General features: G+C 38.0%; 1 protein-coding gene across 2 annotated transcripts; it reads left to right on the forward strand.

Moving 5' to 3' along the window:
* Nucleotides 1-25,904: 25,904 nt before the first annotated feature.
* ETS2 (ETS proto-oncogene 2, transcription factor) lies at nucleotides 25,905-43,268 on the forward strand. Of its 2 annotated transcripts, none has more exons than XM_081952961.1 (10): nucleotides 25,905-26,838; nucleotides 31,070-31,141; nucleotides 35,974-36,088; nucleotides 36,704-36,823; nucleotides 37,181-37,381; nucleotides 38,168-38,251; nucleotides 39,149-39,391; nucleotides 39,824-40,091; nucleotides 40,595-40,709; nucleotides 41,807-43,268. In XM_081952961.1, exons 2-10 carry the CDS (start codon nucleotides 31,070-31,072, stop codon nucleotides 42,020-42,022), a joined length of 1,434 nt encoding a protein of 477 aa, XP_081809087.1. In that variant the 5' UTR covers nucleotides 25,905-26,838; the 3' UTR covers nucleotides 42,023-43,268. The 2 variants fall into 2 exon arrangements, with proteins under 2 accessions (XP_081809087.1, XP_081809088.1); XM_081952962.1 differs by lacking the exon at nucleotides 25,905-26,838 and adding an exon at nucleotides 26,993-27,194.
* The last annotated feature ends 28,821 nt before the right edge of the window (nucleotides 43,269-72,089 follow it).

Raw genomic sequence — 72,089 nt, forward strand, 5'->3', positions numbered from 1 at the left:
AATGTCTAGGTGAATGTTGTGGTGCTCTGTTTACATGCATCTCTCTGAAGCAGATTCTTACTATTATCTGCCTGGAAGATCTGTTATAATTAAAACTAGAGGTAAGAATAACAAAAGACCAATTCCCCTAAGTCAGGGATTCTGTAATTTTGTGAACAGGAAATACAGTTAATGGATGTAACATATTAGAATACCTACTCAGAAATAAGAACATCTCCTGAGTGACTTAATATTAATACACGTCCATATAAGGACATTTTCTTCATAAAGTCACATTATAAAACTGAACTAATCCATACCCCAGTGAATAATTTACACTTCAAAATATGATGAAAAGCATATGGTTGAATGAAAGATGAAAGAAAGCCACTACCTTTTTATGTATTCTGAGCATATGATGTAAAAAAACAATTGATATACTACAGAGAAAATGGCTTGCTCCCCATTGTTATAATGCATTTGCATTTTCTCCAGAGGATGAGAAGACATGCTGATGCTTTGATACATTTTTCAAACAAAATAGTTACCTGGTTTCCAAAATACTAATATTCCACATAGGCAAAGCTGTCAGGAAGGACTGCCCCCCCCCCCCGAACCTACAATACTCGCCAAGAGCACACAAATCCACAAAGAAATTCATGTAACAGGTTGGTTATAAGTGTGGATTTTAGACAGACTTGGGGTTGGATAGAAATGTTTGGAGTGACTGCTCAGGGAATCTGAAGAGAGAAGATGCTAGATTTGTGATGGCAAACCTATGGCACGCGTGCCAGAAATGGCACACAGAGTCATCTCTCCAGGCCTCTCTCCAGATTCCAGTGTGCCGGTCAGATGGTCTTCACGCATACAGGAGTGCCGGAAACCAGAAGAAAACTGCTCGGTGTGCATGCCCATTCTTTATTATGGCTAGGTGGGCAGTGCGTATGCGCACACCGGAAACCAGAAGATCAGTGGCCGAGCACGCACATGCACACCAGCCAGCTGATCTGCGCACGCACATTCATGCCAGAAACCGGAAGACCAGATGGCCAGTACACATACACACACAGGAAATCGGAAGAGCAGCCGCCTGGCACCCAAATGCTTGCCAGGCGGCTTCTCTTACAGTTTCCAGTGCTACCACGGATGTGGTCTTCAAGCGTGCATGCACACCAGAAACCAGAAGACCAGGGGGCCAGCTGCTCTTCCGATTTTTGCCACGCATTTGCACACACTCCCGTTTCAGCAAAAAGTTCGCCAACACAGTGCTAGATGGATCAGGGCATTTTCTAACACACTTCCTGCCAGGCTGTTATACCTAACCTTTGGAGAATCTGGATTTTCTTGCCCCATATCAAAATAGTGTCTTCCTCCTTTGCTGGTGTAAACATTGTAGAATTGTCCACCTGCTGGCTTCATGCCATCTTATGGAAAGCCTGTAATTCCAACTGGCTGGCGAATACTTGAGGGCCCACTCAGTGCTTGAATGACCATTTCACCCTAAACGGCTGTATTGCATATTACTGGATTTTTCTTTGATGCCACTGTTGTTATTTTCAACTCATTTACACAGGTTCATAGTGGAACAATAACATGCTGGTTATTTAAAAACAAAAACAAAAAAACCTGGAAGGAATTCTGGCACGTTTCCACTTCTAGATCTGAAGAACTGAAAACCTCCTGTGCACTCCCCCAACCTAGTTCTCAAAAGACACGCGCAGAAGGAAAATTGTTTGCTGCTCTCTTGATATGAGTGGAAGGGGGAAAGAAAAGAGGGAATTCACTAACTGGGGGACATCTTAGCCATGATCCAAGCAAAACAATTTGCTGATACTGTGGTCAAAGTGAAGAATAAACTTAAAATCTGGAAGAGTTAGGCTTATTCCCTACTAAGATTTCTACAGTTTATAAATGGGAATCATTCTGCTTGAGAAAAAGCCCTTAGTATAGTATAAGACAACCTATTGGTTTTACATTTTTAATTTGCAATCGTTACACTAAGAATCTAAGTTATTCAGGGAGCAATCACACCAGTAAAAGCATCTGTCTCTTTTGTAGTAAAATACATGTATGTATCTCCTAGAAGAACTTTATTTTAGAAAGGCTTGTTGAAAAGTGCCTCAACGTGATGTAGAATGACATAATGCAATTATCCCTATGGACAAGCGTATCTCCAAGATTTCCCAATATAGTTATCACGCACATCTTTGTGCTTTACTGAATGAGGTCAACATTCAGTATATACATGAATGAGGTCAACAGCAAACCCTTGGTAATCAAAATCAGGTCAAATACATGTCATGAGACCAGGTTACCCGAGTAACCATCTTACCTCTATCATGTCATTTCCCATCAGGTGAGGCAGAGAAAGTATGTTATAGATCCATCAATTAAAAAGTTTCAGCAGGCAGTGTCCAAGAAGACAATCTTCTTGAATATGATATAAATTCAGAAACAAACTTTAGCTGAGATTATATGAACACTGCTTTTTCAATAAGTAATGAGTAGACTTTTATTCTGTATGTCTACTTGTAGATTTTATTAGAAACCCAAGATCCATCAGTCAGAGGCAGGTGAAAATTATACTGTATACACATCAAATTATATAACAAGATTAATTCCAATCAGGTTTTTTTCTGAGCTGAAGAATTCATTTTAAAGATCCAGAACTGATCTCACAGTCTCTCACTTAAAAGCTTATTCTTGGTTAAAACTTCATTTTTTTTAAAAAAATGGTACTCAGTTCCCCATCATGCGTTGTCCCTTATCCTTCCTATCTCTTATCTTTTAAGGTACCTCCCTGCTAGTCAGCATATGCATTCTATATCAGAGCTGCTGTATTAGCGAGATGGGTGGCATAGAAATTTAATAAAACAAATACTAATTTACACTCAATTCCCCCTCCCAATGGCCACTCACATGTCTCTTTGTAAACTTCCCAACATAATCCATAGAGATAAAAGAGGACTCAGACCAACCACAGATACATGTAGATGAAGCTACATTTTGCTGGAGAGCCATATAAATTGTGTGGTTGTGGTTTAATGTTTTACTTCACAATATATAACCTTATGTCATTTCAGGAAAAGGCTTAATGAAGAGTAACTGAATAATGCCAAGAATTATTCAGGAAGTATTTACTCTACAACATGATGTACTTTTTCAATTCTCTGTTCTGTAATCACAGATACCAGGCTGCTTATTTAAATCTGTGATTTGTTAATGGACTGTGGAAATTAGGCTTGGAGTAGAGCACACTCTTGGGTCTTTATTGAATAACTCACTAGACTTTTGTGGCTGGAGAAAATATTGATCTGTATTTAATAAGCTTGGCTGTAATCAGGAGTTCTATACTTTAATAATAGCAAACCTTTTTTGGACAAGTCACTTACTTCTGGGCAAGTGGTCTATCATGGAAGTAGTCTATTTCATTTATAAACTATAAGGTTATCCTCATTATTCTATTTTCATATGCCAATTTTATGGGAGCTTTTTACGATTTTTATCAGAAAGTGTCACAACCTCATGAGCCTCTTATTCTACCGTAGCACAAATTAATTTTGAACAACATCTACTGTAATTTACAGCACTGTTAAAAAAATCTTTCCTAAACTTTTATCATCCTTTATTATACTCTGTTAATATTCCCCCTCCCCCTCAAATATACAGCTTCAAATATACTTTTTTCATAGAAAATTGCTGAGTTTCCTTGGTCTTCTGTGTTGATGTGAGAAGTCATACATTTCAGTAACACAGGAACCAATTCAAACTTGGTTGACGCTGTCACCTTCAGAAAGGAGACCAACCTGAATGACAAACCTTGTTGGTCCCAATTCAATGAGTTGCCTCTGGGGGATGGTAGTATCATGTCCTTTACCAGCAACTTCTTCACTGTATAGTATTTTCTTTTTCATTTCCCACCAAGGAGCAAGGTTAGTTCTTAGATGGGAGACTATCAGGAAACTGTTCTGACCTAGGCTACCTGAGAAAGCATAAATCACAATCTTAGTCCCAAAAACCCTCTTTTATTTATACGGCTGTGAATTATGGTCATTCACAGTCCATAATGATTCACAAACTGTGAAGATTCCGACAGATGTCTGCTCGAGTTGCCACAGTCTTTCAGGGGAATATTGATAAACACCCTCCTTATCTCCCTTGGGATGCTGCCAGAGACCTAATTGCCAAATGTAGAGCAAGGCCAAATTTAGCACAGAGTCAAACAGAACTTCTCAAAGCTTGAACCAGCCAGATGAACTAATTGCTTCCTGCAAAAGCTCACGACCTGTTTTCTCCTCCTTGGGAGGGGCCAATCATCTTCATGACTTACTCTCGAGTTGATCCTGTTTTCTTAATTGTTCTTGCCTTCTGGCAGCTCTGCACATGCACATACTGGGAACAGGCTCCCGCTGTTCTTCTGCCTTGCTGATGTCAGACTCTGGAGGCTCGGGAGGCAGCACATAACTACCAGATGGCCTTGGCCCCCTCTCTGCCTCTGATGCAGAGCCCTTATCCAGGCCTTTCCCAGACTCCAGGACTGGCCCATGTTCCTCTCCAACCTCTTCACTGTCCAACTTTGCTGCCAGCTCTACAGGCTGCTGGCAGACCACAACAAATGGTGCTATAGACAAGACTGGAAAATTGAATAAACATCCTGGAAGAAGGCAGTAATAATCAGTTCTATACTGTTATTAAGAAAACAACATGGAAGTCACGAACATTTAAACTCAACTCAAGAGAGCTTCATTTTTAAATCCAGGGAAGTCTTTATAACACTGGAAAGTCTGTCCAGCTCCTTGTGAGTTTTAGCTGATCCCAATGTAATCATTAGGGTAAGGCTCACGTTTGGATTATTTTTCTAAAGGAACATAACTGTATTTGAGATTACTCTGGGAGTCTGACGAATCATTTGGAGAAAAAGGTTTTGCTAAATTAAGACCAGATGATTCCCAGAGTTACCTTAGGTCTCTTCCACTAGCACATTTAGTACTTCAAGTTTATGTTCTCATGTCACAATCAAGCCCTTAAACGGGAAGCTTACCAGTAATAGCCATATTTGTAAGCAATAAAGTGACTTTGATGGGAAGGAAGTTAAACAATTTGTTCCTCTTAAGATACAAATAGGCAACATTTTTTAAAAAAAATATGTTACTTGACATACAGTAATATTTTTCTTCCCTTTTAAAAACTTTTTAATGGTTAGTTTGGGCTCAGTAAAGTAGTTTTGCTTTATCAGCACAGCAGCTTGTGAATTCCGCTTTGCGATATGAGTGAATAATGACTTGTACATATTCAGCACTTTATTAAATGAGGTACTGCATAATCAAGAGGGCAACATTGTATTAGAAAAGCAGTTTTCCTACATTAATCAGCCGAATTTGACTATCTGTATATGAAGACTTTCCAGGGCATCGCCACATTTTTTTAAACATCATGAGATCAGCCTTCCTGGGAGCTAAGCCACATATTATAATTTCTCATTCTGTATCAATTTATTTGAAACTGGACCTGAGCTGGTGGTGGTGGTGGTTGTTCTTTTGCATTGCTGCAGCCATTTTTTTTCAGTGTGGGAATTTGTGTACCTGTTGTCTCCTAAACTCATAGCAACTATTAATAACACATACACATACATTTTCAAGCAGAATTTCAGCATCCTATTCCTGGTGTCCACTTCTCTACTCCAACCGCTGTGGAAATATGCTACAGAGGTTGTTGCTGCTATAGTGAAAAAGTGCAATTGTGTTTATCTTCTAAGTTTGCTCTTAAAAGCAGCAGAAGAATTGAAGATAGCAGGAGAAAAAGCCTAAGGCAGGACTGCAACTCATGATCACCTGGTTTCTAGCGTGACGCCTTAACCACTAGACCAAACTGACTCTCTTCACATCCCTTCTGTTTATTAGTCTATTAAAATGAGATTTCACTATATTTTATATTTTATTAGAAACACACAATTTAGACAGCTGGCTCTCTAAATAAGCCTATGAATCACCTCATGTTAATCTCTGAATATGGAAAGGAATGTGATGAAATGGTTAAGAAGGATTTCTCAACAATGGCAACTTTAAAATGTGTGGACTTCAGCTCCCAGAATTCCTCAGTCAATATATGGGTTGAAAGCCCACGTCTTAATATTGCCAAGGTTGAGAAACACTCATAGTTAAAGCAGTGACGTGCGGTGAGGTTTATGGCTGGTGAGGCTGGTGACGTCATCAGCGCGAGCCGTGGTCCCCTTCATGATGACTCAGGAAGGCGAGGAATGGGACGACGTGTGCAGGAGGCTGAGGCAGCTTCAGCTTCCTGCACACGTGGTCCCATTCCCTGCCTTCCTGAGTCAACATGAAGGGGAAGGCGGGGAATGGGACGTGTGCAGGAGGCTGAAGCTGCCTTAGCCTCCTGCACATGTGGTCCCATTCTCCGCCTTCCTGACTCCTGAGTCAACATAAAGGGGACCACGGAGCGCGCTCCACGGGACCGCGGCTCATGCTCCGCGGTCCCCTTCATGTTGACTCAAGAAGGCGGGGAATGGGACCATGTGTGCAGGACGGAGGCTGAGGCTAGAAGAGCCTCCTGCACATGTGGTCCCATTCCTGGACCACGTGTGCAGAAGGCTACTCAGCGCCTTTTCCCTTTTCCCTTTTTTTATTTTCATGATGAGAGCGGTGAGGTTCTGCCTCCCGTGCCTCCCCTGACTGCACGTCCCTGAGTTAAAGTATGGAAAAAGTCTCAAGTAAAGTCCTTGGGGGCTGGGGAGTGGGGAGAGGAGGGTTAATTTGGTAGGTTTCTACACTGCACCATCATGATATATGACTGCTCATTTGCATGTGCATTGTGAAGTTGCAGATATGTCCCAAAGAGACATAACAGTGCATGGCTGCCTCATCATTCTGATGGCAGCATCTGGTGCTGTGAACACCTTGGGTACAAGTCTCCATGCAATGACAAAGTGCAATGAGGTGATTTAGGTGAGTCGTTACTTTTCAACCTGTGGGAATGACCTTGAGCGACAGGAGGGGAAACCACAGATAAGACAACAGCATGTAAAAGATGTCCCAGCCTATATAGAAGGGGTGGTGGTGGCAAGGGAAGCATTTCAGGAGGGACCCTTCCTAGTTTTCCAAAAGGAAAGAAGGGGAAATACTTTCAGTTTTGCAAGATTTTATTAATGTATGTTTAAAATAAATATAGAGCTAGTAGTCCTAATTATTTTGCTTGTCTGGGCTAACTTGCAGGGCTAACACAAATCAACCAACTTCATGGGTATACTGTGACAGGAATAACACAAAAGGGTGTCCTAATGCCCTGATGGTGAACCTATGGCACACGTGCCACAGATGGCACATGGAGCCATATTTGCTGGCATGGCAGCCCTCAACTCCCCCAGCTGACGTTTGGCCTTCCGAAGTGCCAAGAGTGGCTGTTTTCACTCTCCCCAGGCTTCAGGAAAGCCTTTGGAGCCTAGAGAGGACAAGAAACAAATTTCCGGTTGACCCGTTGGGCCTGTTTTCCACCCTCCCCAGGCTCCGGCAACTTTCCTGAAGCCTGGGTAGGGCAAAAAATGGGCCCAATGGGCCAATTGGAAGTTCAGAAATGATCTGTTTCTGCCTTCCAGAGGGCATTCGAGGAGCCAGGGGAGGCCGTTTTCACCCTCCCTAGGCTTCAGGAAAGCCTCTGGAGCCTGGGGAGGGTGAAAATTCCCCCCATGGGGGAGGGCCGTGCGCATCTGTACAGGCAGGTGTCGTGCATTCCATTGTGGGTCTGGGCATGTGGCCGCACGAAAGGGTGTGCATGCACAATTTTGGCACGACTTTAGAAAAAGGTTAGCCCTCACTGTCCTAATGTGTACTTTCTTAAATTCCTAGCAGAACGTCAAAATGTAAAGGTAATAATGAAACATTGAAACCAAACAATATTTTTGCATATTAATACAAAGCTGTTTCTGACAACAAAATAAATTAAACCTAATACCACTGAAACTAATGGGATTAAATTACTTTTCTATTAGAGCAATAATGTACAAAAGATTACAGATTTAAAACAGATTACTGCATTGATATAATTTCAAATGTTTTTGAGCATCTCTCAAGCTATTAGTATCCATGGGTGAAAAACAGAAATACAGTTTTATATATGCTTGCTTGTTCAAGTTTTTGTTCAGTGTCATTTCATCTGCCTGTCTGTCTGCCTATCAAGAGCATAATATTTACCTTAGCACTTACTATTTGATGATAACTAACAACATGACATTAGGATGACCACAAACAGGATATAAGAATGATATTTCATTTCCAGGACTTTCTGGGTGAATTTAAGAAGAGCTCTGAACCTAAAACATGAACGGACCCGCTCTGATGAGCAGATGGATCAGTATGTACTATTCAAGGCAGTGGAACTAATCAATTAAAATACAAAATATCAATAATTATTTCAGACTTACCCACATAATTCCAATATAAGAAAGAAAGAAAGAAAGAAAGAAAGAAAGAAAGAAAGAAAGAAAGAAAGAAAGAAAGAAAGAAAGAAAGAAAGAAAGAAGTCAGCCTAGTCATCATAGAACAAGGACACTTTGATGCCTGACACTTGACTATTTCCATCACCATTTTCAGCCGCAAAATCTGGTGAAAAAGACAAATCTGTAAAAATCCTTGTCTGTTTCTGTGCTATTGATACTTATATCTTTGGTCAAAGCAAGAAAATCGGGGAAACCTTGAATCTTTTCTAAGTATGATATTGTGTTAAAAAAAAAAGAATGATCAAATTGTTATGATTCTCATTCCTGGTTCTCCAAATAGTCCAAGCAGATTTTTTCCCCTCTGTTTGTTTTTATACTGAGCTCTCATCTTGTTTCCATCAATTCATTCATACCAGTGCCAGGGTACTACCCTGGCACTGGAAGTTTAGGGAAAGTCCAGAGAAGAGAGTATGCAAAGTAGATGTGGCAAAACAAGAAAATCTAAGGTGATGAATGAATGTGAACTGAATACAAAGTGACAATCAGTACGGAGGAGGAAATATTGAGGTGATTTGGTCATATCGAAAGAATGAATAAGGATAAAACTACAAAACTAATGTTTAAAGGAAGATTAATTGGGATAGGAGAAAGGGGAGGATAAGGAAATATGTGGTTGTCAGCTGTGTTGATAAGACAGATCCTCAGAAAGAGAGAGGCTAAAAATTGGAAGAACAATGAATGAAGTAGTTTATGGACATTAGTGAGTGCGATAATGATTTGGAAGGATAGAAAGAGATGGAGATGTGTAGTATGCCCTGTTGATATAAACTATATTTAGCTAGATTCTCCCCCCCCCCCCCCATTCCTCTTTTTATGTAGTAATGTTGCTTACCCTGGAAAGGAATAATGTGATAGGTATGTACAATATGTATGCTTTGCTTCAGATTACATTCCTTTTTTCTGTTACAACTCTGATAGCTATCAATGTGGATGACAAAGAGATTAGTTTCCAGAGAGTGGGTGCTAAATTCCTTCAGCTCTTGATTGCAAATGCACCTGTAATAAATGGAAAACTAATAATGCCTCCAGCTAGGAAAAAAAAGAACATCAACAAGTTTGCCTGTTGTATCATGTTCACAAACCAAATATCAAAAGCCAAGTGCTAGTTTGACAGCATAATAGCTGAGAATGGGAAAAGAGTTACATTTTAAAAAGAGTAAATATGAATTACTTGAATGTTTTAGAGTTTGTTGTAGTAGATTTATAGTTCGAAATGGTCTAACATCAGAAAAATTGCTAAGGTCACTTTTTAAAGAGTTCTATTATTGGTTTGCCATTTTTTAAAAAACGTTCATGCACATTCTTGCATTGCCATTTTGTTTGTGAACTCGAGGAATAAAATTCCACAAATGTATTCAAGTTTGCATTCTCTGCATTTAAGTCCTTGGATTAGTTATGGGGTTCATGTATAAATCCAGTGCCCCATGTGATGGTACCAGTAGGACTGTCAACACCAGAAGCTGTGTTACCTGTCAGACAGGTAGACGCTGCCACTAAAGAGGCCACTGGATCTGAGGGGTATTTGTGTACATTCCATTTAATTCTCCACCTAAGATGCTTAAATACATTTCTTTTGTGAGTGAGAGGTAAATGCTTAATTCTCTTTTACAGAAATACTGAAAAAAACCAGATTTCATGGTTTCCAGACCACCCATCTCCCTCAAAGAAGTGTTCTGGGTGATAATGCTGTCCCTTGTATAAGTTTTTTTCAAGGCAAATCTCATAGTTATCATCATCTTCCTCCTCCTCCGCCTCAGCAGCAGCAGCAGTAAACACTCTGGGATGGAGTTTGATAAATCTGGTCTTTATAATACTACGTAATATCAGCCCACTTCGTCCATACTCTCTCTTTATTTGAACTGATTTGCTCTAACCTAATCTCATTTAAATCTGGATTTGATAGTTGTTTGCCATTTTTATATTTTATTGTACTTTGAAATATTAATAAGACATATATTAATTATCCTTCATAAGTTAGTTCTCCACATTTTACAGTAAGATTTGAGGCTCTGCCACCGTAGGAATGAAAATTATGGTATGTTTTAAAGTGAAAAAATAAGGTAAATATTTTGTACAGTAGTAAAATACATTGAAAAATAATTAATGCATATGAAATGCAATTTTTGAAAACTTAAATCACAAATTAATGCAGAAAAGGAATGGAACAGACATGTACAAAATTGTGAGAGACCAAAACTGACTGATTTGTCATTTCTTATTCTCAGTTTAATTTGTAAGCAAAAGGCCATTTTCAAGGGCAAGAAAGTTCCTCGAGCAGGATACGCTGGATGTCATTTGAAATAAATCTAGTAGGAATTTGTAAAACCTTTCCTTCAAAACTCCTGCTTTAGCCATCAGCATCTTTGCCTGTGTGTTTTCAAGAAGTTATTGCAACAACAGCGGATAATTAGTTTAATTGTTTGACTCCTCTTTTAACTGCAAGTTTTCAGCATACTATAGGTGGCTTTAATGGATATTAATTATGCACACGTCATATTCAAATGTATAATCTATGTGAATGATGGCTAGGTGAGTAAGGAGAGGAGTTGACATCACCATAGACAAATTCAGATTTAAATCTCAATTAAATAAAGCATGTATCTCAATTTTAAATATAGTGTAGCAATCATTTCTATAAATAATAGCATACAGTGAAGAGGAGGAGTTGACTGGTAGTTAAATCCCAGTAATTAGGGGTGACTCTAACTTTGTTTACTATGCTTTAGACTAGTTTCTGGTACTGACATCTTGGATGACCTATTCATCAAGATGCTTTGGTCTACATTGCTAAACATCTGGGACATAAACAACTGGGAAGTTCTCCAATGCAATCTGAATTAAGGAGGTGGGAGGAATAAGGGAGAGAGGCAAAGGAGATTTTTCTATTTGGGCTCTTGATGTACGTCAAGAGAATTAATGTTCTCATACTATATTCCTGCCTCCAATATTATGACAAAGGTAAATTGGAACAATCCACTCCACACCTCATCTTATCTGAAAAATTCAGAGACTACACTTCATGAACTGCATTTTTGAAAGTTCTGGTATCATTTGGGAAATACATTGTGAGATTAAACTTGTGGATTTAGATTATTTTGGTTTAAGGCAGGTTCTCCAAAGGGAGTTAAATATCTGGCAGTGGCACTTCAGGCTTTTCTTCTTCAGTTACAGTAGCAATGAGTGCTCTGTTGAAAGACGTGAAGGACAAAATTAGGGACAGATCGGCATAGAAAAATATATCTATGTGGTTGCTAAGAGTCAAAAACAACTTGGTGGCATATAATTAAACAACCATTATTTTTACTGGCATTACTACAACTAATAATAGTAATGATAATTATTTAGAATTCAGACATGGAGCAATCCCAAAACAACTGGAGCACCACTTGAATACCATAGTTATTGACAAAATTACCACCAGTCAATTGCAAAAGGCAGCTTTACCTGCAACAGTGTAAATCTTGTGACGATGCCTTTAACACCATCAAATCAACATCTACCTATCCCAGGTCCTTGGGAAAGACTCAATACTTAGATAAAAATGTAGAATCTGGCTCACTGTGCAATGAACAACAACAATAATAAGGTTCCTAGATTTAGTTATATGTCACTATGTACTAGAAAAAGAGAAGCATAATTCTGTTTTATATATGCCTTCATCAGAAGAAATTCACCTATAAACCGAAAACGTGTTGTGCAGCCTTAATATTTACTTAACTGAAGCAATGCAATATTATGAAATCTTTTAGACATTAATTTTTTGTCTGTGCCTAGATACGCTTTTTAGACTATCAATGACTCATTGAAGAAATTATATTGTCTCTTCCAAAATCATTAAGACATAATCTTCATAAAGTTTAAATCATGACTAGAAAATACAATTAATCTTCATTGTTTTTGAAAAATTTAAAATTCTGATAGGTTGGTTTTGTAATCTTCTCAAAACATGTTTTTCATTTTTAAGTGTGTCAGAATAGGAGACATTTTTTAAAAATATGTTTGGAATGTGTGGCTAGTTGCCATTCTACATCAGAGATAAACTCTGCAAACTAAATATTCAACTGTGCTATTATGTTTAATAATACAGGGATTTGATAATTCTTGTAGAATTATGTAAATTCTGAAGCCATATGGGAAAAGAAGACATTGAAGTTTCTATGCATTTAGGTATGTCTGAGCTTGGAACATATTATTCCTTGTCTCTTATATATGCATGTCCATTCACACACACATACTTCTGTTCACACAAAGGCATTGCATTATATATAATTATATAATAGGCATTAATACACCCTGTGTGTGTGTGTGTGTGTGTGTGTGTGCGCGCGCGCGTGTGCATATATTTACTGTGTGGCATGTTTAATTTTTACTAAAAAGTAAAAGCAAACACAAATTCCATTTAGAAAAATAGAAACAAAATAAAAAGTGCAAAGAAAAAGTAAGAACATAACAAAGAAAAATAAAAGAAATATGTAAAAATGTATATTAGATGATTCCCCATCTAAAATTACAAATGAATCTCTCTTATTCCTATCACTATATCTTCTAAATGCAAAAACATAAATCGTCAACTTTTTAGCCCTGAAGTCAGCAATTCTCCATAAACGGTTACCAAAGCATTAAAAAAGCATTCTCTATTTTAATCTTGATCAAATGAACCAGCTTTATGCCTTTTTAAAAACTTTTTAATTCATTTAGATAATGTCTTTTTCCTATCACAGAGGCTTCTTCAAAGCCTTTAGCAGACCTCTTTTGTAAATTCTGTGGAAAGTCATTATCTAGGTCATTGTCCTGGTTTGTCTTTTGTATTTCCACTTTGATTTCCAAAGCTTTAGCCAGTTTCTTTTGTGTATCCAGTAATTTCTTATCAGGATTGTTCTCTTGGTTCTTCTGTAACTTGCAATCCACATGTTTCCTGTCATTTGTATTTCCACATGGATTGCTTGTCTGTTTTATAATCTATAATTCTATCCAATATTTATCTTCTAGTCAGTATTTTTTTATTTTACTATTTCTGCATCAAGCAATTTTTTCACATCTCTAATTTCTTCACATCTTTTAGACATAAGCTATTCATAGATGCAGACATGGTTACTGATAGTTGATATTGTAGCTACTAATTTCTGGTGCAATTCTTCAAGGATCTCCTTTAATTAGCAATAGCACTTGCACTTATATATAGCTCCATAGTGCTTTACAGAACCCCTATGCAGTTTACAAATGTCAGTGTATTGCCCCAACAATTTGGGTCCCATTTTACTGACCAAAGAAGTATGGAAGGCTGAGTCAAACCTTTAGCCGGTCAGGATTGAACTCCTGCCTATGAGCAGAGTTAGCCTACAATATTGCATTCTAATCACTGCACCAGCATGGCTCCATTCAAATACTTTGTGTCATTTTGTAAATACTAATCCCAAAGGCAAGAGGGGTTATTTTTGACTTGGACTTTAGTCCTCTCTAGTGACCAGTTTACATCATAAGATCTCGGCTTTGTTGTGACTGCAGTAGTTGAAATAATTCGGGTTCTCATGAAAAACTTTTATATTTTATATTGTTAATTACAAACTCTTACAATTAAAGTTTCTATATTCCAAATTTGCCTGGTTTTGTTTATTGTAATTTTCTTAGTTTAAAAGAACCTGTTTAGTTTTTTACCATTTATTTCAAATTCAGTTTATAGTTAATTTTTCTTTTGTTGAGGAATAAAGATATATCAACCTGCCCTTAACCTCTAATAGCCTTAAACTATTTAAATAAGCAATTTATTTAATTTCCAAACATGATTAGAAACAGGTTACTGAACTTAATGTGCTTTAAAAGGCACCACCATGGTTGTGATTGATGATTAATCCCTTCATCTCCCAGCATTCAGATCCACTGGAAATTATCCTGTAGTCTCCCCTAATGAGGAGCAGCCACCCAGAGCACATGTGGGCAATTTCCCATCCTTTCCTTATTTGGAGAGGTTCCCAAGAACTTGTCTATCCAATGATTCATTGGTCTTTGCCGCACTCATTGTCTCTACTGGCCACAGAATCATCTTTAGTTCACCATGCTTCCAACAGAAGTCACGTAGTGCCTTATCTCTGTTGAAATACACTATTTTAGGATACAGTTCTACCACTCTTTTAGAAAAATAGCCCCCCAGAAAGATCATAGTCATGTAAAAGGGTTGAATTAAGCAAGAATATTTTAAGGAGTACTTCCCATCACTTCATTTTGCGCATCCTTTCATGCTGTCACCTATTAGTAGAGCAACTTGATATGTAGTTAAATAATTCTGCATTCATCCTCACTTTATCCAATGTTAAGGAGAGTAGTAGTTGTTTGCCCACAGAAGGGTAGAAGGGGAAGTAAACCAATCAGCCAATCCTTTCCCTTACCCATAACCCTAACCCTTAACTTGGTCTGCAATAGGAACTTAAGGACAGTGAGCTTTATTAGCCTGGTCACTATCATAGCAGAGGGACTAGCAACTATGCCAAGATATTTTTCTTCTGACTCAAGGACTAATGGGTAGCATTTGAATGCAGCTATGTGGAAGAGCCAGTGGATAATGAAGAAAATCTAGTTGTGAGTCATTGTTTGCTGAATGAATATAATAGCCTTAACTTCATATGAAGGAGAATCCCGAATGAGAATTCTGTGCCGATCTGAAAACAGCTTTGGACTTATGAGATGCCACAATCTCAGCTTGATTTGTGAACTGAACCAATTTATTTCTTATTCAGCTACAGTTTTTGTTTTGTTTCTGTAAATGCAACAAGGCTTTTTTTTTTTAAAAAAAAGACTAAACTAAAAAACAATCTTTTGTCTATGTGTAACAGGAGAAATTGATTTCGCACTGTGTGGGGATGGTTTCATCCCATCTCCCAATTTAAGAATTTCAAATTTTTCAAGATGAAAGGTAGACTGATATCTTCTCAGCTTGCCTTCATCATTATTATTGGGATTTTGTGTTTGTGTTCATAAGACCAGACAAATGTGTACAGCATGTGGTAAAGACACAGACTAGGGGAGTCCTTCTTTATTTCCTTTTTACATAAAGTGAGGATTTGCCAATGTTTGTTATTGTAGGACATGAGAGAACTCTTGATGGGACGATGATTTTAAGGGACTGGGGCATAGGAACAGTATTTAACTATTTACTTACTTACATATGCCCTGCCTGTATTATTTTTATAAATAACTCAAGGCATCAAAGATACCTAATACTCCTTCCTCCTCCCCATCACAACAACCATCTGAGGTGTGTAGGGCTGAGAGAGAGTGACTGGCCCAAAGTCACCCATCCGGCTTTCATGCCTAAGGCAGGACTAGAATTCAAAGTCTTCAGTTTTAAGCTTGGTACCTTAACCACTAGACTAAACTGGCTCAGTATCAATATATAAGTGCAACCTAAGTCAAAAAAGAGAAAAGGCTTCTCTACTCCCAGGATACATATGAAACAGAGTCTCTAGCCACTATCAGTCATCATAAAAACTGGTAAAAGCAACTTATTTGAAAATCTGCACTAAGAAAAGATTCTTTCAAATGATAATTGCAATGGCAAAGATTGCTAAATCTCTTCTTTAATAAGTTTAGCATATTGCATATCAAACAATAACCAAATGCAATTTCCCAACTCTTATTTCAAACATGGGTCAATTGCTAAATATTCAAAATATCACATAATTTAAAAATCAACTTTACTGTTAACTACTTCACTTTTACGCAACGTAGTCAAAGTACACAGTGATCTTTGCTTAAACTTCCTTAAATAATTTCAACATGTACTCTCAACCAAGGGTGAACATTACAGGCACCTTTAGATATCTGAAATGCTGATCAGACATATCTATTTCTTTTACACATAGAAACTCTATTGCTATTCTCAACAAAATATTTGTTAATGTTTCTAAAATAAAATCCCAAACCATTTGAGAAAATGTATAATTGACGCTATTATATTAGAATACCTATAGTACCATATATCAAAAATGACCAATATGACATTTTTAATAGGACATTACACAGTATTATTTTGTATCTTCTAGTCCTTCTTTTATCGGTATGAATTAATTGTTCTGTGTAAATGTATTTTTCCCCTTTTTGGCTATATCCTCAAAATGCAGAATTTTCAAACTGTCAAGAATTATGGATTTGGGGACATGGTGTTAGTTGAAATAATTATTATACAACATTGGAAGGAAAAAATCTACACCTCAGTTGCAGCAAGGAATACTTGGTAAAAAGTGCTATAGCCATTTGATTGTTGTTGTTATTGTTGTTGTTGTTGGTTGTGGTACAAGGCCAGAAATATTTTGAGCAATATTAGCAGTGTTTTTGGAACAACTCTGTTTATAGATACCCTTTTCTCCCACCCACTTCTTTTTTTTAACAATACCTAATCACAATTAAGTTACATTATTTTAGGGACTTCCAGAGAAGTAATGGTTTTGCTTTTTGTAAAGTCAATGACTATGGTGGAATGAGGAATGAGCCAGCATATGGATGAACACCTTGAAATTTCTCTCTTGATAAAGGGGAGCATTTGGGATCTCCCTAAAAGGAGAACATAAAATACTGATCTCCAGTAGGTTTTAAAAGTCTGAGAGATAAGAAAGAGCTTTGCCCGAGTCTTCAAAAGGATACTGGGCTTGCCCACTTCTTTTCTTATTTATTTATTTTATTTATTTGATTTGATTTCTCTCCCCGAAGGGACTCGGGGCGGTGTACAGGTACCAAATTAAAAACCATAAAAATAATAATAAATATATTTAAAATCGGATTAAACTTTAAACCCCTGTACAAATTTATAAAAATTAAAAACTTAGCCTTAAGACCAACCCGTGAAATTTAAAAATACAGACTGAGGTGGGAGGGCTGGAATTAGGCCAGGCCGGCTAGATTAAACAGGTGGGTTTTGAGCTTCTTGCGGAAAGAGCGGAGGTCCATGGTTGTTCTAATATCAGGGGGAAGGTCATTCCAGAGGGTCGGGCCCATCACAGAGAAGGTCCTTCCCCTGGGCGTCGCCCGCTGGCACAGCTTAGTGGACGGCACCCGGAGGAGTCCCTCTCTGTGTGAGCGGATCGGCCGACGGATGTGTGGGGCAGGATACGATCCCGCAAATAACTAGGTCCTGTGCCATGGAGCGCTTTGAAGATGATAATCAGCACCTTGAAATGCACCCGAAAAGCTACAGGTAGCCAGTGCAGCCCGCGCAGGAGAGGTGTTACGTGGGAGTATCTAGCGACTCCCGAAACTGCCCGTGCGGCTGCATTCTGAACCAACTGCAGTCTTCAGGTGCATCTCAAGGGGAGCCCCATGTAGAGAGCGTTACAGAAGTCTAGCCGGGACGTCACAAGCACATGAGTGACTGTGCGAAGGGCGTTCCGGTCCAATAGGGGACGCAATTGGCGCACCAGGCGAACCTGGTGAAACGCCCCCCTTGCCACGGCTGTCACATGGTCGTCCATTGACAGCCGGGCATCTAGGAGGACGCCCAAATTGCGTACCCGATCCACGGGGGCCAGATGTTTGCCCCCAATGGCCAGTGATGGAATCAGCTGGTTGAACCGGGGTGCCAGTAGCCACAGCCACTCCGTCTTGGATGGGTTGAGCTTGAGTCTGTTACTTCCCATCCAGATCCGTACGGCTTCCAGACACCGGGACATCACTTTGATGGCATCGTTGGGGTGGTTTGGGGTAGAGATGTACAGCTGGGTATCATCCGCGTACAGATGGTAATCTACCCCGAACCCACGAATGATCTCGCCCAGCGGCTTCATATATGTGTTGAACAGGAGAGGCGAGAGGACCGACCCTTGTGGCATCCCAGAAGTGAGCGGCCTCGAGGTCGACCTCTGCCCCCCTGCCAACATAAATTGCACTCGGCCAGAGAGGTAGGAGGAGAACCACCGCAGAACGGTGCCCCTCACCCCCAGCCCCTCCAGTTGATGCAATAGGATACCATGGTTGATCAAAAGCCGCCGAGAGGTCTAATAGGACCAGGATGGAGGAGCAACCCCCATCTCTGCCCCTCCAGAGATCATCCACCAACACGACCAATGCCGTCTCCGTGCTGTGGCCGGGCCGGAAACTGAACTGGCGTGGGTCCAAATAATCAGTTTCCTCCAAGTGGCGTGGAAACTGTTGTGCCACCACACTCTCTACAACCTTCGCCAGAAAGCAAAGTTTGGAGACGGGACGGTAGTTGGCTAACAGAGCTGGGTCCAGGGAAGGCTTCTTGAGTAGGGGCTTCATTAATCACATCTGGCTTGTTAACTGCTTTTTTGATATTAACAACTTTTAGAACAAGTTTCATCACACTGGGTGATTCTCCTCCAATCCTGATGGAAATTTCATGTCAGTTTAAGAACTTAAAAAATATTCTGAAATAAACAGAGTGATTAGAACATCGAGTTTGTACATTTTAAATGGACTAAGGAGCCAGATGAATTGGAAATAAGCACTGAAACTAATTATAAAATCTTTTTGGTAGGTTGTTTTAAAATCCTGTTAAGAATATATGAAGATTTTGAATCTAAGTGTAGGAAATCTTCTCATGGGATAGTCTATGTACCAAAGAAAAATCGATAAGAAGATATCTACTAACACAGAATGGAAAAAAAGTGTTTTAACTTTGGAAGAATTTGAAAAGATTTATTTTTATTTATTCATTTAATTTTTATCACATCTTTATTATTTAATAAGTATGTCAAAGCTGTGAACATACGTAAGATTTCTCCCTACTCCTATTTTCTCTACAATAACAACCATGTCTGGTGTGTTAGGTTGAGAGAGAGTGATTGGCCGAAAAATCACCCAGCTGATTTTCATGCGTAAGGTAGGACTAGAACTTAGTGTTTCAGGGTTACTAGGCCAACATCTTAACCACTATTCCAAACTGGCTCATACAGTATTTTGTAATAATGTACTCAGAAATTTCTCTGAGAACTGTCTGCAACCATTAAAAAAGTTTATAAGAGGAGATAGAAGAGAATACAACTGAGGACCATGAATTAAAAAAGAACAAAATACAAGCATGATATGGAAACAAATATGTTACACATGACTTGCAAATGAAGCTGACTGGAGTCCTAATAACTAAATGAGACACACAAACAATAAATCAGAATGACTGGGGCACCTTTCTTCTCTTGGAAGTGGTATATTATAATCATGAAGAAATTCATGAGAAAAGACAAAAACAAAATAAAAAGTTACTGCAGCGACTTTTGGTTCTCTATTTAAAGAGAATAAACAGCAAGAGTTTTAAAAACCAAAAGGAGGTACACAAAATTGACTTACTTGATCAAGGTGTAAAAATATACATGATGTTCTTTCTTACGGATCTTAATAGGCTTTTCTTGACCACGACTTAATGTATTTAAAGATATTTTTTTTCATATAAGATATAGGAAGAAGATTTTGTTCTTGTATTTTCAGAGAAAGTGATAAGCTATAGTGTTGAAAGTAAAGAATTACAAAGCTGGCTTATTTGAACAAGGTTAAAATGCAGATGTTATTTCTAGTATGAGTTAAACTTACAAAGGAAGTTCAGATAGACAAAGAGAAAATGATAAATTAACTTGTAGACACTATTTGAAGGGATTAAAGGTCAAGATTTTTAATTTGTTGCTGTTTGTGGTAGATCTTAATGGAGTTTTGTTAACTAAGTTTGACTGACAAAGCTTTAAAGATTAAACATAAGGGATAAGAAATGGGAAGAAAAACATTTTTGTTGTATTTTCAGAAAAAATGATAAGTGACTGTGTTCAAAGGTAAGGAGGGAGAAATTGATTTATTTGATTAAGACTAAGCATATATTGTTATTTCTGCTAATTCTTAATAGACTTTTGCTGATTGAGTGACAAGGCTTGATAATTTATTTATAGATAAGAGTTGCGATATGGGAAGAAGAGACCTTTGGTTGAAATGTTAGAGAAGCTGATACATTACTGAAATTGTTTGTCCTTTCTTGATAAAGGGGGAGATTTCTTTTATGTATCTTTTTTTCATTTTTCTTTCTTTTCTTCTTTTTGCATTTTTACACTTTTTTATTTTTCTTAATTTCTATTAGTTTTTTAATCTTTGAATTCTTAACCTTCAATAAAAATATTAAAATATAAGCTTACATTATTTCATTCATATGTGTACTTATTGTTTCCTTTTGTACTTTAACTCAATACAATTATTTTTAAATGTTTTCAGTATATGTTGTATACATTTGTTCATTTCCAAAATCATCTGAGTTATAGTAATTGAAAAAGCAGCCTGGATAACATGGTAGGTTGTTTTTTTTTTAAACTAAGGGCCAACTGAGAGTTCTGAATATGGATAAACTTTGCAGTGGGGCAGTTTTCCCAATGCCTCTTGCCATGTTTGTAGCTTGCAATGGTGCTAAAGAGTAGCAAATTCCAAACAAGTTACATATTTTGAAGTCTGCAGGAACTGGAATCCACTACAGTAAAAGGACATTTCCTTAACTGCTACTATTTCTAGCCCATTCATATACAGGTAGTCCTTGACTTACAACAATTCATTTAGTGACTGTTCAAAGTTACAATGGCCCTGAAAAATGTGACTTATGACCGTTTTTCACAGTTATAACCTTTGCAACATCCCCATACTCCTGTGATCAAAATTCATCTGCTTGGCATGATATTTATGACTGTTATTGTATCCCAAGGTGATGTGATCACTTTGTGCCACCTTCTGATAAGCAAAGTCAATGGGGAAGCCAGATTCACTTAAAAACCCTGTTACTAACTTATCAACTGCCGTGATTCACTTAACAACTGTAGCAAGAAATGACATAAAATGGGACAAAACACACTTAACAATTTTGGGCTCAATTGTGGTCATAAGTCAGGGGTGTCCAAACTTGAGAACTTTTAAGACTTGTGGACTTCAATTCCCAGAATTCTGGGAGTTGAAGTCCACAAGTCTTAAAGTTCCCAAGTTTGGACACCCCTGTCATAAGTGGAGGATTACCTGTATTGTACTCAGAATATCCTCTCTCACATAAACTAAGAATTTTACAGAAGACCTGCTGGTCTTTTGACAGAAAGAAGAGGAAAGTGAGTGAACCAAGAGTTCCTTTCAGTGGGGAAATGAACCAACCACAAGTTCTGCAGAGTTTTATTGGAGCTGCACAAGACCATGGAGAAAGAGCCAGAAATAAATCTGCTCAAAAACCTGACAGCAAGTTTCTCAAAAAATCCCGAAACTAATCCAGGATAAGTACAGTGATTCTATAACATCTTGCCTCTCAGATAGATTGGGTGTATGTAACTATGTTCTGTGACTGAAAGAACAGAGAATTCCCACTTCATGGCTGTTTATAACAATTGCAACAACCCTTTTTTAAGTTTCCTCTCTACTGGCCTTCACATGCTTACTCAATACTGTACAAACTACTCTGTAAGAGTGCATTGGAAAATAATGTATATATTTTACAACATTATAATCCTAAATTGATTTCCCAACAATATTAATGGTATCACTATTTAGTGACCCAAGCAGCATTATTCACGTCAGCATGTCTTAAAAATACATAGTTGAAGCCATATCTAATCCATGAAATTTAACTACAGCAAGAATAAATGCCATCTGTTGCAAACTTCTGCATGATAATGAATGGATTCCTAAGTACTGGGATTTGTGCCTCTCAATACTTTAATTTGGAGAAATGATGTCTGGTTATAAAGTGCACTGATACCTTAAAAAGGCATATACATTTATCTCTTGGAAAGCTCCAGAATTGAATCAAACAGCTAATTATTTCGAGGATGGAGTGGAAGAGAGAGATTTAAACATTTTTTTCCCTCACAGCATCACATAAGCAAAAGAAAGAACAAAGAACTCCCATTCTGCCATCTTATCTTTTTTGACAGCTGCTTCCTCAGTATAAATGATGGTATAATTGTTCTCATCAGTCTTATAATTAAAATCACTATCCAGCTGATGTACACTTTGCAAAGGCTTCCCTTATGAGTTTGCCAGATGTTGCCTTATTAGATCAGAACTTTGCTACTTTAAGAAAGTTCTGTCATAATCATCAGTACTTTTGTGTGCCTCAGTTAATGTTTGTTGGCATAATCTTGATTGTAGGCACTTGAGAATAGGAATCAGCTCTCAGATCTCAAGGGGCTTATTCCGCACTATCTGGTACCTCTACTATTGTACTTAGCCTTCATATTTATTCTCATTCAAAAATTATGTTATAATATTTAGCACACATGTACTGTGAATGAAAGAATAACCCTGCTGTGAGGAGGAAGATACTCTTCTAGATGTTATTAAAGTTATTGTTCTTCCTCCTTGATTTCTCTTTCAGAAGAGACTAGATAATATGCATTGAAGACCACATGAAGAATTAACAGTAAGTATTTGCACCCAGTTTTTGAAACAGTGTAAAATTAGCTCTGGTTTAGTTTGATCTCTCAATGTCTATTTATTAATAGATCAGCTACAACACATCTGGAATTGCAGTCAAGATAGCCTTTTTGTCTGAAGGCTTGCAGCTTTGCAGAGCCTGTGGGCAGTTTGTTTTCCCATTGGCAGGAACCCTTAATCCACATCCCAGCTCCGTTCTCTTCTAACAGTTATGCCACCATAGCATTTTTTCCTGGGCATTTTCATGTCAGCAGAAATAAATAATCTGATGGGTTGCTGTAAGAAGCTTTGGAGGGATTGAGGAGTGGCAATAGCAACTATGTGGAAAGACCCACAGCCTATGAATGGATAGGAGTAAAAACCGCCCAAAAAAATTCTGAAGTCCTGTTTCATCTAACCGGAGTCTGGTTAAATATTAAAGCAAAAAGTAGAGCTTAAATTGTCTTCCAGGAATCAGAATGACAAAATACCTCCCAGTTATTTATTTATTTCATATGGTGTAATAGAATACATCATTAACCATTGTTTTTATTTTCGATATTCATGCTGCTCCTACTTGCCAGAAGATCTTTGTGAAGTCCAGCAGCCAAATCTGATGAGCTCCCCTTCTGTCCCCTCATCTAGATCATTTATGAAGATGTTGAAGAGTATTGAGCCCAAGACAGAATCTCGAGGAATCCCACTGCATGCTTCCCTAGATGTAGAAGTATGTAATTTCATTGAGAATCACATGTTGAGTGTCATTGGTCAGCCAACTGCAAATCCATCTGCTGATAGTACTGTTTATCCTACATTCTTCTATCTTACCAAGTGGTCTACTTTGTCAAATGCCTTACTGAAGTCCAAGTATACTATACCCATAGCATTTCCCTGATCCACTAACTTATTTACTTTATCAAATAAGTGGTCTGTTTTCAACAAACCCTTTCTATGCCTGCTGAAAAATTGCATGGATCATGTTTTTTTCACACATTATAATTTTGTGGTTAGAAAAATAAATAAGGTATCCAGTGACAGGAATAAAGTTCTATTACCAATAGATTGTGGTGTGGTCTGGCATAAAATTCCACAAATCAGTAGGTTGACAGTAAAAGTACTTATAAATTGGAAATTGGGGTGCAATGTAGACCAGCTTACTCATGGTGCTACCCTGGACAACATGACTTTGTCACCGCTAAATATTCTACACATTCTGGACAATGGCAAGCAGGAGGTAGTTGCTAACACTTTGGAAGGTAGACTCAAGATTCAGAAATATCTTGACAGACTTAAACATTGGGCCCTATCAGACAAGATGCAGTTCAGAAGCATGAAAAGTAAGGCAGGAAAAAACAAATGCACAGGTATATAATAAGAGATACCTGGTTCAACAGTAGTAACTGTTGAGGGATCTAGGTGTCCTAGTGGAATACCACTTAAATATGAGTCAGCAGTGGCTGCAGCTACCCAAAAAGCCTAGGCTGCATCAACAAAGAAGTCGCATAAAGATCACAAGATGTGATAGTACCACTTTATACTGCACTGATAAGACCACAGTTGGAATACTGCATCCACCATGATCACCATCATACAAAAAAGATGTTGAGATTCTAGAAAAATGCAAAGAGGAAGAATAAGAGGTCTGGAGGCTAAACCATAGGATGAATGTTTGCATGAACTAGGTATGTCTAGTCTAATGAAGAAAAGGATGAGGAGTGACATAATACCAGACTTCAGTCAAGCTAACTTGACAGGCTGTCACAGGGAATTGACTTATTCTCCAAAACATCTGAGTGCAGAAAAAGAAGCACTGAGCTTCTCAATGAAGAAAGTGAAATGCTAACAGTAACAAAGGAAAATCAGAGCTACTCCATTTCTGGTCTGATTCAATCTTTTCCAGTAAAAACAAATGTAAATGTTGAGATCAGAAGGAAGAGACATGATTAAAGACTAAAACTGATAATATTTGATCAGGAAATGCTTCTTTACTTTAACTTTCTGGGACCAAAAGAAACTATCTGATGGTCTGACCAAGTCATTGTATATTATCTGAAAACTGCTGAGAAACTATCACGCATCATATAACCACAGGATGAGTGAAGCAGGGCAAGAGAACATGATATTAAATATATAGCTTGCTTCAAAATTAAGTATGTATGCTAGACATTGCTGTATCTACCTTGTGGACAAATTATCCACCATTAAATGGAGAAACCAAATGTTGGGTCTTATTGATAAACGTATATGAACAAATCTCCAGAGTTTTAGAAGAATCTAAATGTACAAATATATCATATAAAACATGTTAATTTTCAAAAAGGATTTAAACTGAATCCAGGTAATTAAAGGTTGGATAATCTAATATCTGCTATGGATAGGTGGTTGGAAAATATTACTCAAAATGAAGTGAAATACATGGAAGAATAATGTTTGTTGAACAGGAATTAACATGGCTTTTGCAAATGTAACTTTTTACAGTTCTTGAAAGTATCATGAAAGTGAATGTTAGGGATTTCAAAGAAAGCCAAAGGTAGTACTTTATAACACAAGTAATGTTATAATCTACTACAAGTAATAGATGGATATTTTATGTATTTATTCGTTATACTTTTAATTGATCCAATAATCAAAATTCCCTAGCGAATGACAATTTATCTTCATGACATCACATAAATCCTGATAGTCAAAGTAGCTTTTCCCTTATTTATTCACTCTATTCAGCGCATGTATGGCCACTGACTTTTGAACATTTTGATTTTGTGAGCAAAGCTCACAAAAAGTTCATTAGAAACTCTGAAAGTTTGTTTGGATTTGTATAACATGCTAAGTCATTAACCACAATTTACAAATAATACTTGGGTTCACACAACACAATAAGCTAAAACCCACACAAACTTTATGATAGCCTAGTTCAGACTACTGGGCTAAACTAGTTCCTGAACCAGAAAATTTATACAGATAGTCCTCGATTTACCACCATAATTGAGCCCAAAATTTCTGTTGTTAAGACATTTGCTAAGTGAGCTTTGGCCCATTTTACAACCTTTCTTGCCATATTTGTTAAGTGATATAAATGAGTAATTCTGTTAAGTGAATATGGCTTCCCCATTGACTTTGCTTGTCAAAACAGTTGTGACCCATGACCTTGGGACATAGCAACAGCCATAAGTATGAACCAATTGCCACGTAAATGAATTTTGATCACATGATCATGGGGATACTGCAAACTTTGAAAAACAGTGTGCAGTTGTAACTTTGAAGGGTCACTAAAAGAACTATTGTAAGTCGAGGACCACCCTTATTGTACACCCAATTGGATAAAACGATACAGCCATGCAGTATAGAAAAGAGATCTTAATCTCTCTGTACGAAGCTGGCAGATTTTTCTAAGGTACCCCCAACCGGGTCCCCTCCAGATGTATTCAACTATCGCTCCCGCCATCCCAGGCGCAAATCTGCCTCGCTGTGCCGGCTGGGGAGATCGGCGTTCCGGTTCTACACATCTGGCGGGCACCCGCTGAGCGAAGCCAGCCTCCGCGGCTCCATCTGCCTCTCCGAAGGAAGCGGAATGTCTTCCTGCCCTCGGATGGGAGGAGGCTGGCTGGGCCTGGCCTAACCGCTCCGCCTCCCTCCCTCGCCCCGTCAAGAGCAGGCTAGCCCAACACGGGTCAGGTCGACGCATTCGCTCGCGGGCCGCCGGCCAAGACTGCCGAAGCTGACGCGCGCTCCGTCACCAGCACGTTGCCTTGTGCCCTGGGCAGGAGCCTTTCCTCTTCTTCCGGCGACGCGGCTTGCTACGACGAGGCTTCCTCCGCTCCCTTCAGCCGCTTGAGATAACAGCGCTTCGTGGGGTGTTGTTTTCCGGATGCGTGTTTTCGTCTGACGCGCAGGGATATTTAGGGGTCCCCGAAGGAGGCTGGGACAGCTTTCGCCGGCGCGGTGGTGACGGGACCGCGCGCCTCGTGGGATTTCGGCTCGGCGGCGTCCAGGTGAGAAAGGGAGGAAACGGGCCGCCGAATCCAAGAGGAGACGTGGGAGGCAGGAGCGTTTTGGGAGGCGCGGACGAGCCCCCGGCCGGGTGGGGAGGAAGGCATGAGGGAACAAGCGGACTCCACCCGCCCCTTTTGCCCAGGACGCGCTCCTCTTCCATCCAGGTTTCTGCTCGGAGGCTGATACACTTTTGCCCTTCTCTGGAAATGCGTGGGCCAGAGGCTTGTGGTAACATAATCTGGTGCCCGCCATCCGCATTGGATTACAACTCCCATCACCCTGAGCCATCAACTCCAGCCCTGATGGAATTGTGTTTCAAACGTACCTGAATGGAGGGGAGGCTGCTCCATTTAGTGTATGTGGCTTCGTGTTGTTTGGATAATCCCCGGTGGAGATGTAGGGATGTTTGTTTTATGGTTTTCTAGATCCCTACCACATATTTGTCGAGCGACCAAAAAAGCTTGTTTGGGGAGAATGCCTTAGATCCCTCGGTTTGCCCGTAACTGACTATGAGATTGTTTAAAAGAGAGTTTATTAGGAAAGCGTTTAAAAAGCTATATGATCAATTCTTATATGAGAACCATTGGATTTCCCATGCAATTGTTTTGGCCAAGGTTTTTTTTCCCCCTTGCTTAAATAGAGGCTCACTTTCTAAACAATATTTGGATGATTTATCATGAAATGCCTGAATTATGACCCAGAAAGGAAACTCCAATGTGTTGATTGTTTTTGTCCAATGTTCTGTTTAAGAATTTAAAAAGTGAATGTAGATTGGAGGCGAAACAAACGTTGAAGTAGTTCACAGTTCTTATCAATCTAATGAATATTGTTAAATTCTAATTAGGGGGCTTTTGAAAATTTGTATATTAGTAGTTTTCTCACCATATGTTCTCTTTCCCAAAAGTGTCATATGTAGACATGACAGGGAATGAAGTCCATTTAAGAGTTTTGTTTTTGTGTTTGTTCATGTGTTAAGGAGTCAGAACTGTTGAATTTCTTAAGATGACTTTAGTGCATATCTCTCAAACCTATAATAGGTATGTAGGCTGTTGGATGCAAAGCAGTGTTGTATATTCACCCTTATATTGTGTAATTATTGATTGAGCCTTAAAATGTAGCAAGTTGGAGTGTTGTATTGGAAAGTATTAAAGTATTGAATTATCAGTAAAATCATTACTGAATTTCCAGTATTTAAATTCCTTTTGATCTGTGATATAATCTGATAGGGTTTCTCAAATAAACACAATTTGAGTTTAAATACCTGTTTATGCTAATGAGGAAGATAACCTGAAATTACAGTACAAGCATTTGTTAATTAATACTTATTCAGGGTGAGATCACTTATGCATAACTGAATTTTATGTTGTTTACTTGCAAGTTTGACTACTTGGTATATAAGACAAGCTGCTGCAGGCTGCCAGATCTGGGCTGTGACAAATCTGAGAAACTCTTTACTGCCCTCTGGTGGCCATCCAGAGATTTTCAGTCCAGATATGGTAATCCTAATTACATGGCAGCTAAAACTGGTAAACTCAGGGTTCTTGGGTTTCTGTGCAATAAATAATTTCCAACTGGTATTTGATGGATTTTCTTTTCCCATGCTTTTTTCTCTTTTTGTTGGTTTGTTTTTCAGGGTCTGCTCTCTTTTGTAGTCTTAAAATGTCACATGCTTTTTAATTGCATCCTTAATTAATAGGATTAAAATAGGTCTTCGGTGGCATAATGGAGAATGTTTAATTGATGATTCTGTTTAATCCTGTTTGTGTGTGTGTGTGTGTGTGTGTGTCAAACAAATATGATCCATACTTGGAACTCTTATTTATGCCCTACAGCTTACTAGTGGGCATTACCAAACTACAATAACTGAAAGCTTGTTGTATAATTAGGTGTTCATGTATTTGAAGATGTTCAAGTTATTGTTAGGAAATCATGTAGCATCTTTTTGAGATTCATTAAGCTATTCTGGTAAATACATGTGTGTGTGTGTGTGTGTTTTCCAGAACTATGTCTCCAAAATATTAATGCTGGGGATTATTGTGATGGTGAGGGGGTCAGATAATTATATAACCAACAGAAATCTGTATTCTGTGTTGTTGTACAAAAGAAATAGTCAACACTGAATATACCAGTTTTTGAATAGGTGTAGATCATATTGTAGTTATATGACTGCTGAAGTTCAAAAGGATTAAACGTTTGAGGCCAAACATTTCAAAGGAGGAGGAGGAGGAGCAGGAACAGTGCTATAGATATTTATAAATTTGTAGAAAAAAATAATGGCAGTGGTATTTTTACTAGGATGAGATATACCTACCTGAAAAAGTTGCATTTTAATCCAATATACAGTGGGACCACGGGTGCCGACCGTAATCCGTTCCAGGACTTTGGTCAGCACCCAATTTGGTCGTGACCAGACGCAAAACAAACTGTGCATGCGTGCGCACACAAAAAATGGCGCGGAAGGGAAAATTACTGCAGCAGGGAAAATTGCCGCGGCTGTGTTTATTCGGCACCTGAGGATATGTTCATTATGTGAGTGAAGCATTTAGCAGATTTTTCAGTCGGCACCCGAATTGTTTATCGTTTGAGCCGTTCGAGACCCGAGGTCCCACTGTAATGGGTTTTTTTAAATATTCCATATAATTAGAGCTTCTTTTAGATTTCAGCAAGGTAATCTTCATGTTAAATATTATTTTGATAATTTCTGGTTATTTATATATGTATGTATACACAATAGTAATAACAGCAAACCAGCTTAGCTTTCATTGTCAAAATATTTTCACTAGCCTCACCCCTCTCCCCAGCAACTTTTGCATTCTCTTTATATAATGGGTGTGATGCTATGAAGAACTACAAATTAAAGTTTATGGGATACTGATGGATTTAAGAATAATAAAATCAAAGTGATATTGCCCAAATCTGATACCCAAGAGTTAACCTAAAACAACAAAGCATTATGATAAAACATATGTCCATTGTGTCAAACTGAACAACCCCCAGCCCCCCCAAATGACTTATGACCTTTTCATTCAGTATATTCTTACACTAAATATAGGTATTCAGATTTTAGCTTAACTCCATCAACTATAGTTTTAAGAGAGATATTTTTTTAAAAAATCACATGTCTTATTTGGCAGTATTAAATACAGTGTACTATCATTTCTTTTTATTGTACTGGTGGCGGGGTTCTGATTGTGAACATATTATCCTTTGAAGGATCTATAACAATACAGGTAGTCCTTGACTTACAGCCACAATTGAACCCAACGTTTCTGTTGCAAAGTAAGACAACTGTTAACTGAGTTTTGCTCCATTTTACAACATTTCTTGACACAGCAGTTAAGTTAGTAACACAGTTAAGTGAATCTGGCTTCTCCATTGACTGTTTGTCAAAGGATTACAAAATGTGATCACAGGACCCTGGGAAACTGCAGCTGTCATAAATACAGGCTAGATGCCAAGCATCCAAATTTTGGTCACATGACCATGGGGATGCTGCAACAGTTATAAGTGTGAAAAATTGTCATAAGTCACCTTTTTTAATGCCGTTGTAATTTTGAATGGTCACTAGATGAATTGTTGTAAATCAAGGACCACCTATATAAAAAAAATTGGATTCACATCTTGGTGTCAAGTGTGAGTATCCTAAGGCATGGGTCCTCAACCCTTGGGTGGCGGACCAGAACTGGTCCATGACCCATTGGGTCATTGGGCTGTACAAGTGGTGGTTGAGTGCATGTGTGCACAAAATCATCCCCTCTTTCCCGTCCCCACGCCACTGCTGCTGGTCTGTGGGGCCAAAAGGGTTGGCGACCCCTGTCCTAAGAAGTTTGTCTAGGGATAGTGAGAAGGAGGGGGGGGGACCTCAAACCTTTGACCTACATTTGTTTAAGATTTTTACTACTATATTAAAATAATTTTCATTGTAAATTAAAACAGCCAAGCCTTATGCATTAGTCTGGAAGAGAATTCTTTTCACTTTCAAAGTAATTCCACAATGTCCTATATGAAAATGATTTGTCTTGTTCATCCTTTATTTTAAAGATGGTTTACACGTAATGGTAGTTTGACTACACATGTGTATTGTATGTAAAAAATGGTTCATAATGAAAGAATTCTCATATCGGTATATCTTTGTGAGTTTCAACAGATGCACTATTTGGATATAACCATGAATTATTATTTTTATTTCATTTATAAACCAATAGTTTTGTATTTTGTTTCTTCTTTTAGATGAATGAATTTGGAATTAAAAACATGGATCAAGTAGCACCTGTTTGCAATGTATATAGAGAATTGTTCAAGGTAAGCTATGAAGGAAAAACAGATATGTATAGTAAAACCCAGCTTAAACCCTGGACAATTCATATCAATTTAATGTACAAATTATGGGATTGTATATTATTCTATGCCAGCAATAATTAATGGTTTCAGTGAGTTATTGTTACTGATTTAATAAGTTACAGAAATCTACAGTGTCATTTTAATGCTAATTACATTTTTTAAAAAGGAGAACAAAAGTACCGTGTTTCCCCGAAAATACGACAGGGTCTTATTTTTTTTTGACCCATGAAATATGGCCTTGGGCTTATTAGAGGGGGAGAGCTTATTGTTTTGGGGTTGCCAGGTAGCTGCTCCCTTGCCACCGGGCTCCCAAAGAACTGGGCACAGCCTCAGGGGCGAAGCAGCCATGAGGTGACCATGCTCATAAGCAGCCACCTGGCAAACCCCCTCTCCAGCCGGGAAGAGCACCATTCACTGACCTAGGGAGTATCCCTAAGGCGCCAAGCCATGTGGCGCTCTGCCTGCCCCCCAGCTCCCGCAGCTTGGCACATTCGGGATACCCCCTAGGTCAGTACATGGAGCTCTGCCCGGCTGGAGAGGAGGGTTGTGCAAGCGTCTGCTCCGCCCCCATCTCGCATGCCTCCCAGCCTCACTATGCCCTGGGCCAGCTGTCCTTGCAGCCACCACCGAGCTCTGAGCAAAACTTCTTCTCCGGCTTCCAAACTCCGGAACTCGGCTTCCGATTCTTCCAGCAGCAGCAGTTCTAGGAGTGTTTTCTATGGTTATGGGCAGGCAGTCGGACGTCTTCTTGGATACATGTTCAAAAACGTTAGTGCAACATGCACTGACCTAGGGGGTATCCCGAATGTGCCAAGCCGCAGGAGCTGGGGGGTGGGCAGAGCGCCAAATGGCTTGGCGCCTTAGGGATACTCCCTAGTCAGTGAATGGTGCTCTGCCCTGCTGGAGAGGGGGTTTGCCGGGTGGCTGCTCGTCAGCATGGTCACCTCATGGCTGCTTCACCCCTGAGGCTGTGCCCGGCTCTTCAGGAGCCAGCTTGCAAGGGAGCAGCGGCCTAGCAACTCCCCCCTCCAGCCAGGAAGAACACCACTCCCCAACCTAGCAGTATCCCGAAGGTGCCAAGCAACGTGAGTGCCTTTCTTCCACTCCCCCCCCCAGCTCCTGCGGCTTGGCACCTTTGGGATACCGCTAGGTCGGTGAGCGGTATTCTCCCTGGCCGGAGGGGGGAGGTTGTCCAGGGGGCTTATTTTTGGGTGGAGGGCTTATATTTTTGCCCACCCGAAAAATGTGGCAGGCTTTAGTTTCAGGACATGTTGTATTTTCAGGGAATCACGGTAATAAGTAATGTTTTCAGTTAGCAATTAACTCTTGCCTGGTCATCTCTACAAGAGATATCTAATATGTCACTGATATAACTAAAAATTATTTTCATATCACTGTTGTAATATCAGTTTCATTATATATCATTTAATGGTCTTGATATTACTTCTATACAATATTTATATATAATTTTTAAAATATCAAATTCATATCTCCTTGCTTTGACATTGTAATGTAATCTTTTAAAATCAATTAAATATAATTAATTATATAATATGATTAGTTATATTGAAAGACCTTCTGTCAGTATTGCCTCAAATTCAAATTTCTTCAAATATTTTTTTACAGAATATGTACTAGAAAGTAGTTATTTCTAGTTGGCTTAATAGTAAGTGTGGGACTATTTGTTCACTTACTTTTGACTTTTGATAAATTCTTATTAACCTGGGCTATGTCACTTATTGACAGAGCTAGTTGTAAAGCATCTTGTGGGCCTAACGAATGACTCCCAATTGGCCTTGAGAGGGGCAGGCCCATCACCGTGGGACTTTTCTCGGTACTTTAAGATTTGGCAATTTACCATTAATCCATAGCAGCTCTGGCATAGGCCATAATATTTTATTAGAGCTGGTTGGATCTAATCCAGTGTTTTTCAACCTTGGCAACTTGAAGATGTCTGGACTTCAACTCCCAGAATTCCCCAGCCAGCATTCGCTGGCTGGGGAATTCTGGGAATGGAAGTCCAGACATCTTCAAGTTGCCAAGGTTGAAAAACACTGATCTAATCTATAGAAGTTTTAAGCTTGCTCATTTTACTGTTTAATTTCATGTTTTAAACATGCAGAATACTTTTGAAGTACCGTATCCCTTTTGATCTTACAGAGTGTTACATTTTTTTCCAGTGACTCAGTGTAAGGGATCATTTATTTACACAAAACAGAGGAGTTTCCAGATTATGTTGAAAGTGTTCGGCCTTTTCTCTAAATATTAGTGATGACTCAGATCTTTTTATCTATTAACCCTGAAAGAATTTGCCGTTACTATGGCAGTTATCTAGCTTTCTAATCATTTCATTTATACAGCAAGTTGCTTAAGTTCTTGAAGTTGAACTTTGTAACTTGTAAAATCCATAAGAATAGTTTCATTATTCTAGGCTGAAACATTTTGACTAAATTTTACATAGCTCCTTGGGTCACTCATTTAAACATTACCGTATATACTTGAGTATAAGCCGAATTTTTCAGCCCACTTTTTGGGCTGAAAAATCCACTTCGGCTTATACTCCAGTGAACAAAAAATCCGTGCGACCACCGGCTGCCCCACTCCTCGGCTCCCCCGAACCGTCTCACTAAAGCTTCGCAAAACGAACCGGAAACCGACGGACGCACATGACCCCACTAGAGTGAAACGCCGCCCACACTTTCCCTTCCTAGCGTTTTTCCCCCCTCCCGTAGCTCTCGCAATCCGTGATGGAACTGATCGCTGAAACCAGGTTTTGCAAGCGGAGGAGGAGGAGTAGTGCCTCGGGAGCGGGTGTCCTGGTCAGCGGGGGAGGATCCGAGGATGCTGGTAGGGGGTTTACAGCAAAGAAGCGGGATGGAGTGTCAGGGGAGATAGATAGATGTATGTAAAAAAAGTACCGGTTTTCTATTCGTGTTTATGTGTATACAGTCCCATCGCACTCCTCTTTTCCACATGCCTCAATTAAAGCAATTTTATTGTTATCTAGCTGCTGCATTTCCCAGCCTCGGCTTATACTCGAGTCAATAACTTTTTCCAGTTTTTTTGGGTAAAATTAGGGGTCTCGGCTTATACTCGAGTCGGCTTATACTCAAGTATATACGGTATATGAATTCTATAATAACTCATTAGAAATTTAATATTAAAATGCCCAGTGGTAGTGTTGCCTCCTTACTTTGATAAGTGATTTATAAAATAATATAGATTAATATAACAACACAATCACAATGAGATATAAATTGCATTTTGATATGCAAACCGAGGTGCTTCAGACATACATTGCACCAGAGTTTCTTGCATTTATTTATTTGTATCAGGATCAGGCTATTTGAAAAACCCATCATCCTATAGGACTCTGGCCATACTTTATGGCCCCTAAAAATAGGCTCATTGCCTTAACAGCTGTATATATTACTGATGAGATATTTGGCATAATCATGAAAAATTATTATGCAGTCTGAGAAACCTCTCCTGAACACAACTTTTTTAATATTTGTAATTGAATCAGACAATTAACATAATACATAGTTCATCCTTCTAACTATATATGGTGCCAGTCATTTAAAGGCATTTAATACAAGTTTAATGTATTTAATACAAGTACTGATGCATATTAGAAATGCAGGTCTTTAAATAGCACCAAAAGGCCTGAATAACTGAGTCCAAAATGTATTAAATGTTATCAGAGGAGCTTTTCAAGTCTCCAAGTCTGTATATTTCAGGAAAAAATCTTAAAATCTTTGTGTGCTGTTAGTTGATATTATGGAAAGAAAGTTATTTTTTAGAAATGACTCAATAGCATAGAATGCAAGTATCCAAATTCTTCCTCAGTGACTTATGAGTTCCACTAACATTTTAGAACATGTATCCAAGAGATTTTCTGAGTTGGAGATGATAACAATTTTATTTATTATTTGAATTGATTTAATTTCTATAGCCATCCATCTCAATGCATAATTATGGGCAGCATGCTTAATAAAACATAATAATTTACAACAATACTACAAAATAAATATATATGGCATCAAGTAAAACTTGAAACGAGGCTCTTAACTCACTTGGGAGCCCAGGCACACAACCAAGTCTAGACAGCCTTGTGAGTGGTCGATAAGAGTCGGGGTCATCCTGACCTCTGAAGAGAGACTATTTTAGAGAGCAGGTGCTAAGACAGAGAGGGCAAATCTTGTGGTTCCCACCCACTGACATTCCTGAGCTGATGGGATCTGCAACATTCTCAAACTGCCTGATGAAACTGGACAGGTAGAAATGACTGGGAGATGTTCCCTAAGATAACCTGGCCTCAAGCCATGAAGGACTTTAAAAGTGATAGCCAGGACATTGATTTTCACCAGAAACATACTGGTAACCAGTGCAGTTCAGGAAGATCAATGTTAAATATGTCAAATATCCAACACTCTAACCAGGCAGCCACATTCTGCAGAAGGTTGAAGCTTCCAAATACTCTTTAAAGGCAATTACTAGAAGAACACATTGTAGTAATCCATGAGAGAGATCACAAGGGCATGAATGACTGTGAACAAAGCCTCCTGATCCAGAAAGAGTTGTACAGAACCTAAGGTGGGCAAAGGCACCTCTGGCCATCGCTGCCACCTGCTCTTCCAGAAGGAGCCATAAGTCCAAGAGGACCCCTGTACTGCACACCAGGTCACCTGGGGTATTGCCACAAATTGAAATGCCACATTTGCTTTGTCATAATATATTAAACTTGCTGTGGATGTAATAAGACACTCACTTTGATGTTTTTTATGTTTCAGCGCCAAAATGCATTTGATAGCTTTGAAGGTGCTTTGTTTACTGGATTCTATCCACCACTAAATGAAGATCAGACTCTTCAGGAAGTGCCAACCGGCCTTGATTCTATTTCTTTTGGTAAAGCCTGTTTTTATAAGAACTTTTGTCATGCTAATTAAAGGTTCCAAGTCATTTACACAAGAAATTAGGGAGGAATCAATCTCCAGATTATCAAAAGTCATTGCAAAAGTTCATATTTTAGAAATGTTTATATAGAAAATAATTTGATTGTGCACAAATCTTTGTAATCATTATGTAGCCTTAGTTGTGGTAAGGAATAAACCAGGACAGTGGTCACCAACTGGTGGTCCTTGAGAAAATTTTGGTGGTCCTCAGAAAAATTCTTTTCATTTTTATATTGCACTAAATACTATTTAACTTTTTTTTAAAAATCATATTAGTGGTCCACGGAATTTAAAATTATGAATGTAGTGGCCCCTGAGGTCCAAATGGTTGGTGACTGCTGAACTAGGAACTATTATTGAATCTAGCTAGGATTTCCAATATTTTCCAGTATTGAAAGTTACAGTATCCAATATTTTCCAGCTTATTCAAATAAACTGACTGGATTTATTTGATGTTAGACATTCATACACTATTACACCAAACAAAATAAAACATCTGTTCTTTTTCTGCAGATTATTTTCTCTTTGTTCTTGTTATATTCAACATTATGATTCCTTTGCTTTTCAGAATCAAGCTCTTCTGAATTGCCACTCTTAACTCCATGTAGTAAGGCTGTGATGAGCCAGGCCTTAAATGCAACTTTCAGTGGCTTCACAAAAGAACAGCACAGATTAGGCATTCCAAACAGTAAGTGGGGTTCTTTTCTTCCTTTCTAATATGGATTAGGCTAAATGATTGTTGTATCTTTTTTCTCCTCCTAATATAATAAAATATTTATTATACAATTTTCTTATACTAAACAATTACTTCCAAATATTTTCATCACAATAATGCTAACGTTCATATGAATTTACTTAAGATTGTATTTTACATATCTACAGTTGTAAACTGAGTTAAATATTAAAAGCTTTAACTCCAAAAAATGTGTGGATTCAGGTGGTAGTAAAAGGGATAGTAGCTATTATATTTTACCGTATGCTACTACAACTTCTCTTGGGGAATTTTTTTTTTTGATAAAGTAATTTGTTTTCTTACTTTCTGCAGATCCCTGGCTTTGGACACAACATCATGTATGTCAGTGGCTTCTCTGGGCTGCCAATGAATTTAGTTTAGTAAATGTGAACTTTGAGAAGTTTGCTATGAATGGCCAAGACTTATGCAATCTGGGAAAGGAACATTTTTTGGAACTAGCACCTGATTATGTTGGTGACATACTGTGGGAACATTTGGATCAGATGATAAAAGGTGAATAAGCTAAATCAAAGTGATAGCTGAATATGCAGAATACACAAACCAGTTATGGCAATATTGAGAAAACACTTGTAAAACTTCAAAGTGAATTCTAACTTGCTATTTATTTATCATCTAAAGGAGCTGGAGCATTTGCTTCCTGTACTATTTGAGATTATCTTAATACGGGAGTTCTTGTCTGCTTTGATTAAGCCAAAGACATAGATTGGAACTGGTTTAAGATGGATTCATATATTGTGTTAAGGCAGAACCAAAAGTATGTGGTCTTAGCTACAAACATACTTGGAAGCAAATGCAGCTAATCCAATAAAAAACAGCCTTAGTCAGGAAAACACACATTGTGACTTTAGACCAATCAATATTTCTCAATTAAATATAAAGATTGCCATTGTTGTGACATCTTTAAAGGAAAGGAGATATTGTTTTACGCTATTGAAAGAAAGGATAATCAGATTAATACTAAAAATGTAAAAAAATACATGCATCTCATTGACTTAACCCCAATTTATAGATTTATATGTGACTCTGTACAGCTTACAATAAAATAGATAAAATACATAATATAAAATTATATGTTTTATTTTTAGAGTTATTAAGTTGGACTTAACTGTGATCAGTTAAAGCTTTTTAAGTTTTATTACATTAAATAATTTTCAAAATGGCAGGTAATTTTGCCATAAAAATATAGTTTGGTGAAAATGCTATCTCTCATAAATGACACATTGTCAAAGCAAATTCTCCTATTTAGGTATATATTTAAACATCTTTGTTTGTTTTCAGACAATGAAGAGAAGCCACAAGATCAATACATGGAAAATTCTCACCTTACTTCATCTCCACATTGGGTCAACAACAATTCTTTAGGTAAATTTAATTTCAATAATCATAGTATCAAAATTAGAGGGTGCAATTTCCGCTTAATGTGAATAAAGCTTCTAGTTTAATATCTGTACTGAACAACAGCAACAACAACTGATCTTAGATTAGGGCATGTAAGCTACAAAAAACTTGTGGGGTTTTTTTTGTGTTTTTTTTGCTGGGGGCATGTCAGTGGAAGAAGGAAATGGACAAAGAGAAAAACATGGATAAAGTTCAAAATACCAAAATATGTGCATAGTTTGGTGCTAGAAACTTGCAAAACAGGGACTTTGAAGAAATGGCTTATATTTTAAACCAGAAGCTGATATTTGAAATGCAAAATACCAGAAGCTGATATTTGAAATATCTTACGTGATGTTAGTGACCAGATATACATACTTCGTTTTGACAAACACTCCATACAGTATAAAATATACAGTGTTTGAGTTGGATCAATAATATCATTTGTCATTAAAAATTAGCTATTATTTCATGTATTTGTGAATATTAAATAAATATATGTTAAATATTAAATAAGTATGGTGTATTCAGTTTTGCTTTGCTAAAATTTTAGAATCAATAAAAACATTTAACACTACATTAACTCACTTAAATTGAAGTACTAGCTGCTATAGATGCTTTAAAGTATATAAAAGCAATTGTAGGCATGGAAGTGCATTACCGTAGTTATACTGGCAGGAGACAGATTTATATTATCTTTGCATTTCAGCTGCTTTCCTCTTTCAGAAACATATGAAGATTGTGCTTTGTTTAGTTGAGAATATGAATAATGGTGGCATTTATTCATAGAGTGTCACTATATTTTATTCAGGAAAGTTGTTTAATTTGACAGTAGAAGCTGAAGGATTTCTAACCAAAGTTTTGTGGATTATTTTTTTTTAGGCATTAATGTTGAACAAGTGCAGTATTGCACTCAAGTACCCAGCTATCCAAAAACTCTAAGTTTCCAAAAAGCCAGAGTTCTGGGAGATGTATGTCAGACAACAATTGGGCCAAATCTTGTTAATCTAAAACAAGAATTTCAGATGTTTCCTAAAGCACAATTAGAGACTGTCAATGTGAACTACTGTTCAATGCATCAAGATTTCTCAAGAAATAATCTGAACTTGGTGTTGGATAATACAAGTAAGATGTCTATTTCCTTGTGTTTATGAGCAGTTATATATTCAAATACGAGGTTGCTTATTTTTGTTTTAATAGCCCACTTCTTTGTTTATGACTTAATCATAAAAGTGGTTTAATGGATTTCATAGAGTTAGTTTTGACTTTAAATTGATAATTTTATTGATTACATTTAGACAAAGCTACAGTAACCTGAAGGGGTTTAAACATCTTTGAGGTACGATACATTTTATCATACCAGTTCAAATTAGCATAATCAAATATATTTGTAAAGTTAAAGTACAATGAAATTTGGGGGTTGTATTCTGTAATTGCACTCCTAGTTCAATTATTTCGATGTTAAATAAGTACAATATTTTAAAATCCAACTTCAGGTATAATAGTTATTCATATTTAAGCAAATCTCTATTCATGCAATTTTCTCCTTTTGTCCAGGTAAACCTAGAGAGCATGATTCAAATGACAGTGGCACAGAAAGTTACGAAGGCTCAGATTCATTGCTACAGTCTTGGAATAGTCAGTCCTCCTTAGTAGATGTTCAACGGGTTCCATCTTATGACAGCTTTGAAGATGATTGCAACCAGTCCTTGTGTCTGAACAAACCCACAATGTCCTTTAAAGACTATATTCAAGAAAGGAGTGACCCTGTAGAGCAAGGGAAACCAGTTATTCCGGCAGCAATTCTAGCAGGATTCACAGGCAAGTAAAATATTTCCCTGTCCCCTTTTTTGTCTTTAGGCCTCCTTGTTTCATTGATGGTAAAGAGATTCAAATGAAAATTGTGTATGCTAAGACTCTTATTCAGGCCTCTCTGCTTAATCTGAAGTGATTGTTTTGATATAAAGGCCATAATTTCATAACATTGCATTGTCCTGTAATTTTATTTTTCAAATAAATTTGATTCAGTTGAAGTTGAATATGCTATAAAATCTAACAACATTTTAAGAGAGGAAAAAAAGACTAATTCAGGCAATTCCTGGATTTTCATTTTTTTAGAAAGAGCTTCAACTGTTATAATAAATCCCTATCATTTTACCATCTTTTTCTAATACAGATTCTGGTGTCTGGTTGATCTTTTAACCCAGAAGATTTTTAAAAGAATTACATAATTAATATGTAAATCTTGGAAACTAACTGACATTCTTATGAATTCTTGTTTCTTTCTGTGTATATACTTTAACAATTTATTTTGATATTGACAGGTAGTGGACCCATACAGCTGTGGCAATTTCTTCTAGAACTTCTGACTGACAAATCTTGTCAGACATTCATTAGCTGGACTGGAGATGGTTGGGAGTTTAAACTTGCAGACCCAGATGAGGTTAGTAATTCAAGTCATCCATTATTAAAAATAAATGGAAGTTTATAGCAGCTAACCGAGCATAGTTATAGTAGGCAAAAATCAAACTAGGATCAGGAAACTGAGTTTTCAATCTATTCTTGGCCATGGAAATTCACTGCGGGATTTCAGGGCAGTCTCTATATTTCTAGATAGAGATCTATCTTTCTCGGTCTCAGCCCAACTTACCTTATAGATTTGTTTCAAATGAATGAAGATCCTTAATTAAGCCACTTTGAAGCTCCTGAAGAAAAGGCAGGGTGTAAACTAACAAATTACACAGAGCCACCAGGAAGAAAAGGACCACTTCAAACATCTCATTCAGAAGTGATGATTTGTGATTACAGCTTCAGTTTCATATATTAATATGGAATTGTACAGACAAGCCTCTGATTAATTATGTTGTATACAGGACAGTTTACACGTGTTACAAACTTATAATCTTTTGTTTAATGGCCATTCAAAGTTAGGACAGCACTGAAAAAGTTAGTTACAACCAGTACCCACACTTGCGACCGTTGCAGCATCCCCACAATCACACAAATCAAAATTTGGGATTTGGCAACCAGCGTGTATTTATGATGGTTGCAGTGTTCCATAGTCACATGATTGCCATTTGCAACCTTCCCAGGAAGGTTCTGATGAGCAAAGTCAATGGGGGAAGCTGGTTGCTTAATCACCAAGTGATTCAGTTAACTGCAGTTGTTCAGTGAACATAGCAAAAAAGTCATAAAAGCAGGTGTGACTCAGTGAATGACTGCATCTCTTAGTGTTGGGTGTTCTGGTCCCAATTGTGGCAGTAAGTCAAGGACTATCTGTATACCCTTATTTAATTTAAATGCAAACCTTCAAGTTATGGAACTTCATATCCTCTGAAAGGAAGATCTGTTTTGAAGATGTACTAAATTAGAAAACAGCATGGGAATTGTGCTCTTTATTGAGATGTAGACTTTGAAGCTCCAGTAACTTTAAATAGTTGCTCAGTAGCTAATTTTTTATTGATACTGAGTAGAGTTTAATACTATTTCACTGGAATCTAAATTAACTACATTAAATTGTTTCCTTTCTTTTTCTGTCAGGTTGCAAGAAGATGGGGCAGGAGAAAAAACAAGCCCAAAATGAACTATGAGAAGTTGAGCCGTGGCCTGCGTTATTATTACGATAAGAACATTATTCACAAAACTTCAGGCAAACGTTATGTGTACCGTTTTGTATGTGATCTACAAAATCTGTTGGGATATACAGCAGAGGAACTCCATGCAATGCTAGGAGTGCAGCCAGATACTGAAGACTGAGCACCGAAGTCCCGCGAGCTTTGGATGCTAGAACGCATGAATGAATCTGTGAATTGAGACCTTCTGCATCAGTCATTGGATTTATCTTCTGACTGTTTGGAGTAGTACATTGTTGAACTCCTAAAAGAAGTGTTTTCATAATTGGGGGAAGAAGTGGATTCAATTTCAGGCAGAAAAAGAACTTATGTATCCAGCCTTTTCAGCAGTCCTTCCAGAGGTCAATCCAGTTCCTGACTAAACCTGAAGATAGCAAAATGCTCTGGGGCTCAGGGTTCAATTATGTCAACTTCTGTATAAGTAAGGGTGACACCCAGACTAAACCTATTGGAATTTCAAGCATTAAATCTCTTCCCATTTTACTGTTAACAACCCTGCAGACATTACATGTCATCATTTGTTTTATTGAGGGAGAAAAGGCTAGGTATCTTTTATTTAATATATGTGCCATATAAATTTACAAAGGGCATTCTTTTAGAGTTGTGTATGTTTCATCATACACATCTTGGAACCAGAAGGAGCAATGGCAGAGATTCCGTACAAGGACAGAAAAAATATACCATTTCAAAAAAATATGTATATTTATGTGTGGTGTGTACGCTTAAGCATGTTCATATGTTTCTCTGGCAGTGAAAAGCTCCTATTTAATAAATATTGTATATTGTAATTTAAAATCATGTAAACATCTGAAGTGGAAGAATGTGTTTCAATTCAAAAAAGCAGCTTTTACAGTATCTTGGAAGATTTTAATTTTTCAAGGGACTTTATATAAAATAAGCAAATGCCAAGTGCCCTGTCACAGAAGACTGTTTAAGGCTGACAAACACCTGAACTTTTATGGCAAGAAGCTAATTGTTCAGTCTGGGTCATAAAGTCTCATTTGAATGATGCTGTAACTGAAAATAGCAATGTCGCTAAAACTATATTTATTAATGGAAAATTACTTCTATGCATGTCCTTTAAAAAACAATTGAGATATATATTTCTTATTCTTTCAATTGTCCCTTTTCCATCCCTTTCATTCACTTATAATGAATTATCCTGATTAAAATAAGAATTCTATTTTTGGAGAAAAAAACCTGATTTCTGCAATTAGAAATAAATATATAGCAGCTATTTTTACTGCAAAAGCAAAAAGCTTCACTGGAAAACGTAATTTGTAAGAAAACATTTTTAATTTGAAAATGCTGTAAACTTACAAAATGAAGTTTAAAAAACATTGACTTTTATTAAAACACCTTGAACAAGGGCCACTAATTATGTAGTTATTTGTGTTTCAAAGTTGTTACTTAACTTCATCTTAAGCAATTCATTGATGAATCTCTAAACAAGACAAACTATATTTGCCTGATAATTCCAGTATAAATACAATCAGATTTATTTGCCTCTACAATGATTTCTGAAGGCTGTAGAAATTCAGCTACATATGTTCCATCTGGTCAGCATTGTTCTATGGAAAACATAGATATATACAGTATGTGCATGTACATACTTGGTTAGCTCTTAAATGAATAGATGCAGATTTTAGCAAGGGACATTATAGAAGTGAATAACAAAACATTGATAAATCCATAACTTCATTTTCATTCAATGTATTTTTAAATTGGAGAACTAAATCAGCTTAAGTTCTTGCTTCCAGGATAGCTTTGATTTGTTCTTTAAAAGCAATAATTCTAAGTCACATGAACTTTTTTCTAGATTGTATAAACATTGCCCAAGAAAAGAGTACTTGCTGTTAAAATACACATCAAAATACAGCTGAGGAAAATTTGAGAAGTTTTCCATGCATGCTTTCTAATGGCAGATGCATCTTGTATTTCATTTTACCAGCCTTCCATCTTTTTAAGCCTTTAAGAGTAGAAATATAATATTGTGCTCATTTTATTAGCAAGACCTTGTCACCTTTTATATGCCATCCACGTAACATATACTGTAGGCTTTTCTGCATGAGGCTTCATTTTTCCATGAACATATTGAAGGATCTATTTTTTAAATAATGGCTATTTTTTTATTCATATGCCAAGGCATATGATAGGTAAAAAAAAACTGGCAGAAACTTGTAAATCAACATTTGGATTTTTCTTATACTTCATGTCTTGCTAGATACTAAGCATGGAAAATGCTATATAACACCTACAAACTCTCACAGTTTTTAAAAAGTAAATCTTAAGTACAATTTTCAGTTAGGTGATAGGAAGGGGGAATTTAATCCAATCATTTTATTTCATAGTTTCTACTTTTGTAAATTTTAGTTTCTGTATAATGCAAAGGACTTGAAATAACATGCAGATTAGGAGATTCTCACATATGGTTACATTAGCAGACAAAAACATGCTGGCTGATCCTAATGCCAGTTGTTTTATTGTGCAAGATGTTTTTTTTAAAGGAAGTAACCTTTCCAATGAGCAAAATATGATCTATAACCAATTCACTACATCCTTTCCCAGTGTCTTTTATATTGGTTATAACACTGTACTTAAATTGAAGTCTATACTTAATATAATTACCTTAAATACAACCAGCTTAGTTCAGTAATTAATGGAGATAGTGAGAAAAATATCCACAATTTTGTTATTCCCTGAGCAAACTGACATTCTAGTAGCTATATAAATGCAGGAGAAAATAACATCAATGACCTAGATGCCGTGGTAAGTTTATCATCCCTGGTAATGAAAGGATGGGGAGAAAAATGCTGGAGATGAGAAAGATAATTTTTTCTTTCTGCCTTGCTTTGAAGCTTTGTAAAATAAGCTGTTTTGTCCTTTTCTTTTGAGGGCTATACTGTGCTTAGTAAATGTGGATCTACAAACTATTAAGAATTGTTGGTTTCCAATGATGTCATAGGCAAAGTCCATAGGTTAGGTTCCCATGACAACCAAGCACACATCTATTCTAACAAGAATTGGGGAAGACACTCTTAGCTGACACTGAAAAAACAATTTGTTTCTATTGGCCAAATTAGCTAAAAATAAATCCAGGAACTGAAATCTAAAGTAATTGTTAGCTCATCTTACACACTATGGGAACATGCAGCCTTCCAAAATTATGAAATATGTTCTTAATTGAACACACTGAAGTGAATGGTAACGTTGTGGTAGATTTTGTTGCTTTAACATTGCTGTATATCTATTGAAGAGGACAGAATGCAAAGTTCCTGACTCATTTACGGTAAAAGCAGAAGAGATGTTACATCATAGCAGTAAAAAGAAAAAAAGTCCAGGCTACTACAATAGGCTTCCAAAACGTAATCAGCTATTTTGGCTTTTTAACTGTCTGCTCAGCACTGCTATGAAACTCTGATAGGGCAGAATAGATGCATTTTATTTTTCAGTGTCAACTATTATCAACTAATGCATTTATAAACTAATTTAGGCTGCTACACTTAGGGGCAACAACATGAAACCAGAGATCTGAAGTCAGAAGCCAATATGCTGTGTGAACATGTGAGGAATGTCATTCTTTCACAAATAGCCACTCATGGGATTGAAAACTATAGGGTTTTTCATCATTGACAGTATTCAAAGGAAACTTGCTTGCTTGCTCACTTATGTATTAATGTATGCACTTAGGGACCATCAAATTCCATAAGACACTGGAGTTCTAACAGAAAACAATAAATCAGTAAAACAACCATTCACATTTGATAACCTCCACTTACTTCCCATTTCTGTGTAGCTTTGGATAATATGTGGTAGATTACAGCTTGATACAATTAGGTAATTAGACTTGCTCCAACTCTTGCCTAAAGAAAACAACCAATTTCATCCTCTTTCTAACCTGACCTTGAAGAGCATAAATAATGCTTATGATGGCTTGTTGTTACACAGAAAAAAGCAGAGGGGCTTTTAAAGTTAATCTTGGAAAACAGGCTTTAAACTTTATATATTTTTAAGTAGGCTCAAGACGAATCTTAATTTTTGGACTATCACTCATACACAAATGGACGCACATGTTTATTGCTATGATTGTCATTTGTTTGCAGACTCATTCATTTTAATAGTCTTTCTAGATAACAGCTAAAGAAACGTGCAGGAACACATTAATTGCAATTGTTCAACCTTTTATCTCTAGAAATCACATTTTCCCAGCATTCCCTTCCAATTTTACTATGATGGGAAAATGTAATTCTTCCATTGTCCCAATGTCCCCAGAGCTCTTGAGGTCATTGTGGCAGCAGCACTTCCTGAAATGTGGCTGTGGAACAGACACAAAAAAAGGAAGAAGATGTTGGAAATCCCCACTGTGATTAGCTTTGCACTTTTTCCACTTGGCAACAGTACATTTGTGTGTGTATTTATTTATTTATTTATTTATTTATTTATTTATTTATTTATTTATTTATTTATTTATTTATTTATTTATTTATTTATTTATTTATTTATTTATTTATTTATTTATTTATTATTTTATTTTATTTTATTTTATTTTATTTTATTTTATTTTATTTTTATTTATTTATTTATTTATTTATTTTTATGCTTGAGATGATATTTGTATTTCCTTGAATGTGAAAAATTAAGCCTAATGGAATTGGCAATGTTTCATTAATCATAAGATATATTAAGAGGAATCATCCAAAATTTCTGCCTGGAGGTAGGATTCCACTTTGGAAAATGTGTTAAGACCAACCACACAAATTCCAATAAAAACCATAACTGTTGTACAGTGATGTACAGTATGCTAATAATTTCTAGGCAATGAAGAATGAAGTGGGAGGGGCACAGGGTGTGGTAGACATATATGAGGGTGGAAGCAGATAAACGATCAGATTCTGTTGAAATATTTAGCTCAATTTGCAATGCACCTTCACAGCTCAGTTGAGTCAATGATGCACAATAACAAACCAACCTTTAGTTTGTCCTGTCACACCTGGAATGATTTCTGCTGAGGCAAAACTGAAAGGTTGGCTTGTATTTTTTAGTTCAAACTAGGATAACATAATTAAAGTGGGTTGGAATCCTATCATAAGATAGTTATTTCAAGCCAAAGTTATAAATCAGGGACTAAATAATAGCTATTGGAAATAGAAACAAGCAATAAATCAGGCTTTTTCACTGCAAGAGTAATTAGGGCAAAATGTGATCAGAAATATTAGACCTACGCACACCATTAAATGCAAAATGTGGAGTAGGAAGGACAGTTGAGGTGGTAGGCTCTAACGTACGTGCAATTTATACCTTGCTTCTTCTATATAAGGTTAGGGTGATGGTGAGGGTAAGGGTTAAGATGAGCAATAAAATGAGAGTTGTATTTATTCTCTATGCTGCACCCCTCTTCAAAACTTTGCTCATCTGTTAAACACTTTGAGACCCAAGAACTTTCCTTTCTTTAATAGAATCAATTTCTCTCCTCCCTGAAAAATGGAGCTAACTGACCTCATCTACTATGGAGATAAGGAATTCACTTGTCTCTTTTGATGATTGGAGGGGAGACCAAACAAATCATTTAAATAAGGGTTATCTTAGTAGTCTATATTTCTTCACACTCTCATTTACTAGACCATTGACTTCGAATAGGCAGAAGTCAATGGAGAAGAAAATTACATTAACATAGAATACCATGAGTGATGGATAAAAAAATGGTCCATGCTTCAGATTCTTTAGAAAAAGTTCTGCTCTTGGAATAAAATGAAATAATAATGTAATTTATTACTAAATTACTAAATTGTTCATTATATTGATGAAGAACATCTATGTTTGGAGGTCTACATATTTACATAGCCTATACAATGGGTGGTGCTGAATATCTTTGGAATCTGAGAGATTCATCAAATAATTGTCAGCAGAGGTTAAATACCCTATTGGGGAGTGGGGATAGCTTTTTCATCTTTTGTGGGTATCTTCAAAAGCAATGATTTTGAAGAACCTATTTTTTCTGTAGGGGAATAGTTAAAGATGAACTTGGGAATATCTGTTGAGCAAGGTCTAAATTTACTCCTATTGTTAAGGAGCCTATTGTTTGGATTTTTCTTTAAACTTTCTTGAATTTATTTTTTACCTGATAAAACTAAGCAAATACCACCTTGAATTGAGATAAATGTGAACTTAGTAACACACATCCACCCACAAACCACTCCAGAACCTGAAGTTAATTTTTGTTCTTGCTAAAGCATAGGGCTGGCTTTTATAAAAGGCACAAAATGCACACCATACATTTTAGCCTTAAGGCAGTACATGACCTTCTAAATTCACTGTTAAGTAACAAGTCAAGTATTTCTGAAGTTCTGTTAGTACAGAGGGAAGGTAAAGATTCAGATCTAGATAGAACTGATACCTCAAGTAATGCTCTCCTTATGACATGCTTAGATGCAACAGTAGATTGTTTATAAAGGCATATCATATCATATGTTCTAACAATTTGGTGGAAGCTTAACATGCAAGGGTTGCCAATTATTATTATTTTTTAACGATTCACTGAGTCTTGGCTCTCTTCTTATAATGCAACTGAATATATATAATTTTATTTGGAAAGAAATTTCCCCAATTTTAACGTTAAACCATACTATTCAACATGATTTGGAGGAGGGGAGGAAGGATCTGACTGTGTGGGAGTATTGAAGGCTAGGCAGAAGCGCTTCTAACCAGGTATATGCCCCTCTATCCCTATTTGTTTGTGGATGAATGATATGGATTCCTTGGGGCTGAAGGCTGAGAGAGGGAATGGGTCAGGAGAAAATATTATGGCTTTGATATATATGTGAAAATAGGGAGAGGCCATTTTTGGGGAAAGTGGCCTTAGTACTTAGGACTGATATCACATTCTGGTTCCTTGTGCTCAGCCTTAGGAGCTTTTGGATTTTTGGCAGCTCTGGACACCAGTTGCTGCTTCTGAATACCAGGTCAGTATGCAATAAAGTTTCCTTCATTTACGATTTAATTGTGGATGTGAATGCTACCCTGATCTGCCCTGAATCACTGAAATCTAATTGGGTATGGAAGTTGAGGGTGTCCACTCTCTGAAAAGTGCCTTCCAGGATTTTGTGACCCCAGGACGGGGAGGAGGTGTGGCTGTTGTCTTCTGTGAGTCTCTGAGGGCTACAAGGGCACCTGTCCTGGACATTGTCAGGTGTGAGACCCTTTTTGTGAGGCTGTGCCATAGCGATCATTGGGGATTACTTCTCACTTACCTTCCTCTCTGCAGTGTATCAGCATACCAGCCTGCACTTCTGGACCTTCGTCTTCTAGAAATTAGATTGGCTCCCACCCTGCTTAGCTCTAAAGATCTGGCCCCAAGACTGTGAAGGTGCCTGTCTCCTGGCTATGTTTATGATGGTTTGTTTTCTCAGCTGCTGCATATTTTAATTCTGAATATGTATTTGTTTTATTTTTGTTATTTTGTTTACTGCCCAGAATTATCATCAAGATGGGCAGCTATATAAATTATAAATAAATAAATAAATAAATAAATAAATAAATAAATAAATAAATAAATAAATAAATAAATATTTGTTTTTTAAAAATAGCTTCATATTATACAAAAAGTAGCTTGAAAGCTAATGCAACCATTTAAGGCTCATACTGATCATATTCCTGACTTTACAGTATGGTACATAACCAGAAGCATTAGTAAGAGTAAAAGCATTTGTATTTTAAAATACATAACCCAGAATATTGATATCTATCTTAGAGCAACTTTTTCTTGACAAAAAAAAAATGCTTAAATCATGTCTGCATGTCTCAGAATACCAAAGGTCCTGTGGTAAGTTTCAGATTGTCTGCACAGCTCTTTTGCACTGGATTTAGCTACATCAGGTGGTTCTCAACCTGTGGGTCAAGACCCCTTTGGGGGGTCGAACGACCCTTTCACGGGGGTCACCTAAGACCATCGGAAAACACATATTTTCAAAAAAGTATGGAAAACATAAATTAATTTTATGGTTGGGGGTCACCACAACATGAGGAACTGTATTAAAGGGTTCGCAGCATTAGGAAGGATGAGACCCACTGAGCTATATGGATAAGTATCTTACTGCTGCTAAATAACGGGTACTCTTATGTAGCATGCAATATATTCTATGGCATTAGGACTTGTCTATCACTCAAATCACCAACCTCTGATATGGACAAGACACTATAACAGAACCAAACTTACAAATACAGACTTTGCTGACCCCTCATAGTGCTGTCCTCTCCTTTCACCCATGTGCCTTCAACTTTTGGAGGACAGGAATGGGTCAGTTGCTCAGTGGTACAGAAGGTAACATGTTCAGTTTTGGAAGTGTGCCCTTCTTATAGCGTAGCTGAATGTTAAATCAATAAGTCAATCATTAAATCAATCAATAAATATCAGTATATAAATAATCACTGGAGACCAGATAACAGAAAAACATAAATTCCCCCCCCCAAAGATAATGCTAGGAAGCAAAAGCAGTTAGGCCAAATTTAAAATAAAAAAAGCAACAATAACACATGATTAATAGGGACATGACTTAAGTTGCGAACCTTAAAGTGAACTGATGTTAACCATCATATGTGGGCAGTAAACATTTGGACGTGATTTGTAATAGTTAAACTATGAATTTCCCTGCACGGGACAGACTGAGTAGCCCAAATGCTCAAAATACCAATCTCAGAGAAGAGAAGAAGCAAAAGGCCTAGTGGTCTTCAAGTGCAACTCGTCCAAATTAATCAGGGCTTAGTCAGGAATGATTACACTTCCTTGCTGATCCATGACACTAATGCAAATCACCATGGGGACTCATAAAAGCTTCTGCTGGTATTATTTCCCAATTAGGTTAAAGGCAAAGGAAATTTAGCTTTAAGTTAAATCTATTCTGGGTCTGCTCTAAACTTTTAAAGAAAATTCCACTTCTGTTGATGAACTCATATACATTAGTATGTTGAGATCCAGTCTCATACAGCAATTAAATGTTTCTCACCAAACAATCATACTGTTTAATGGTTACTAAGGTCTACAAGTTTGGCCACTAGTTACTGAGCAACTGGGTTGAACCAGCTACTCAGAACTGTTTTAATGTTATGGTTTTAGGAATAACAGATATAAGGCCAGAGGGATCTATACTGTGCATATTCAAGCTCTCTCCTTTTTTCTTTTCCCTTTACAATCATATGGATATTAATATATACCCAGTTTGCAATATTCAGAGCTTCTGCATCAGGTATTGATGTTCATCCATGTAGACTTTCAGCAGGATTTAGAAATTAGATTTCTTAGGATTCTAAATCACTATATGAGTTTCTGCAGCAAAGGAAAAACTCCTAGCTGTATAAATTCACTCTCAGAAAGTAGAGGAGACAGGAGGCACCTCTTAGTTCTCACTCCCTGTGGTGACGTATTTGTTACTTATCAAAACAGATTGGCTAGTGGGTAACCATACAAATGTTGAATAAAGGGTGCTGATCCTGCGTCTATTCTTAGAACCTCATTCAGAGAAGGCCCAATAGGAAAACTAATAATTTGTCTGGTCTGCTTAAAGACATTGGAAAACTACTTTGTTGTTGATTTGAGTATGTATACAGTTATTGCAATATAGCAACAAATATCCTCTAGCATTTGGTGAAGAGTGTGGAAACTCTTATTTTTCTGTCAAACCTGCATGCCAATGATGGCAAAGGTGTCCTATATTTCTATTTTCTGCCTCTAGTTCCTTTGATGAGAATATTATACCATATTAAGACATGACTTGTAGGGTATTTTTGCCTTCTACTCAGTCTTGTCTCCTGGTGACTGCATGAGCAAATGTAGTTTCTGGGCATCATTTTTTTTTGTCATGGCCTCCTTTCTAAGTCAGAGAAAGAGTGACTGGCCCAAAGTCACCCAGCTGGCTTTATTTTAAGGCAGGACCAGAACTCACAGCTTCTGCTTCTAGTCCAGTATTTCAAGTCTTGACTAAACTGACTGAACTATAGTTTGAAATAAATAACATTTGGCTTCAGTTCACATGATATACTTAATCATAACCAAGCAAACTGCATTATCTATACCAGTAGCCCCCAACCTTTAGGGCACCAGGGACCTGTTCCATGGAGAGAGAGTTTTCCATGAACTGCAGGGGGCATGGTTTTGTGTTTTGCCTGCATCCCATGGATGAGGCTTAGCTTGTTTGCATGCCGCAATTGGGGACCCCTGAAGTGTGAACTGTTTTTTTTTTAATTGTGCTCCTTTTATTGTTTAATGTCACTCATTAGAGTATAGGATTGGCTTGCCAAATTGTGAAGATGAGGTTAATGAATAAACCCTTATTCCTTCAAAACAAAACTGATCTAACTTACTGATTGCAGTTATTATTTGATGTAATATGCAGGCTAAAACAAATTAGCTGAATTCCAACACTATGCTAAGCCTCAGTAGTCTATTCAATTTTGACCAACATGTTTTACAAACCAGCCAACCGAGAGATATTTGAAATTCATCTAAGGGTCTCGTGAAATGCAGCTCAGGCACAAGGGTGCTTCCAGAATCCACAACACATATAAAAAAACCAGATAGAGGTTTGATTACACTGTTGTAACTGTCATTGTAGGAAGTTATCACCCAGCCCTCTCCCAGAAAAATGAAATATCCTCGGAAATATTGATAAGGCAGAATATTATATTTTCCTGGATGTGAAAAAGGGAGAAACACATTTTAAAAACTAAGTAAATTCCTGCAGCTTCCTGCCCATCCTCACTTTATCAATGGGCCATTAAGAAGGCCAAGCTAGTCCACTTTACATAATAAAGAGTTCTCCCCTTCAGCTCCAGGGGGATGGGAATGAAGGCAGGATAATATAAGCCTTTACTCAACTGACCACATGGCATCTGAGAATTCAACCAACCTGGATTCAAAACTCAGCCTAGAGGGTTGCCCTTGCATGGGCCCATGTGAGTCTGACAACCAATCAGAATACATTTCTTACACAGGAACAGGAAACAGAGAGGTGGGACTGAACAGGTTATAAAAAGCCTAGCAAGCCCCTCCATCAGCCCTTCTCTTCTTCTCCACCAACATTGAAGCATGTGATCATCTTTTCTGTTCAGGACTCAAGCCATGTGGTCCTGTCCACCATTAAAACCATCTTTCCAAGCAGCCTCCATGTCTCCAGTGTCTTTTTCCCCACTTGGAGCCGAACCCAGAAGGACATTTCTTTCATCACCATGCCAATTTTTTTTACCAAACCCTGTAGACGTTTCTGGCTGAGGACAACATATAGGTGTAGAACCATAGGCTGCCTATTTCTGGTTTAGGGGGAAGACAAGCTTTACTTAAGGTTTTGAATCCATACATACCTATCAAGAGAACCATGTCAACAGCTTTATTGATATCTTTGTCTAAATATTGGGAAAATAAAATTTACCTGAATGGCAACCACAAGACAAATCTTTAGAATTGGCTCTGATTCTGTTGGCTCATTCGTCTGCAGTTATGCCCCTTTCCTCCCTCATCTCCTTGGGCAAACAGAATCTTCCTATTCTTTGCTTCTTTCAAGAGTTAAACTAGCACACAAAAAGTCAGGCTTGTGAAGGTACAGGAGGATCGCTAATAGTTCATTTTAGGTTCTTTTTAATGCTAAAGAAAGTCAAAGTTAGCATTCTATATGGTTCTATTTTCTCTCGATGAAATCCATTCTTCTCTTTCATGGTCATCCTGTCAATTAATTCCAAGTATTAAGAAAAGATGTTAGTAATTTAACAGTGTATATTTCCCAAGAATCATAATGTGGCTTCTTGGTAATTAGAATAATGGCTGATGTTAACTTGATCTAGTTTAAATTTCACTCTTAAAATCATGTGCTCTGATTCAGCATTCTGTTGTGCTTCTCACAGGTCCTCAGCCTGCCCCCAGTAGACTAATGACTCAGTTCCGTGGTATTTACTTATTTTAAAATCGTTTTCTCTACTTTGAGCAGGATGAATTCTTGAAAAGTATGTGCTCAAGTGATATATATGAGTTCTTGCACTCAGTCATTCAAGCTATATTCATCTTACATTTGGGTTATTCCAATGTGTTCTATGTGGGATTACCTTTGAAGAGCAAGCTACAGCTGATATAGAGTGTTGGCAGTGGAGGCAGTTTTGGGGGGCCCAAGAGTGGTCTGTGTAAATACCACTGTTCTATGAGCTGCATTGGCTGCCAGTTTGCTTCTGGGTGCAATTCAAGGTATAGGTATCTTTAAAGGCCTTCATGGTATGGATCCAGGCTACTTGCAGGACCATCTCATCCAGGGGTGGGTTCCTGCCAGTTCTAACCTCTTCTATAGAAGAGGTTCCACAAATCTACCGTGCCGTTTAGAACGGTTCCAGCTTCCTCCCCCCGCCCGTCCGCACCATGCTTACCCCGCCCGCCGCTCACTGATTGGCTGGCTCACCAATCACCCCCCCCCGCCTCTAAGAGTCCTATCTAAATCTTAAAGTCTTAAAGCTGTCAAGTTTGAACATCCCTGGGGTTTGTTTTCTAAATGGTTAGGGGTGCAAGGGTCTTGTAACTTGACAGCTTTAAGACTTGCACGCTTCAATGCCGGAGTTCCTGAGCCAACATGACTGGAGGAGGAATTCTGGGAGTTGAAATCCACAAGTCTTAAAGCTGTCAAGTTTGAACACCCCTGGGGGTTTTTTTCTAAAGGGTTAGAGGTGCAAGGATCTTGTAACTTGACAGCTTTAAGATTTGCATGCTTCAAATGCCAGAGTTTCTGAGCCAACATTTTGGTTGCTAAGCAAGAGCGTTGTTAAGTGAGTTTCACCACATTTTACAAGTTGGCCACGCCCACCCAGTCACATGACTGCCAAGCCACTCCCACTTGGTCACATGGCTGGCAAGCCACTCCCACTCGGTCACATGGCTGGCAAGCCACTCCCACAAAGCAGGCCACACCTACAGAAGAGGTTCTAAAAAAATTTGAAACCCACCACTGATCTCATCCCACTGGAATTGGCCCACCTCACCATGCTGGCAGAGGAGGCATGCTGCAGGGTATTGTGGCTATGGGAATCCAGGAGAAGAGCCTTCTCTGCCATCATTCCTGCCCCTCCAGAGTGAAGTCAGCTCTAACCCTCTTGACCTTCTACGGATGGCTTGGGGCTCCAAAGGAGGGGCTTCATGTTGGGTGGTGATTGATAGATTAATAACAGTTCCAACCTCCTCACCTCCCCTGCTCATCCTACTCCCTTCCTCCCCAACTTTTAGTTTTTGTATTTTATATATTTATATTTTTGTAATATTTTATTTATATAGCTTTATTTGTTTAATATTGTAAGCTGGCCAGAGTTATCCTATGGTAAGGTGGGTGACTGATAAATAATGGGGGACTGAGGAAATAAATAAATAAATAAACAAACAAATAAATAAATAAATAAATAAATGCTGAATATTAATTAAACAAGCAACTCTCGATGGGTGCTTCCCATTTATGAAGAGTCAGGGAGTACGTGATGAGAAATATTGCAAAACGCGCATGAGCTTGATGGTTACAATAAGACTGATGCAAGACCAGTTCCATGAAGGAGTGTTAATGGAATTATGGCACATCCAGACTGATAGTTACTCAGCCAGTAGCAATATCTGAGCAAGTAATGACACCACATCACCCAGCATTCTAGCAATGCTTATATTGTGGGTAAGAAAAGGGATTATAGCCCCACAGTCCTCACCATTCTGGAAAATAGAGCTCCAAAATATATTTGGAAGCTACTAGATTGGGGAAGGCTGATATGTACTGTACCGTTTCTGGTGGAAGGAAAGGATCACAGGGGACATAAGGACATTTATCTGAATGGATGGCTTCAAGGAATGTTTCTTAAGACCCCCCAAAAAGATAGGTGATAGTATTATTTTGGTGGGATGCAGAAATCTGAGCTAAAATTACTAAAGAAGACATTGATGATATTGTAATGAACAGTAATGGGTTAGTGAAATCTGAGTTTGTAGTAGGAAATCAATTTGTGCTAGAGTGGATTTTAAAAGGAAATTACCTTAATTCTCTGGTATAATGATCCCATGATGGCTGATGGGGAACAGAATCTGTCGGCATGCCAATGCTGTGAGCCTTTTCCCATTGCTCAGTCTGTATAAATGTATCATGAAATATTGTAGCATAGAAACACAATAGCACTCCAATCATTTCCTTCTAAAGAAATTGTATCCCAAGTACTGTGAAACATGCTTAGAAATAAAGGGTTTTCTGTGTCTGCCTTATAAGAAGAGTTTAGAGAAAACAGTGCCCCATCTTCCTCTTCCTCTTCCTTTTCTACTGAATTTTATGTAGCAATAGCGTTTAGACTTATATACTGCTTTACAGTGGTTTACAGCCCCCTCTAAACAGTTTACAGGATATTGCCCCCAACAATCTGGGTCTTAATTTTAGTAATCTTGGAAGGATGGAAGGCTGAGTCAACCTTGAGCCAGTCAGAAATCGAAGGAATAGAACTCCTGGCAGTGAGCAGAGTTAGGCTGCAATCCTGCATTCTACCCACTGCATCACCATGGCTCTTAGCTCACATGTATATGTATGCAAACTTAGGCCATCAGGATGGACGTGTCCTATGATCATCTATAATGAATCAGGATGTCTCAGCAGACAATTTGGCAAACAGGTTCATACATGAAACAATCATGATTTGGTTCAATTATGATTTATTAAAGTCAGCTGACTGACCTCCAATAAATGCTTAAACTGTTAACCTCCAATGGCTTGATTCACAACAAAACAAGCCATCACAAATCAAATATCATAGTTTAGCATGATGTAAGATTGCAACCTTTGTGGAATTGCAGAAGACAAAGCATTAAAAAGCCTCTGAGGAAAGGATCACAGAAGAACCTTTACAGAAGGGATGGGGAACTATGACCCCTTTATGACCTATGGACTTCAACTCCCAGAATTCCTAAGCCAACCATGAATTTAAGTCCACAGGTCATAAAGGGACCATACTCCTATAGCAGGGGTGTCCAAACTTGAGAACTTTAAGACTTGTGGACTTCAACTCCCAGAATTCCCCAGCCAGCATGGCTGGCTGGGGAATTCTGGGAGTTGAAGTCCACAAGTCTTAAAGTTCCCAAGTTTGGACACCCCTGTCCTATAGAGCATTATTGCTGAAAAGACCTCACCATTCATATCTAGGAGTTGGGATTACAAATAATGTATCTCACCTCTGTGGCTTTAAAAAAAAATTAAGAATTTAAGCAGCTCTAGACTAGTTTTATCTGAATGTAACTGACAAAACCATCGAATGACGTACAGGATGGGGTGGTGAAAGAGGAAACAGTTTACACATTCAAAGCTGAGTACAGTTCTTAGTGCTACTTTCATTTCTAGCACAGATTTGATAATGGTTCTATTTTAATCAGTAAAGGAAGGGGGTGGGAGGGAAATGAGCCATTTATTGTACACTTCAAAATGACATTTGCTTGTAAAAACTTGTTCCCATTTTGTATGCCCTGACAATTTCCAGCAAGTTAAGAATAGGTCGAATGTTCAAGCATATGTTAGTGGTCAGACAAGACAGAGCTTGCTTTTACAACATGGTATGCTTGAATTCAAAAGCAGCCTTTTTTTTATGAAGATAGGTCTGGGACCATCTGTACCATACCTTTCTCCAAACCACCTCCAAAACTTGGCTGAGCCTTCAGCAGCTGTTATTTGCTTGGACCTGAGGTTGGGCCTTAATTCTCACATCATAGAACTAAGTATGTCCTTAAACAAATAACTAAGACCTTGGGTGGGGTGTGGGGTAGCCAATGCTTACCAGGTTAAATTTAATGTGAAAATGATGCTGAAATTAAATTGTCACTAGTCACCTTTGCATGTTAGCATGATAAATAATAATAATAATAATAATAATAATAATAATAATAATAATAATAATAATAATAATAATAATAATATTGAATTTATTAGTCGCTCCCTTTCCAGGCAGGACTCGGGGCGGCGTACACTAGAACATATAAAACATAACACGTGTGTACAAACACATAAACATACATATATACAAAGACATACATGCACGGAGGAGGTAATAAATTACAACATTTAGACATTTAGACATTTAAAGGGGATTATGAAGTAAGATCTTTTGTGGGGATTGAGCAAAACATGATTTAAAGTTATTTTTTCCTCCCCAACTGAAAACCACATAAGCAAACCTTATAAAGAGATAATACCTATTATCCCTCTTTCTTAGAATATATCCTATTACACTGATGTATCTTCTGCTATTAGAGCCAGCGTGGGTGCCAATTGGCTTACTCTGTGTGTGTGTGTGTGTGTGTGTGTGTGTGTGTGTGTGTGTGAGAGAGAGAGAGAGAGAGAGAGAGAGAGAGAGAGAGAGAGAGAGAGAGAATGAATGAATGAATGAATGAATGAATGAATGAATGAATGAATGAATGAATGAATGAATGAATGTATACTTCTCCCAACTGGCTGTTAATGGAGGCAAGGAGAAACATGTTAACATAAATAAGCAGTTATTACTAGAAATTCAATTACTATAAAAAATAGTATGGTAAGCAAAGTAGGCTGCAAAAATGCCAAGAGGGCAGCTCAAGGGACACAACTATGGAAGGCAGGAAGAAGACAAAACAAAAACAAAGAAACACCAGGAGTACATTCTTCCCCCAAGGTAGCAATTATCATAAAAATAGTGATGAATAGCCATTCAGACACCCTACATCAGGGTGTTGCCAGCTTTTTACAACTCAAGCTCCTGTGTATATTTTTATATTTATAAATCTAGAATTTAGTATCCTGATCAACCAATAGATCTGTTCCTTGGATGAGTTATATTCTTTGCTCTGATGTCTTCTTTCTGGACTCAACATGCTGGTTGTTGAACTGGTGACCTCCTCCGTGGTGACCACATACCTTCAGCAAATTGCAGAACAGAATGGAAGAAACATCAACATTATGCAGACTTCTCTTAGGCAAGACTGCTAACAGCCTTAATCAGAAGATGGGCAATAGGCATGGCTGTTCAGATGTTGCTGGATTGCAATTCCCAGAATGACTCCTAATGTTATGCATGGAATTGGAGATAATATTTGGAAGTGAAAAACTTGAGCTCCTAGGACAACATGTGGCTTCCCAGGCCTTGAGTGTGACTCCAGAGAAGTTGATATACATTGAATAAAATAATAAATTATTTTGCAGTGTGATAGGAGATCATTAAATAAATGACTGGAGAATAAGCATATTTGCAATATTCTGTTTTAATTACATATAAATGTAATAAAAATGAAATCAAAAGTAGCTTTTATTTTGGATCCTTTTTGGAATACAGTCGTGGTCCCTGGCACAGAAAAAAAAATCTGATATAACCTGAAAGGGGAACCCTGCTTGCTGTCTTGAGTTTCCCAAAGGAGAACTGGGAAACCATGAATATGGCACAGAGTATCTTAAACAACCTAAAATATATTAAGCAGAAATCACCACATTTAAAAACAGTATGCCAAGTAATCGGACACTGTGATAAATCAGTGATCCATATAACACAATTATTCATGCTAATCAGTGACGTGCAGTGAGGTTTATGGCTGATGAGGCTGGTGACGTCATCAGGAAGGCGGGGAATGGGACCACGTGTGCTGGAGGCTGAGGCAGCCTCAGCCTCCAGCACACGTGGTCCCATTCCCCGCCTTCCTGAGCGCGCTCCGCCGGCTCCCGCTCCGCAGTCCCCAACAGCTGCTGCTTTTCAGTGCTTTTCTGAGCGTCTGGCGTTTAGGACATCCAGCTATCTACCTAAACGCCAGACACACAGAAAAGCACTGAAAAGCACTTCGCCTCCAAGCCACTTGGTCTTGATGATGTCGCCTCAGCGGATGGGCACGGCCGGACCTCCAGAGCGGCGCCGAGGCAGTCTGGGCAGACAAAAGAGCGAGCGAGCGATGGAGGATCAGGCAGCCTGATCCTCGTTCGCTCGCCAGCCGGACTGCCTCGGCGCCACTCTGGCTACCTCCGTCCATCCCGGGAGCTGCGGCGACATCATCAAGACGAAGTCCAGCGGAGGCAGAAATGTTGTCGGCGCTCCCAGACTTCGTCTTGATGATGAAGCCACGAAAGCGACTGGGGAACGACGAGAACCTTCCTGCCTCTGCTGGACTTCGCGCGCTCCTCGCGACTGCAATATACATCCAGAAGCGGCTTTTGTGGCTAGTGGGGTTTGGGCTTCCAGCCCAACAGCCCCTGCCACTTCTGGACGTCTATTGCAGTCGCGAGGAGCGCGCAAAGTAGAGCAGAGGCAGGAAGGTTATTGGCGCTTCCGAGAACCCTCCTGCCTCCACCAGTTGCCCAGCTGGCACCGCCCTGCACGCGCACCTCCTCATCCTCATCCTCCCTCCTCTTCCTCTTCACTCCCCAAAAGCTCTTCTCCTTACCAGAGCTTAGCGGGAACCGTGTAAAAGGGATGGGAGGAAATATATATTATAATTTATTATTATATATTATATATTATTTCATGATGAGAGGTGAGGCTCTGCCTCCCCTGACTGCACATTCCTGACTAATACAGTTGTTATGCTTGTTTGGAATGAAATAAAGAACTGGTAAGGCTCCAGAAGAGAACCCTTTGCTTTGAGAAATAGAATCTTTCAAGTTTGAACACCCCTAGGGGTTTTTTCTAAAGGGTTAGGGGTGCAAGGGTCTTGTAATGTGACAGCTTTAACACTTGCACACTTCAATGCCAGAGTTCCTGAGCCAACATGACTGGAGGAGGAATTCTGGGAGTTGAAGTCCACAAGTCTTAAAGCTGTCAAGTTTGAACACCCCTAGTTTTTTTTCTAAAGGATTAGGGGTGCAAGGGTCTTGTAACGTGACAGCTTTAAGATTTGCATGCTTCAAATGCCAGAGTTTCTGAGCCAACATTTTGGTTGCTAAGCAAGAGCGTTGTTAAGTGAGTTTCACCACATTTTACAAGTTGGCCACGCCCACCCAGTCACACGACTGCCAAGCCACTCCCACTTGGTCACATGGCTGGCAAGCCATTCCCACTCGTTCACATGGCCAGCAAGCCACTCCCACAAAGCAGGCCACACCTACAGAAGAGATTTTTAAAAAAATTGAAACTCACCACTGGATGCGACAATGGTCATAAGTGTGAAAAATGGTCATACGTCACCTGGTGTCAGTCAAGGACTACCTGTATAGTTGAAATCAATATTGCCAAGAGAAGGTCGATGTACTACTATTTGGGAAGAAAATGGGTTGACAGATTTCACAGCCTACCCTAGTGAGTAATGCTGCTTGATAATTAATTGAGTACAGTTTGTCATTTCAGGTCTTCCTGAAGTACAATACAATACAATACAATACAATACAATACAATACAATACAATACAATACAATACAATACAATACAATAGTAGAGTTGGAAGGGACCTTGGAGGTCTTCTAGTCCAACCCCCTGCCTAGGCAGGAAACCCTATACCGTTTCAGACAGATGGCTATCCAACATCTTCTTAAAGACTTCCAGTGTTGGGGCATTCACAACTTCTGGAGGCAAACTGTTCCACTGATTAATTGTTCTGTCAGGAAGTTTCTCCTCAGTTCTAAGTTGCTTCTTTCCTTGATTAGTTTCCACCCAAGTTGCTTCTTTCCTTGATTAGTTTCCACCCATTGCTTCTCGTTCTACCCTCAGGTGCCTTGGAGAATAGTTTGACTCCCTCTTCTTTGTGGCAACCCCTGAGATATTGGAACACTGCTACCCAGTTCCTGCAACCGTTCTTCATATGTTTTAGTCTCCAGTCCCCGAATCATCTTTGTTGCTCTTCTCTGCACTCTTTCTAGAGTCTCCACATCTTTTTTACATCGTGGCGACCAGAACTGAATGCAGTATTCCAAGTGTGGCCTTACCAAGGCATTATAAAGTATCATTAAAACTTCCTGGAATCAATAATAATTTTAAAAAATCAATGCATCCTCAAGCTACCAGATACCTCTAAAAGTTATCTGGTAGCTTGGGTAATAAAAGTAAAATTATGGATTTTGAAAGGAAAAGAGAAAATGAGGAAGAAGGTGTGGTAATCCAAACTCCTTTCTGATAAAGACAGATTTCTTTCATCTTAGCAGTGCCGGGTTTTATGTGGGTGCAGCTGTCTTGGCAGCTTGCCCAGCAGCGTAGGTGCTGTTCTCGGAACAAAAGTTCAGGGTTGGCCAGATGAGCCATATCACCTACGTGCAGAACTTTGGCCTTTTAAGCCTACAAATGATTTGCTTCGGTATAATAGACAAGAAATAGCCAAACAGTCATTATGAAATATGTTTGTGTGTATGCCTTTGTGTGCCTTTGAAGATAAAATGAAATTGAAGCGTGTCTCTGTGTATACATATGGCTCTCTTTTCCGTTCTATTTTATCTTCAATGGAAATGTGTCTGTGTGTGTGTGTGTGTGTGTGTGTGTGCGTGTGTGTGTGTGCGCGCGCACTCTCTTGCATTTTATCTTCAAAGGCAGTCATGTTTATCACGTTCAAGGTTGTTTGCTGCCACACGACACCTTGGAACATTAAAAAGTGTTTTCTTTTTGATGGCAAGGATGGAGAGGGAACAAGCTGAAAATTTGCATAGCTGTGATCAAGCCATATTGCCCATGAATTTGGTGGAAATTAAAATTTCCTAATACTAATAATGCTGGTTAAGTGCCAAATCTGCACTAGATTCTAAACAGGAAGGACATTCTCCTTGTGATAAAGTATTTGGTCTAAAATTTGAGATGAGGAGAGGGAAAATTAGACTGATGTTTTCTGAAACATCTAATCTTTCTTTAATATAGTTTTTAGAGCAACTTATATGTGACCGGAGCTAAATATTTCCCAGTAGAGAATTTGTATATGGCCATAAAGCTGAGCAGATGGGACAAGGTGATGTTCATTGTCTAGTTGGCTAAGGAGAGCAAGCCCTGATGTCTCTCAGTTCCCAGTACGAATTTCAGTTGTTCATCAGAACAACTGAACAAGCCCAAAATTATATTGTGAAATCACACAATTTGTGAAAGAGTAAAGATGTACTATTTTTCTACTTGTATTTTTACATGCTTTCAAACTGTTAGGTTGGCAGAAGCTGGATCAAGTAACAAGAGATCACGCCGTTACAAGGCGCTAGAGGTTTGAACCACTTGTAAAAATGCAAGTAGAAAAATAGAAACCACCTCCGGTGGAAAGGTAACAGAGTTCCGTGTGCCTTAGGCATTTAGTCATGCCGACCACATGACCACGGAGACATCTTTGGACATCGCTGGCTCTTCACCTTTGAAATGGTGATGAGCACCATCCCCTAGAGTCGGGAACAACTAGCACATATGTGCGAGGAGAACCTTTAATTTTACCTTAAAGATATACTGTATATCTAGAAGTGCCCTTGAAAGAAGGAGTGCATATACATAGTGCCAAGGATGAGGTCTAGGATGTAACATGGTTTTATGTCTCTGCCTAAATCGGAAGCCTTTTTTCCATAGGAAGAATTAACATAAAACTTTTATGCTAACAAACAGAGCTTTATTATTTGCTATCAGCCACTCAGTCTCTGGAGCCAGACAGAATTGAAATATATGCAAATATATTTTATATAAATGTGTCTCTTGGCCAGTCTTTTTCACTTCCCTTTTTAATACCCACAAGCTTCTTTTGCAGTTCAGCTTGGAAATCGGGACTATTTTTCCTAAACTCTAATTATCTATTAAACAAAATACTCCAATCATTCAGAGGCCAACAGTGTCCGATCATAGCCAGTTTATCTTTCAAAAAGTAGGTAATTAAAATTTCTTTACTTGGATAAGAATCTTGAAACAGACATTTTGAACTGTTGGAACCAATTGAACTTGAATTTTGTAACATCATAATGAGAATATCTAAAACAAATAGTTGGATGTTAGTATTTATCAGAAAGGACCAAAATAATACAATAAGGTGTGTAAGCTTTTTAATTTTCCAGAATTCCTTATCCTACAAGTGACTTTAGGGCAAATAGAATCAAGATCCAACAGGGATCTCTGCATTCCATCCATAAATTTCATTTCAGAGTAACTCCTGCTAGGAGACATCATGGCTTAAAATGTCCAGCCAAGTTTTTGGAATCCCTCAATTCTTCCTTACCCTAACTTTTCATTTCAGTTTACCTCAAGAAGAACTCTGAACATCTTAGAAGCTTGCACATTTTTTTGTATTGCTTTAATTAGTTCCAATAAAGGTGTTATCTATTTTTCCCCAGTTTTCCCCTGTGTACCTAAAAGCTATGTTTGCTCTTTGTAACACGTGAAGAAATTACTTTATGAGCCTATGAAGGTCATTTTTTTGACTAGCAATGGTTCTTGAAGATCTCAGGCAAAGGTATTCGTGCTCATTATCCTTTAAAAGGAGAGTAGTAGAGACTGAATCTGAACTATTGGTGAAAAAGCAGGTGCTGGAAGGCCTACTTCTGATTGGCCTTTACAGTATAAATTATACAGACAAAAGCTTTACAAGGAAGGAAGGAAATTGATTGATATCAAAATGCTGAACACTGGGAAGGATGTGTTCTCAAAAGCAAAAATCAGTAAAGTTTCTGTAGCATAAATGAAAGAATGTACAGTATGCAAGTGGGGGAGGGGAGGGAGGCAACAGGAATTGGCCAGATCAACTGATAGCAGCAAACAGTTCCAAGCCTGGAAGGGACACCATGCCAGAATAAATGGAGGAAGGAACAGCAGAGTTAATATGAAGGGGAGAGCAGATGTGGACAGCGGACATATGCAGAAAAGGAATATGAAATTTGGTAACAAGAAATATGCACAAATATTATGCATGACTAATATGAGGAGCCTTAAACAATGGACCACAGTAACTTTGCTAAGACTTCTCTTCCAGATGTGTTGGGACTCTAATTCCAAAACTTTACCTCCAAATTTTAAAGAGGATCAAAGACTAGTTTTCTGGGATTTTGCAAAGAATAGGAAAGTAAAAGAAAACATATGTGTGTCTACAAACATATATACATACATACATATATACATACATATGAAAATGATTGCTTTCCCACTGCTAATTCCCTGGTGCAGTCATATTATAGCAACATCTCTGCTGGATGTTGCAATTATTTCCTACATCACCTATATCAGAACCTGTTCAACAACTGATGTAGAAAGGAGAAATGCAAGCTGAATTATCTACCTTAACTGATGAATTTTTCCCCACGAGACATTAGATGTTATTTTTTTTAAAAAAGATCTTAGAACCTTACAGTCATCTTTTCTTCTTTTATATAGAGAAAACAAATAGTCATATAAAAGATTTAGGATGAGACAAATCTGCAGCTGGTCATAGGTGTGTTCATGAACAGATTATACAATGAGACACCAAAATGGATACTAGTATTGAAATCCTTAAATTAATGAAATTCATTAAAAATAGTTTGACACCACTCCTTTTAGAAGATACTGAATTAATTTAGAAGTTGCTTTAAATGAACAAAAGCCAAAATAGGAAATCATCTCCAATAAATCTTTTATTGGGCTTTTAATTGACTACACTACAGGCAAAATTAACTAATTTTGCATCTCTATGTTCCACAATGAATCTTTAGTAGCATTGGCTTCATTGTGGTTTACGCTTCATATGAGTTTATATAAGAACAAACATCCTACCATAACACTATAAATATATGATCATAGATTTAAATGTGACCTATTCTGTACAAGTGAAGTTGCCTTTGAGAAAAGACATCAATTATAACTAGATGTTTCAAACCATTATCCAATATTTTGTCTTTTGTTTTTGCAGAGAACTGAAGAATGTTCTTTTAAAAAAAATTATTTGTAGATTTTATATAGATAAAAGATAAAGATGAAAACATATAAAGAAAAATTAAAAAGAAGGAAAAAGAGGAAACTAGAATTTACAGATGAAGGCTAAATGAAACCATATACAATCAATAATTGAGCATTGTAAAAAGAAATTGAAATATTTTTTTTGAGAGTAAATGAAGAACTGAGTGTGAGATGCAAATAAAACCAAATGAAAGGAAAATTAATACAGCAAAATAATGAATTGAAAAGACAGAAGAGAAAATGTGAAAGATTTTAAAGGACATAAAAAAGAAAGAGGAAAAACTAAAGAGGTTCCAGTAAGAAAAAGTATCTCACAACAAATTAAACTGTTACAATGCCAGCTTTCCATATTACAATTAAAGAAATGAAAGCAAAGATGAATTTCACTAAATTTTACAATTTTGAATTAGCAAACAAACCAGGGAAATGGTTATCACACCAATTGAGAAGCAAGAAGAAAATGGTTTTAATATTATAAAAGGGGATTACTATGCTTACAGTTAATGCTAATTTCAAAAGTATAAGAAGACTTTTATCAGCACAATACAAAACTTTATAAAGGAAAAATATCTCTCAGGTAAAATTGGATGGACAGTTATAAATCCTTTTTGGTTTTTAACTATTTCTGGTCTTTATATTAGTTATCGCATTTGATTTTATTAAATTCATTGTCAAATCTTTTATCTATCCAGAATTATTATTATAGTCTTTCCGAGTTTCCATAGATCTTTTCAAAACTGTGTTGTTTCCTTTTTGTTTGGTTTACCATTTTTAAAATTTCTATTGCCATTCATACTTTGAAAGAATTGCCTCTGGTCTCACTGAATTAGTTGATTTTGCTTAAATTGGATGACTCGTGCCTCATAGCATTCAGTTTCCCAAGCTGTTGCTGTTGTTTCTTGTTTTATGATTTCAAAGCATTTTCAATTTTTCTGGCACTGAGTCAATTTTTTTAATGCTTGTCTTGATCTTTAAATTCCTCATTTTTTTTTCTTTCATGTTCTTTAAATTACTTGCATCCGATCTTTATTTCTTTACTTTGGTCTCCTGTCTGATCTTCCACTTTAGAACTGAATACGGTTTTGCTTTTGCTTTTCTAATTTGGATATCCAGTTCTTCTGTAATCACTATTACTATACTATCGACAAGCTGATTGGTCTCTTCAGTAGATATTATTTTAATCTGCACAAGTTCCTTATTCACATCCTTCATCCTTCATAAGTTCCAGATCTTTCTTGGGGACTATTTTCAATATGGCAGTCTTTGTTTTTCTAGTGGTAATTCTGCATATACTATAATTTTCTCTTAATCCTTCTTGTGAGGAATTCAATTCATAAGTTGTTTCATTGCTGGCCTATACTGATTATGTTGTTATTACATCTTCTAAGTTATTATTTACGTAGTACATATCAGATGTCTCCTTTATATTTGCAATTGTTGTTATCTGAGTTTCTCCTATTATTCTACTACTGTTTGTGAGTATTCGATTTTCACAATTTTTCTGAATCTCTTCCAATTCTGCATTTCTAAATATTTTATTTCTAATAATGCATCTTCTTTGATCAGTTAATCATTGTTCAGCAATATTTGAGTCTACTTGAATTCTTTTCCAATGTTCAAAGATTCATTTTGAGTAGCCTTCCTTTGCTGGTTTTGATTTATAGTAGCAGGCCATAACAATAAGATCTTCAAACACAGTATACTTTTGTCTGGTCTGGAGTTGTTTTGTTTAAGCCTAGCATGTGGTAATCCGCATAACTCATTATTTATAATAAAATTGGCTTCAGTCCTAAGAAATTTATTTGATGCTTGAAGAGTGAACAATCAGCCGTTTGAATTATTTATTTCTTGAAATAGATCATAAGTCCTAGCTAAGTCAGGTAATTGGCTGGTTCATATCTGTCAAAAAGAACCAATTGAAAAGAAAATAAGCAATTGAAAGCACATAGGGGCACAAGTTAGTAGTTTCAGAAACATAAAAATAGCAAAGCTATACTACTAAAGGGATTTTGAAACTGGGGGGGGGGGGCAGTGTAGATGGCATACCAAAACTATTTTGTTAAAATAAGCTAAATAAAGCTTACAATAAAAAAGCATCTGTATTTGCCATATTTTTTGCAGTCACTATTGACTTGCGCGGCTAATTTTTCAACAGTCACCTGTCTCAAAACAGCAATTGAAAAGTGGACACAGACTGTAAAGCTCTACAGTCTTTTGGATTTTGCTCTCAGAAACAATTGCTTCTGTTCCTCTTGAATTCCTCTCCATTGATGTTAAACATTCAGTTTGTCTATTTTGCTTTTCAATTAGCCTATCTTTGGTTTCTTTTTCTTTATGAATTCAAGTTGAAGTGAAGCAGGTAGTGGCTTGTTAGGCTGCCTAGCTATAAAATAATCATTTTAATGTAATCTCAGGACGCATCCAGACAGCCTGCTTAATGTGCTTCTTCAAGTGCATGATATGACACAAGTTGTTCTAGCTACATACTTCGAACTACATAGTTGGCCTCTATTCTGCCTTTCTAAATGAGGCCAGCTGCTAATATGATCCATAGTTCTGTGAAAAAAGTTAAGACAAAGTTAGATCATTGCTTTTTCTTCCCACTAGCATTCTTGTTTCACTTGCCTGGAAGAGAAAAACCAATATCAATTGCTATCCTAATCATATATAGTAGGGCTAGGTTTCCAGCAAAAGCGATTTTAGATGTTGGCAGCGCCATACTATTTTGTATTCTCCTTTCCTCCTATCTACCACCCTTATTATCTGCAAGACCTAACCGAAGAGGTGGGTTATAGGACCAAGCCATGATGATGATGGAGGGAAGCCACCTGTGATTGGAGAGGAAGCCTGATATCTGAGGCAGCCAAAATTGGCATTTAAAAGCTAGGCAGATCCAGCCCTTTCTATGTTTGCTATCAATGTGCTACACATTCATAGAATACATAAAACACAGAATAATTGAGTTGGATTCTGTATCTAGCAAGTATCAGGAGAAGATGGAAAACTTGATATCCATTTCAGATCAGAAAAAAAAATTGAAGTGAACGAGCTCTGTCAATGGACTGGATATGAAATGAAAGACTATGACAAGTTCTGAAATAATGCTTTGCAAGGTTCCTTTGAGCTGGAGTTAGGGGATGTAGAGATGCAGCCATGGTCACAAAGAAGCAAGCTTAACAGTTGGAGGAGACTAAGAAGGCGTTATTTCATGTGACTGGAAGAGGAGATAGAATTCACCAGGGACGTGCGGTCAGGGGAGGCAGGGGAGGCAGAGCCTCACCTCTCATCATGAAATAATAATATAATAATAATAATAATATATATTTCCTCCCATCCCTTTTACATGGCTCCCGCTAAGCTCCTGTAAGGAGAAGAGCCTTTGGGAAGTGAAGAGGAAGAGGAGGGAGGAGGGAGGAGCGTGCGCGGGGCGGTGCCAGCTGGACAACCGGCGGAGGCAGGAGGGTTCTCGGAAGCGCCAATAACCTTCCTGCGTCTGCTGTACTTTGCGCGCTCCTCATGACTGCAATAGACGTCCAGAAGTGGCAGGGGCTGTTGGGCTGGAAGCCCAAACCCCATTAGCCACAAAAGCTGCTTCTGGACATATATTGCAGTTGCGAGGAGCGCACGAAGTCCAGCAGAGGCAGGAAGGTTCTCGTCGTTCCCCAGTCGCTTTCGTGGCTTTGTCATCAAGACGAAGTCCAGGAGCACTGACAACATTTCTGCCTCCGCTGGACTTCGTCTTGATGATGTCGCCGTAGCTGCCATGCACGGACGGACGAAGGTAGCCAGAGTGGCGCCGAGGCAGTCCGGCGGATGAGCGACCGAAGATCAGGCTACCTGATCCTCCATCGCTCGCTCGCTCGCTCGCTCTTTCGTCTGCCCGGACCCCTTGGTGCCATTCTGGTTACCTTCGTCCGGCTGCGCCCAGCAGCTGCGGCGACATCATCAAGACGAAGTGGCTTGGAGGCGAAGTGCCTTTCAGTGCTTTTCTGTGCATCTGGTGTTTAGGTAGATAGCCGGATGTCCTAACCACCAGACGCACAGAAAAGCACTGAAAAGCAGCTGCTGTTGGGGATCGCAGAGTGTGAGCCGGCGGAGCGCACTCAGGAAGGCGGGAATGGGATCACGTGTGCTGGAGGCTGAGGCACTATAGCCTTCCTGATGACGTCACCAGCCTCACCAGCCATAAACCTCACCGCACGTCACTGGAATTCACTCTTGGTTGCATCTAATATAAGCTCACAATGACTGCTAGGCACACTTATACAGTCCTGTTTGTTAGCATCCTTAGCAATAACACTTCCTTTAGGAAAACTTCATCAGCTAATCTTCAGTCCTTGTATACAATTCATTTCAAATCTTTCTAAACGGCCCACTCTCATTTTATTAGTGGCGGGGTTTATCATTTTCTATGGTATTGAAATATGTCATAGTTAAATGCAGTTTAGAATATTGTACATAATAAAACAGCAAACTAAACCAATATGTAGTTTAAGACTGGCCATTTTCATTGCTGAGAAGTTTAATATTAGTTAGTTGAACAAGTTGTCTGAAGACAATTTCCCCCCAGAAACTACAGTATGCTGTATAATGCTGTATAGGACAGTTTAGATTTATTATACTCTTATCTGAGAATAAACCTCATTGAACTCAGGTTGGATTCACATCGGAACATATAGACAAGTATAGGATTACACTATAAATTTACCTGAGTATGTTGAGAAAAAAATAGCTTATGGTTTTATGTTAATCAAAACGTGAGGGATGGAAAAATCTGTACATAGAATCCCCCTTGGAATGCCTCAGGGCTCCATGACCGCCCCACTCCTACTTACAAAATCTCCATGAAAACACTTGGTGAGGTTAATGAATAGCATAGTCATCATTATTATACTAATAATACTCAATTGCATATCTTCACTCCAGACTGACCGAGTAATGCTGTGGACATTCTGTCCTGATGACCTAGAATTTGTAGGTAGGCATATGGGGAGGAACATGCTTCAGTTTAACCTTGAACTGAAAGACTTGAAAGACAGAATAGCTTTGGGTTTGGTGATTTTCTACCTTAGTCTTAGTCTTAGTCTTAGCAGACTAAGTGCATGTTTCCTTGTCTCTAGGTTCCTGCTTGAACAAGTGGCAGATATTACCAGAAGGATTTTTTTTCACCAATTTAGGTTGTGCATCAATTGGATCCCTTTGTGGATGAACAATTACTGTTCATGGTAATTTATGCTTAGCTAAACTCCCATCTGGATCATTGCATTGTAATCTATACACGGCTAATTGAAGACTACAGTTCATCCAGAATGTGGTGCCATCAACAATCACACCTGAGGTAAAGGTGTTACATATTATACCTTTGTTTTGTGAACTGCACTGACTTTCAATAAACTTCTGGCAAGATGGTTTCCCATATAAATTAAAATAAATAGAAAAATTGTGTTAGTATAGTTAATCCTTTAATTCTCAGTAAACAGCCTATCATTCTATATATGCTTTTCTGGAAATAGAGTAAGTGAAATTCACTTCTGAGTAAGCAAGCAGAGGAACTTCCTATTCAACTGCTGCCCTTACTTATTTCTGCATAGTCATGCATGGTGAAAGGTGTAGATCCTGGTTTAGTCTGGTAGACTATTTTTAACCTCTACCCTCTTGAACTTTGCCTGCACCAAATTTGAGACCGAGTCTTCAAAGTCATTCCCAGAATTAGGCTATTAAACATTCTCTATACCTGATGTAAACCTAAGGAAGTAAACATAATGAATTCATCATCTGCATTTCTTGTTTGGCTGGACTTATATAAAGACCATTCCTTTAGGGCAGAGCATGTGTTGAGGGAGGGAGTGAAATGTTTGTGTGATGCTATGCAAGCCACAGAGACAAGTCATCTTTTGACAGGTATGTCCTTTTTATCGTAATTCAACTTCCACCCAGTGAACACCCAAGTGAATTGACTGCGGGGTGTGCTGTAAATCCCACAAATGGCAGATTTACTACAGTAGTAATTATTTATGTAGTGAATTTCCTACAGGTTCCAAACACTTCCTATTAGGAACCTGCTACAGATTTAGTCAAATCCTCCATCAAACTCAACCATTTTGGAGCCCATTCTATGATTCCACAAGTGGAACAGAATCCTTACAAATTTTTTGAATTAAGAATCTAATAGTACTTTATAAGCAATTTTCCATTTTCAGCAAAAAGGCACCCTTTATAGCTGCAGCTTTCATGTTTTGCTTTTTGAGAATTTGATGAAAAGGGAGAAGAGTCCTCTTGATGGCTAGCAGGTCTAGAAGATCTAATCAGTCTCAAGGGTTCTCCATTATCAGTAAATTTTGAATCAATTA

Source organism: Natrix helvetica, assembly GCF_964273705.1.
Source record: "Natrix helvetica genome assembly, chromosome: 4".
In the NCBI taxonomy this organism is placed as follows: domain Eukaryota; kingdom Metazoa; phylum Chordata; class Lepidosauria; order Squamata; family Natricidae; genus Natrix; species Natrix helvetica.

Bases quoted from the DNA above. Each gene is read 5' to 3' on its own strand.
- ETS2 (XM_081952961.1), top strand. From the start codon at position 31,070: ATGAATGAATTTGGAATTAAAAACATGGATCAAGTAGCACCTGTTTGC. The intron at 38,252-39,148 runs GTAAATTTAATT...ATTTTTTTTTAG, and splicing joins GGTCAACAACAATTCTTTAG to GCATTAATGTTGAACAAGTG. The intron at 39,392-39,823 runs GTAAGATGTCTA...CCTTTTGTCCAG, and splicing joins CTTGGTGTTGGATAATACAA to GTAAACCTAGAGAGCATGAT.